At 50.6% G+C, this 70,804-nt stretch overlaps 1 protein-coding gene across 1 annotated transcript; it reads right to left on the bottom strand.

The window, feature by feature from the left end:
- Positions 1-27,836: 27,836 nt before the first annotated feature.
- Positions 27,837-50,066, bottom strand: kcnj5 (potassium inwardly rectifying channel subfamily J member 5). Its single transcript, XM_078199165.1, has 2 exons — positions 49,133-50,066; positions 27,837-28,222 (listed from the first exon to the last, which is right to left on the bottom strand). The coding sequence occupies exons 1-2, from the start codon at positions 50,064-50,066 to the stop codon at positions 27,837-27,839; spliced, it is 1,320 nt and encodes a 439-aa protein (XP_078055291.1).
- Positions 50,067-70,804: the final 20,738 nt, after the last annotated feature.

Genomic DNA, 70,804 nt, shown 5'->3' on the forward strand with positions numbered 1-70,804 from the left:
CAGACTCAATGGGCCGAATGGCCTCTTTCTGTACTGTAGGGTTTCTATGATTTCTATGATCCAAAAATCTAAATCCCTGCCCCCTGCACCAGCTCTCAAGCCAGGCATTCATCTGTCTAATCCTCCTATTCCTACTCTCACTAGCACGTGGCACCGGTAGTAGTCCTGAAATTACTACCTTCGAGGTCCTGCACTTTAGCCTTCTGCCTAACTCTCTATATTCACATTTCAGGACCTTATTCCTTTTCCCACCTATGTCGTTGGTACCAATATATACAACGACCTCTGGCTGCTCATCCTCCCCCTTAAGAATGTCCTGCAATTGCTCAGAGACGTCCTTGACCCTGGCACCAGGGAGGCAACACACCTGGAGTCTCGATTGCGGCCACAGAAACGCCTGTCCATGCCTCTAAATAGCGAGTCCCCTATTCCTACTGCTCGCTTGCTCTTTGCCCGACCCTGTCCCACAGCAGAACCAGCTGTGGTGTCACAGGCCTGGCTACTGCTGGTATCTCCCCCTGACAGGCTATCCCCCTCAACAGCATCCAAAATGATATACCTGTTGGGGAATAGGCACAGGAGACTCCTGCACCACCTGCCTGCCTCTCCTGGCAGTCACCCATCTACCTGTCTGAACCTGTGGTGTAACAACCTCCCTGTAACTAGTGTCTATCACACTCTCTGCCTCCTGTATGCTCCGCAGTGCATCCACCTGCCACTCCAACCGAACAATGCGGTCTGTGAGGAGCTACAACTGGACACACTTCCTGCAGACAAAGTTGTCAGGGAGACTAGATTGCTCCCTAATTGCCCACATCTGGCAAGAGGAGCATGCCACTGCCCTAGCTGCCATTTTGCCCTTATACGGATAGAAAAAATAGTGTTACAGTCATAGCTAGGGTGTAGAGAAAGATCAACTTAATGCAAGGTAAGTCATAGAAACCCTACAGTACAGAAAGAGGCCATTCGGCCCATCGAGTCTGCACCGACCACAATCCCACCCAGACCCTACCCCCATATCCCTACATATTTACCCATTAATCCCTCTAACCTACGCATCTCAGGACACTAAGGGCAATTTTTAGCATGGCCAATCAACCTAACCCGCACATCTTTGGACTGTGGGAGGAAACCGGAGCACCCGGAGGAGACCCACGCAGACACGAGGAGAATGTGCAAACTCCACACAGATAGTGACCCAAGCCGGGAATCGAACCCAGGTCCCTGGAGCTGTGAAGCAGCAGTGCTAACCACTGTGCTACCGTGCCGCCCTGTATGTCCATTCGGAAGTCTAATGGTAGCAGGATAGAAGCTGTTCTTGAGTCGGTTGGAACATGATCTTAGACTTTTGTATCTTTATCCTGATGAAAGAAGGTGGAAGAGAAAATGTCCACTAATTCTGAGATTATGTTCCCAAGCCCACCACTTCAAATCAATCATAGGTATTTCGCAAAAGTGGACACGGCACTGGTCTCTAAGGCACTGCCAATCCTTCCCCAAACTGATAGATAAATATTTATCCAAAGAATTTCTTTCCTGCCCTTCCACCATTCCTATCCAAGACATTCCTTCTTAAGTGATTTTCTTTCAAACAAAAATCTCTTGTGAAACATTTGATTAAAAGCCTTCGATTAAGCAGAAACTCCTGCTTCTGTGTCTAGTTTTAAGCTCTGTGAGGTTTCCATCCACTTTGAGTTTAACACTCTAATCCTTGTTTTCAGTATCATTTACTTCCCCGAGGAAGATTGGTTCCTTTGCTTGTGATTCTTCCACTGCTTTATCGTAGCTCTGTTTTTAAAATGTTCTTCCTCTTTTTACAAGTTATCAGAGCTTATGACTGACAAACAGTTTAGCGGTGGCCTATTTTCCCACAGTTGTGGCACTCTGTCGCACTGCTGGACATCCTTCTCACCCGGACAGTTTGTTTATGCCACACCCAAGACATTTCAAAATGGTGGTCGGTATGCTCTTCAATGTATTGGCAGGTTTGGGCTTTGTCATGCTTCCTCTCTTATGTCCTACAAACTGATGAGTCTCCCTCAATCCTCTCCACAGGACCTCTCCTTCCCCAGGAACAAATGCCCGATTATGTTTCCTGAATTCTGTTCGCCTCGCAGTCTGCACTGTTTTTACTGGTATTATTTCTTACGCTACTTGCAGAATGTATAGAAATTATAATTGGGCTCGGGCTGTGTGCTGACTCTATTCCCCAACGTTTTTGAACATGCATCTCATGTACCATCACTTCTCTTGACTTCCCCTCCTTTCCCATTTCCGCAGCCTCATATTCTCCTCTCTCCCCACTCTGGCTGCTGATCTACAATCCCCAAGTGCCTCCTGTGCGAGGCACAGAGTAACATTTCATGATGTGATGATGTCCAAAGGTGTGCGGGTTAGGTTGATTGGCCATGCTAAAAATTGCCCCTTAGAGTCCTGAAATGCGTAGGTTAGAGGGATTAGCGGGTAAATATGTAGGGATATGGGGGTAGGGCCTGGGTGGGATTGTGGTCGGTGTAGACTCGATGGGCCGAATGGCCTCCTTCTGCACTGTAGGGTTTCTATGACTTCTATGATGATTTGTGTAATGATTATGGACTGGTAATTATTGTCATTAACTAACAGTTATTGTTGTGAACTGATAGCTGGCACTGTGAATAACTATTCTGGTCACGGGCTGGTGGTTGTGTTTAAGCACTGATCATTGCAGTTATGCCCCTTGTTTCCTGAGTTTGCGATTGTTGACAACTGGGAAATCCAAAAACATGCTTTTCAAATGTTTGTCTATCTCTCAGTGAGCTTGTAATAGAGTTTGAAGCAAGTTATCATTCAAAGCTCTGTGTAGAGCTGAACACATTCCTAACAAGCTTTAAACAATGTCACCAGGGACATTGGAGGTCAAACAGGTTTGAACCGAGCTCATTTCAGAGATGGGATTTTAACCACGTTTCTTCAATCTCCTCTTGTTATTCTCAGAGGTTTACAGATACTTCTCCCCGCAATCTGCTCAAAGTTCCTCGACTGCAAAATGATTTCATTACCACGGTAACAGCAAAGGGATGGGTTTAGATGGGTTGGTGACCAGAGACAGTAACGAGTCCAAACGACCTGCGGGAGGGAGCCTCCCCTGACAGACCAGAATAAAAATGATATTTCCATCACAATTTGAATAGCGCCACTGATAGATTCAAGAACTGTTACATCAGAAGTGAATGACACCATCACATCGTATGATCATTCATTTAACTCCCACACCATTAACGTCAAACAAATGAGACACAGCTATGGTCTGCCAGGACCTCAGCCTGGTGACATTGCACATTATACACACACTTATTGAGAGTACCAACTGCGACCATTGATGCACCCCTTACACAAGCCTTAGCTCGACGCTGCATTTTTAACCCCTGCACTGCCACGTTCTGTTTGGGGCTAAGAATCATTAATGCTTATCAATTGTCTCCTGGTGTTGGCTGCTTTGCTGGCATCTGATTCGTCACTCCTGTTGAAATCGGAGACTGGGTGTAGAAAGAGAAAGGACAGGCTGTCTATGACAGTCACTGGCACTGCCATCCAGGGCGATGATTCAAACCGAATCCTGTTTACGGCCCAGTGTCTTCCTCCCTTCACCTTCTCAATGCTTCCCAACTGCTCCTCCCACTCCCCCGCTCCATCACCTAGTCCCTAGCTATCCCCTCCCCCTCCACCTCTCCCTCTCTCTTCCTCTCTCCATCTCCCAAACACTCCTGCACACTGCTCCCACCTTTACCACTCCCCATCCTCTCCCCCTCTACCTCCTTATCAGCCATTGCAGCCATCACCCTTTGAGCCCCTCCCTCTTCCCACCCCTCATCCCCGCCAATGGTTCTAGGAGAGATTACTGTGTTTGGATGGATTCCAGAGTGTGGGACACTGAGTTCAAAAAGGCTTTTTGCAAATGCTGGGGACTTCCTACAGATATTAAACTCATCCGAAGATCAGTATGGTGCACAGATAGATCCAGTCAAGTTCAAAATCAGGAGAGCCTTGAAGAAAGTACAACAGAAAGGAAATAAAGCAACAATTTGCATTTATATTGCACCTTTGCATCCTAAAATGGGCGGCACAGTGGCACAGTGGTTAATACTGCTGCCTCACAGCGCCATGGACCCGGGTTCAATTCCAACCTCGGGTGACTGTCTGAGTGGTTTGCACATTCTCCCCATGTCTCCATGGGTTTCCTCCGGGTGCTCCGGTTTCCTCCCACTCTCCAAAGATGTGCGGGTTAGGTGGATTGGCCATGCTAAATTGCCCCTTAGTGTTAGGGGGATTAACAGGGTAAATACATGGGGCGGCACAGTGGTTAGCACTGCTGCCTCACAGAGACCCGGGTTCAATTCCAGCCTCAGGTGATTGTTTACTCCGGTTTCCTCCCATAATCCAAAAATGTGTGGGTTAGGTTGATTGGCCATGCTAAATTGACCCTAGTGTCAGGGGGATTAGCAGTGTTAATATGTGGGGTTATGGGGAGAGGGCCTGGGTGGGATTGTGGTCGATACAGACTCGATGGGCTGAATGGCCTCCTTCTGCATTGTAGGGATTCTACGACTCTATGATGGGGTTATGGGGATTGGATCTGGATGGAATTGTTGTCAGTGCAGGCTCGATGGACTGAATGGCCTCGTTCTGCACTGTAAGGATTCTGTGATTCTATGTTCAAAATCCCCAAGGTGCTTCACAGAAGCAATGATCAGACAGAATCTGACTCAGAGCTGCATCTTGAGATATCAGGACACAGTGACCTTGGTCATGCAGGTAGCTACACTAACTAAAACGTGCAAATTCACAAGAATGTACTGTGGTGAACCATGGATGGTTACCACTATGGGTACTTGTACATATGTTACTCTTGTTACTGTTGGGGTTAGGGTTGGGGTGTTCCACCTGTTATTATTGTTTATGTGGTACACTCCGTTCGGCTCCGCCTTCTTACAGGAGTATAAAGGCCACTGCTACTTCCTAGTAGCCCTTAGTCTGGGATAATATTGTTAAGTAGTGTGCTCCAATCTTGTTGTGAATAAAAGCCTTTATTCCCGGGTACGTCCTAGCCTCCCGTGTGAATCAATCGCGCATCATGTACCGAGTCTGTTTGAGTTAATATCTGACACCCAGCTGCCCAAACAGGAATGTCTACGACTGCCGAAAGAGCTTTAGAAAGACAAACTTCGTGAATGGAATCAGAATGTCAAACTTCGAGATGTGAAGGCAGCAAGCAGGCGATTGCACAGGCTTGTAACTGAAGCCTGGATTTATACAAGATTCTTTCACAGTCCTTGCGAGAAGGGCTGAAAGAATGAGATTTATTTTCCAGGTGGAATAAACTGGAGGCTCGGAAATTTCAATGTTTTGATACTTTTGCCGCATGTTCCAGAATTTTGTGATCTCCCCAGGAAGGGAATATTCTATTGTTTAAAAATTCTAAAATGGAATGGATGGTTGTTGAATTTTATACCAAATTCTGTGCCATTAAGAATGAACTGATTATATTAATATTTTAAAGGATCTTGCTTCTGTCGGTGTGGTGGCCGGCCTCTTTAATGAGATGAGTTTCTGATAGGGTCACATGACCCAGCAGACTACTCGGGAACCGAGTTGGGGCTTCACTCCAGCGTGTCTGGGCTTGTCCCAGCAGTTAGAGTCATGTCTGAACCTTCATCACCCTGTAAATAGTTGTTGATTAATTGTTCTTAATTGCTGGAGCCAAGTTACTACATTTGGCGATGAGGCAAGTGCGATTACAAGATCATCAGCACAGAACCTGGTCCAGTCAAAGTCAAGTTAGCAAAGTAGAACAGAGCTGCAGAGATGTCTGTATTTGGAGAGTGGATCCCTTCGACTCCTCTGCTGAAGAGTGGGTACAGAATGTTGGGCAATTAGAATATTTCTTTAAAGCAAATGGAATTGGAAGAAGGGAAAGAAGAAGATTATATTATTAAGCACATTTGGAACCAAAAACCATAATGACCAAGAGTCTAAGGTCCCCAAAGCCACCTGCATTTCTGTATGCCGTCTCGCTTACAGAAATCATAGATCTGGTAAAAGGTACTATCACCCAAAGCACTCCATGATTTTGCAATGATTTAAATTCAAATCCAGGGGGAGAGCCCCAGGAGAGACCATTGCACTCTACATAGCAAGGTGGAGGCAAATTGCGGAGCATTGTGACTAAATGACATGCTGAGAGATCGACTGGTCTGTGGAGTAAATGCTGAGGCTATACTGAATAAGTTGCTGGAAGAAACTGAGATTAATTGCAAAAGGTGCTGGTAATAGCGTTAGTGATGGAATGTGCAGAGAAGAGCACCCAGGAACTTCAGAGTGTGCAGAATGGCGCAGTCCACCACTTACGGTGGGAAGCTGCAAGGCAGCAGCGCCGTCAAAACTAAGGGCCAGTTTAAACCAAGAAACAAATATAGAAGCTGGTAGAGTTAGAAGACAGTAAGAAGTTTTAACAACACCAGGTTAAAGTCCAACAGGTTTATTTGGTAGCAAAAGCCACACAAGCTTTCGGATTGGAGCTCCGAAAGCTTGTGTGGCTTTTGCTACCAAATAAACCTGTTGGACTTTAACCTGGTGTTGTTAAAACTTCTTACTGTGTTCACCCTAGTCCAACGCCGGCATCTCCACATCAGAGTTAGAAGATTCAGGAGAATGAATCAACAGCCTAGGATCTGTACAGAGCGTTACAGGAGTGGGGGAAATCAGTCCCCAGTGATTTGCAGATTCAAGGAGGCAGAGTGCTTCGTGTGCCTCAGGAAGGACCATTTTGGGCAGAGATGCAGTAGTAAGCAGAGGCTGCCGAACAGCACTGGAGTGAACAGCTCGACATCAGTACATAATGTGGAGGATTTTCCTGTGGGTGAGCGGAATGTCTGTCATTAAATAAAAGCAGAGAAGGGAGCCCCCACCACGGTGGGGCTATTAGTCAGTGGTAGACCATTGAGAATGGAAGTCAACATGGGAGCCTCTGCTACTGTAGTAGGGGAGCAGACCCACAGAGATCTGCGAGAAGGGGTCCAGCCTCTGAAATTAAACAACACATCAACAAAACTGGCAACCTACTTACCAAGGTTACCAAGGTTATTAAGATTGTGGGTACAACCAAAAACACTGTGAGTTACTGGCAGCAATCTGCCCCAGCTTCCATTGATCATGGAGCTTGGGCAAGGACCAAGTCTAACTAGCCGCGACTGGCTCCAAGAAATTAAATTCAACTGATTGGAAATTTTCAAAATGAAGGAAGGAGGCCCCCGTGAAGTAATCCAGAAAGACCAGGAAGTTTTTCAAGATGAACTTGGGAAGATTAAAGGTGTAATGTCCTAATTAAGCTAGGGGTTGTGGGTTTTAAACAAAAAGAGAAAGATGTGGCTTGCACACATAGATTCAAAGTAACACACAGGAGGTTTATTGAAAGTGATGTTCTCTATTCAGCAACTCTCTGTCCAATGCATCAGGTCCCGCTGGTCATGCCTGCCCGGTGCAGTTCCTGCTGGGGAGGCGGGTGAATGGCAGGACTGTCATTAGGCTCCCACCCACTCGGGAACCTGATCAGTGCCAGTGGGGAGCAGTAGTGGGGGGGAGGAGTGGGGGGTGGTGGTGGGGGTGAGGGGAAGGTGGTGGCAGATGAATCAGAGAAGCCTTGACACCCGGTGGCAATCTATTTTAACCCCTATTCAGCGGGCCATCGAGATTGCCGCTAGTGGGAAACTGGGCCACTGTATCCCCTCAATACATCGATGCACATTCTTTTACATGTTCGGAGGAAACCATTCATTTGCAGCGGTTATACCTAATGCAAACTATCTGCACTGAAATTTAAATCTTATCCTGTATCAGAGGTCACTGATTTAATCACACACAGCGACATGGGGAATCCTCACTCAGTGAGGAGTGAATGCATTGGTGAGGAATTATACAACGTTAATTACACCCTCGGCTGAATTTTGGTGCTACTTTCCCTGGCAATGCAAGGGAAGAAGCCACACAATCGGTCTCCTGTTTTATTTCAATGTTTAACTTACCAAGAAATGAAAGCAATTTCTCAATATTAATGCAAAATATATTAATTCTTTCTGGGACCTGCAGTGAATCATAGAGGAAATAATTAGCCTATCTTTAGCAAGAAAATGAAGAAAAAAATTAAAGAATTTTATGAGCAGAAAATTAACGGGAAGCAACTTATTGCAATAGGATACAGCAGATTTCCCCAGAGACAGGTTTGGGAGCTAACCCCTTGCACCCAACATGTACAGCACAGAAATGGGGGAAGTTTGGGCTCAGGGGGTGTGGAGTGATGGGAAGATGGGGAAAGAGAAGGGTGTTGAGGAAGGAATTAGATGGGAAGTGATGTGTGGCAGAGGGGGAAGGAAATGAGGAAGGGGAGGGGTTTAAGTTTATTTATTAGTGTCACAGGTTGGCTTACATTAACACTGCAATGAAGTTACTGTGAAAATCACCTAGTCGCCACACTCCGGCGCCTGTTCGGGTACACTGAGGGAGAATTTAGCATGGCCAATGCACCTAATCAGCACGTCTTTCGGACTGTGGGAGGAAACCGGAACATCCGGAGGAAACCCACGCAGACATGGGGAGAACGTGCAAACTCCGCACAGACAGTGACCCAAGCTGGAAATCGAACCCGGATCCCTGGCACTGTGAGGCAGCAATGCTAACCACTGTGCCACCCAAGGTTAACCTGGACCTCATTTCACTGAGGCCAACCTAGATCTAATGCTGGTGGCCATAAGGGAGATGAGGGAAGTACAAGGAGAACACTTGCCATGCAACAGGTACCCCTCTCTATTCAGCACCATCTCCCTGTACCTCCTAACTTAGCTCCTGCTCCTGTCCCTCCTTTGATGAGCTGTCTCAATCACTGACTGGCCAGTCACTGGAACCACATCTTCAAGAGTCCGATGGCCTACTCAATGTGATGAGCAACCTGGGCTAGTGAGTGGGCCGTCTGTGTCATCTTCATCTCAGTGGGCTGCATGATTGAAATCAGACTTGTTCACGAACCGTAACCCCATGAATAAAATTAAATACATTCAATACATGCTGAATATTTCATAACAAGTTATGGAAAATGCTTAATAAAAGCAAATTACTGCGGTTGCTGGAATCTGAAACGAAAAGAGAAAATGCTGGAAAATCTCAGCAGGTCTGGCAGCATCTGTAAGGAGAGAAAAGAGCTGACGTTTCGAGTCCAGATGACCCTTTGTCAAAGCTTAAAATGCTTAATCATTTATATATTAATATAACTGTCATCAACTTAAAAATAAAATAAATATTGACTTTGGACACAGATGGAGCGCACAGCTCTCACAGTCAATGTTGTGAGTGATCAGCACGCACCTCACTTCACTTACCCTTGCTTTATGTGCGAATCACTTCAGTCAGACCAGTAGGAAAAAAACTAAACAGACGGAAATCAGCAGAATGCGGCACCCTGCATGTGGGCAATGGTCGACAAAATGTCTTGTGGGCCACACTCAGAACCAAGATGGCGACCAGACCGTATCTTGCCCACCACTGTTCCAGGTCCTCATCATTCTCAAGGTGCGTGACTCTCTGGAGGGCCATGTTATGGAGAGTGCAGCGACTGCAGCGAGTGTACCACAACGACTGCCACCCTGGCCGGAAGGTATTGGGGAGACAACCTGACTGGCCAGTCACTGGAACCACATCTTCAAAAGTCCGATGGCCTACTCAATGGTTTCCCATTGAACAGATGACATTAGTTGTATCACCTCTGTACCTCAGTGTGGGGCTCCTGTAGTGGGGTCAGTAGCCACGTCTTCAAGAGATATCCCTAGTCCCTTCGGAACATGGACTTTAGTGATTGGGGTGAATATTAGCCTGGACTGCTGGAAAATGAAGAGGTCATGACAACTGCAAGGAAAGTAAGCATACACAAGGAGGAAGCTCTCATTGTGGTCGCCAACCAGTTGAACCTTGAAGAAGCCCTTCATATTGATAGATTGCACCGTCTGGTCACTGTCACCTCCATGGCCAAATGGGTACAATCAATGATGCTCTGGACATGGTGAAATCCAGTGATGAAGATGAAATCCACTGCTCTCTGTTGCTGCGAGGCTGTTGTGAAAGGAATCTGTTGTGAAAGGAATCAGGGGCGGCACGGTAGCACAGTGGTTAGCACTGCTGCTTCACAGCTCCAGGGTCCCGGGTTCGATTCCCGGCTCGGGTCACTGTCTGTGTGGAGTTTGCACATTCTCCTCGTGTCTGCGTGGGTTTCCTCCGGGTGCTCCGATTTCCTCCCACAGTCCAAAGATGTGCGGGTTAGGTTGATTGGCCAGGTTAAAAATTGCCCCTTAGAGTCCTGAGATGCGTAGGTCAGTGGGATTAGCGGGTAAATATGTGGGGGTAGGGCCTGGGTGGGATTGTGGTCGGTGCAGACTCGATGGGCCGAATGGCCTCCTTCTGCACTGTAGGGTTTTGATGATTTCTATGATTCTATGATGTCCCGCTCTGGCAGGTAGAGCACATTGAGCTGTGAGATAATGGCGAGCAGCCACTCCTGAGCAGCTACTTAGGTCTGGGGCTAAGATGTTTGAAGTGTAGAAGCTCAAGGTTACAATAACCTTGATTGCTGGCAGGGTTTGGTGAGCAGTGTGGTCTTTGGCTATGTAGTCTCCTGCAGCACTGGGTCTCGGTCATCTCCAGGTAGCTCCATATTCGATGGTCGATCCTATGGTGAGGTTTGGTGTCCATTGACTTGTTGCCCTCTTATCTTTCCCATGCCTTTTGATGCCCAGAGGTCAACCCTTCCTGCTGAGTGTTGTTCCTCAGTACCACAGGGCCCACAATTCTGACAGATATGCTCCCATTGCCAGCTGGAACCTTCTGTCTAGGCATCTAGCGATTCAACTGAGATGGGCAAGTTTTCGGCCTGTTCTTCTGCCTCCTGCCCCCAATATTGGGAGTGTTGACACTGTTCAATGCCTGAGCATTGTGTGCCCACTCTTCAGGCCTCTTTCACAGTGCCAAGGGCATCTACTTATTGAGTACCGTGTTGACCTTTGGTGCCCTGACCCTCATGGAACCAAGGTGATGCCCTGGGGGAGCCATGATTGCCCCCCCCCCTTTGCCCTTCCTGCCTTCAGAACTGCACCAGACAGATCCTGAAGCTCCTGCGCTCCTTCCAGGTGCCACCCTACTCATCCAATAGCTGTTAATGTCTTAATTGGGCTTGAAAGGGAGGAGGATGGGATCCCTGTCTTGCCCTCCCTCTGCCTTGGTGAATATTGGTGGCACCAGAATTGGCATCTCAAAACTGACACACGAGCTGGTGGTGATATTTTTTAAACTCCCCTCATCCCTGTGCCCAACGTGCAGGAGGTGGGGTGGAATTCAGCTCTGGGGTTTAAAAAATCATTTTATAAAATCTACAGAGGTGAAAAGCGATTAAAATAATAAGCGAATTCATTATCAAAGCAATTTCCACAAAAACAATTAAATGATTTGTTTCAACAAACAATCAACAACTCATATCTGTTTGTAATATTAAAGCAGAAAATGCTAGATAAACTCAGCAGGTATGGCAGCATCTGTGGAGATCCACCTTCCGGCCTCAGAGTGCACCCAGAGGTCGATCTTCATGCTCAGGAGGTCCACCTGCTTTCTTCAATCATTGGCCAATGATGTAGGTGCCTTTTCAATATGGCGCCCTTCAGGAGGCAGACTATGCGCCATCCGGGCCTGCATCAGCACCCAATACGGTATAAAACACCCAGGTGCATAATCAATAAAGTGGGGGCCAGATAATTTGGCCTCTTTTCTTGTTGGCTGCCACAGTGGGAAAGACTCCATGCTTCCACTCGGGACTTAGACTCATCGTGGGAGAGTTCCGCCCTGTAACACAGTCCCTATGGGGGGGCGTTTGCTAAATTAACCATGGAAAGGGTGTGGTAAATCTGAAAATGAATCTTTATGGTTTCAAGAAATCTTTGATTATTTATTGTTATTTAGGGCCAGCACAGTGGTTAGCACTGCTGCCTCACAGCGCCAGGGACCTGGGTTCAATTCCAGCCTCGGGTCACTGTCTGTGTGGAGTTTCTCTCTGTGTCTGCGTGGGTTTCCTTCGGGTGCTCCGGTTTCCTCCCACAATCCAAAGATGTGCAGGTTAGGTTCATTGGCCATGCTAAATTGCTCCTTGGTGTTAGGGGGATTAGTGGAGTAAATGCGCAGGGTTCCGGGATAGGGCCTGGATGGGATTGTGGTCAGTGCAGACTCGATGGGCCGAATGGCCTCCTCCTGCACTGTAGGGATTCTGTGATTCTAATAACAATATTTATATGTACAATTGAGGGTCTGAGAGAACTGTACACATATATAGCCTCTCCATTGGATCTGGCCTGATCATGTGACCCTCAGAGGTTGGCTCCCTTTAAAGGGGCCACGTTACCACAGCATGGATGTCTTTCTGGGAAATTATGTGGCTGAGGGTGAGTGTTGCTGACTCCGGGTGTTTGCGGTAAGCTGGCTGAGGCTGCGGAAACTGAAATTTTACAGAGAATGCTGAATGACTCAGAAAAACAATAATTTGTCTTGAAATTGATGTTAAAATTGTTGTTCTGACTAAAGAGTCAGGAACTCTTTTGAATTAAGGAACCAGGAAAGGACCAGATTCCCTTCCCTAAAGAAATTAGTGAATCAGATGGGTTTCTCCAGCAATCAATGATAGTTCCTTGGTCATTATTACTGAGACTAGAGGGTGCTGAGGGCAGGCAGGGATGGGGGGTGGGGGGATTATGGTGGTGGTGGTTGGGGGGGGGGGGGGGGGGTGGAATGTGAGGGGCAGGAATGCCAGGGGGCTGGAAAATCCTGCGCACGTCCCAAAACGGCATTTTCACCTATGGGATTTTGCGGATCAATTGTCTCCTCCCCCACCAATTATGTAATGGCAATCCCGATTTTTGCATTTCCCATGCCCCAATTGGATTGCCCATTCGTGGCGGTGTGAAGGCGCACCCACCTGAATCGCGACAGGCCCCCCCTACGGCGTGCCCTTGGTGAGCAGAGCCTGCCAGAGGCATACAGGTGTGCGTGGCAACCTCACCGGGGTGGGAGTGAAGACCGCCATGTCCGGGCAGTGCCAGGGGCTGTTCCATGGGGGTGGGGAGTGATTGTTGCAAGGGTGGGTGTTCTGTGGGGGGGAAGGGCTCCATGGTGAGGGGGGGGGGAGTTCTATTTTTATTTATTAAATCGGGGTGCCCTTTACAAAAGGTTTCCACCCTGTTTTCCCAATCCCTGCGCCACTCTGCAGAAAAATGAGAAAATTCCACCCTAGCTTTTTATATTCCAGATTTTATTAATTGAATTTAAATCCACCAGCTGCCATGCGTGTCCCATGATCCCTACCTGGGCTGCTGGATTACTGGCTCAGTGACATTTCCACAATGCCACCAATGTCACGTGTTAATAGACCCCATCTCTGCAGTTTGAGATAAAGCTTTCGACCAGTGAGGTCTTGGTGAAATGATGCCAGACTGTGTCTGACCCTCATGTGAAGTTGTACGAACTAAGTAATGGCATGATGGGAAAATTGGTCAACTATTTGGTATAATATAAGAAAAGCTGACCAAGCTATTCCAAAATGCCTGACCCCTGTAAGACCTGATAAGGCTGACTCCGCATAACCTAGGACTGTATGAGTAAGACAAGATAAGGTCAGGGATGAAGGAGTCACCCGACCTTCTTCTGTTCTATCAAAGGACAAGATAAGGGTATGAATGATGAGATAAAGAGTTCTAGGAGGTCAGCAGGTTGTGCCATTATTTATGACATTGCTTATGATTCTATTACTGATCGAATTCCTGAATATGCTCTGGTCACGCAAACTGATAATGATTATGTATAAATACTGAACTGATTCTTTATGTATGCGCGGACTTGAGAAGGAATAAGCAAGTTGTAACAACTGCTCTCTGAACTCAAGTTTCGGCCACTACTGCATGCAGTCTTTCATAAATAAAGACTAGTTATTTAGTCAGAATGAATTTTGTTGAGTCTTTCTATCACAGTCAAGAAGCAGGAAAGTTTCCACTTCAACATTTGGCGCTGTGAGCAGAAACCAATACCCTGAGTCAATTCTGTGGGGGACTGAAGAAGTGATCGAGCCACGATCCGGAGGGGAGAGACGGACGCCGGCACAAGGTAAGATTCACCTTGGTCTCTCTCTCTCTCTCTCAGATCGGTGCTACGACCCCTCGTCCCTGACGGAGGACACTAACAGGTGACGGTATTTGAAACTAAATTGGACTGTGCGTAGAGTATTTAGGGTCAGGAACCTGATTGTGGCTAGCCTAAGGTCAGGGACCCCTTGATCTTGTTTTACATCCGGATCAGGGTTACACAGGCTTAGTTTGAGTCAGGGACCCTGTGATTTGACTTTGGTACCAGGAATTCTTTTTTATTAACATTTTTGCCAGGGGCACAGTATATTGACGTTATGGGACAGAGTTTAGACAAAACAGGGGGCAATTCTCCTTTGCTTTTTATGTGTTCTGAGTCCCCTGCTCAGGAACGTAATTTACGTCGATTATCTGCTGCACTAAATAGTAAATTAGGTAAAGATATTTGGCCACTAGGCGGCACATGGAACTTGGAAAATTGCACTGCAGCAGAAAAAGCTATTTGGACGAAAAATGCAGGTTCCAAGTGGAAAACTTTAATTTCAAAATGGAAAAAAGAGTCGACTAGGCACCACGAACAATCGCTATTAATGAGCTGGAGGGATAATGCCTGTAAAAAAGGGATTGATGAGTGTGTGGATGGGAAATCAAAGGATTGGGAAACTTTAAAATTGGAATGTGAACTTTGGGATAGGAAGTATCATGAGACGAAACGACAGGTTAGGGATAAGAAAGCATCGGGTGATAGGCAGGCTGGGCTAGCCCATCAGATTAAACAACAGGAGGATCCTCCCAGTTGCTCTGGCATGCCGCTGTTTCCCTATTCAGGTGATACGGAGGCCCACTGGGAGTAATCAGGCTCTAAATCTGGTACCTGCATTAGGGACGAAGGGCATGCCAGAGATAACTGAGGTTCAACATTTACAGAGGGACGCTTCTGATTCTGAGCACACACTATGGAAGTCAATGGGGTGTTCGCACACCTTGGCACGGGACCTCTGGCTTACTCCAGTTGATCAAGTTTGTATCCCGGATTCTTTATTGCCGGTACTTATTGACTATTTGCATTCTTGTACCCATCTCGGCAAGGAGGGAATGGTACAGCTACTTCTAAAGACTTGGTGGCACCCAGATTTGAATACAGCAGCAAAAAAGGGGCTGGATCGATGCCTCATTTGCATGAGAAATAATAAGGGTAAAGGCATTAAGTGCCCTCCCGGAACCACTCCCTTGCCAGATGGTCCTTTTGCCTGTATACAGCTTGATTTTATTGAATTACAAAAAGTACATTGCTATAAATATTGTTTAGTAATAATCGATGTGTTTAGTAAGTGGATTGAAGCCTTCCCCACCACGAATTGTACTGCACATACGGTGGTGAAGTTATTGTTGACAGAAGTTATTCCCTGTTTTGGGGTACCCAAAATGGTGAGCTCAGATAATGGACCACATTTTGTGGCTTGGATTAATACTGAATTGTGCGAAGCACTCGTAATTAAACAACAACTGCACTGCGCGTATCACCCGCAGGCAGCAGGAATTGTGGAAAGAGCCAACGGGACTTTAAAAGAAAAATAATCTAAATTGACTGAAGAAACTGGGTTAAATTGGCTAAAGGTATTGCCCTTGGCACTGTTTCACATGCGGGTGACTCCACATTCGCGGACCGGACTGTCAGCTGCAGAGATAGTCTACGGTCGGCCAATGAGGACTCCCTGGGATGCCCATGAAAAACCCCTGGAGGGAGTAGACCTTCATGTGATGGGGGAACAGATGCAGAATTATTTGAAGCAATTAACACTTTCTCTGAAGTTTCTCCACTCACAGGTGAAACAGGCACATCTCCCAGTGACAGCAGGGACAGCCACCCCTCGATATCCAATGATCGAACCCGGAGACTACGTATTGGTGAAGAACTGGGATAGAAAGAAACTAGGACAACGCTGGAGCGGACCTTTTCAAGTACTACTGACCACACCGACTTCCGTCAAGCTTGAAGGATGTTCAAGTTGGATACATCTATCCGATTGCAAGAAGATTGTCTCCAACCCAGATATGAACACAGGATGAAGATCTTCATTATATTTTTTGGACTTTCTGGACTATTTGGCCTTAATGACTATTCGGTAGTGAAAAAGCGAACTACTCGTGGACTGCATGCCAATACCTATTTATATATAAATATAAATAAATAAATAGGATAAATCCCCAGGCCGGGACAGGGTATTCCCACGGACCTTGAGGGAAGCTAGTGTTGAACTTGCAGGGGCCCTGGCAGACATATTTAAAATGTCAGTATTCACGGGGGAGGTGCCGGATGATTGGAGGGTGGCTCATGTTGTTCCGTTGTTTAAAAAAGGTTCCAAAAGAAATCCGGGAAATTATAGGCCAGTAAGTTTGACGTCGGTGGTGGGCAAGTTATTGGAAGGTGTGATAAGGGATAGGATCTACAAATATTTGGATAGACAGGGACTTATTAGGGAGAGTCAACATGGCTTTGTGCGTGGTAGGTCATGTTTGACCAATCTATTAGAGTTTTTCGAGGAGGTTACCAGGAAAGTGGATGAAGGGAAGGCGGTGGATGTTGTCTACCTGGATTTCAGCAAGGCCTTTGACAAGGTCCCTCATGGGAGGTTAGTTAGGAAGGTTCAGTCGTTAGGTATACATGGGGAGGTAGTAAATTGGATTAGACACTGGCTCAATGGAAGAACAGTAAGAAGTCTCACAACACCAGGTTAAAGTCCAACAGGTTTATTTGGTAGCAAATACCATAAGCTTTCGGAGCACAGCTCCTTCGTCAGATGGAGTGGATATCTGTTCTCAAACAGTGCAAACAGACACAGAAATCAAATTACAGAATACTGATTAGAATGCAAATCTCTACAGCCAGCCAGGTCTTAAATGTACAATGTGGGTGGAGGGAGCATTCAACACAGGTTAAAGAGATGTGTATTGTCTCCAGACAGAACAGCTAGTGAAATTCTGCAAGTCCAGGAGGCAAGCTGTGGGGGTTACTGATAATGTGACATAAATCCAACATCCCGGTTTAGGCCGTCCTCATGTGTGCGGAACTTGGCTATCAGTTTCTGCTCAGCGACTCTGCGCTGTCGTGTGTCGTGAAGGCCGCCTTGGAGAATGCTTACCTGAAGATCCAAGGCTGAATGCCCGTGACTGCTGAAGTGCTCCCCCACAGGAAGAGAACAGTCTTGCCTGGTGACTGTCGAGCGGTGTTCATTCATCCGTTGTCGTAGCGTCTGCATGGTTTCCCCAATGTACCATGCCTCGGGACATCCTTTCTTGCAGCGTATCAGGTAGACAACATTGGCCGAGTTGCAAGAGTAGGTACCGTGTACCTGGTAGATGGTGTTCTCACATGAGATGATGGCATCCGTGTCGATGATCCGGCACGTCTTGCAGAGGTTGCTGTGGCAGGGTTGTGTGGTGTCGTGGTCACTGTTCTCCTGAAGGCTGGGTAGTTTGCTGCGGACAATGGTCTGTTTGAGGTTGCGTGGTTGTTTGAAGGCAAGAAGTGGGGGTGTGGGGATGGCCTTGGCGAGATGTTCGTCTTCATCAATGACATGTTGAAGGCTCCGGAGGAGATGCCGTAGCTTCTCCGCTCCGGGGAAGTACTGGACGACGAAGGGTACTCTGTCCACCGTGTCCCGTGTTTGTCTTCTGAGGAGGTCGGTGCGGTTTTTCACTGTGGCGCGTCGGAACTGTTGATCGATGAGTCGAGCGCCATATCCTGTTCTTATGAGGGCATCTTTCAGCGTCTGGAGGTGTCTGTTGCGATCCTCCTCATCCGAGCAGATCCTGTGTATTCGGAGGGCTTGTCCGTAGGGGATGGCTTCTTTTACGTGTTTAGGGTGGAAGCTGGAGAAGTGGAGCATCATGAGGTTATCCGTGGGCTTGCGGTACAGTGAGGTGCTGAGGTGACCGTCCTTAATGGAGATGCGTGTGTCCAAGAATGCAACCGATTCCGGAGAGTAGTCCATGGTGGGTCTGATGGTGGGATGGAACTTGTTGATGTCATCATAGAGTTGTTTCAGTGATTGCTCACCATGACTCCAAAGGAAGAAAATGTCATTGATGTATCTAGTGTATAGCATCGGTTGAAGGTCCTGTGCGGTGAAGAAGTCTTGTTCGAACCTGTGCATGAAGATGTTGGCATATTGAGGTGCGAATTTTGTCCCCATGGCTGTTCCGTGTGTTCTTGCAACTCGGCCAATGTTGTCTACCTGATACGCTGCAAGAAAGGATGTCCCGAGGCATGGTACATTGGGGAAACCATGCAGATGCTACGACAACGGATGAATGAACACCGCTCGACAATCACCAGGCAAGACTGTTCTCTTCCTGTGGGGGAGCACTTCAGCAGTCACGGGCATTCAGCCTTGGATCTTCAGGTAAGCATTCTCCAAGGCGGCCTTCACGACACACGACAGCGCAGAGTCGCTGAGCAGAAACTGATAGCCAAGTTCCGCACACATGAGGACGGCCTAAACCGGGATGTTGGATTTATGTCACATTATCAGTAACCCCCACAGCTTGCCTCCTGGACTTGCAGAATTTCACTAGCTGTTCTGTCTGGAGACAATACACATCTCTTTAACCTGTGTTGAATGCTCCCTCCACCCACATTGTCTGTACATTTAAGACCTGGCTGGCTGTAGAGATTTGCATTCTAATCAGTATTCTGTAATTTGATTTCTGTGTCTGTTTGCACTGTTTGAGAACAGATATCCACTCCATCTGACGAAGGAGCTGTGCTCCGAAAGCTTATGGTATTTGCTACCAAATAAACCTGTTGGACTTTAACCTGGTGTTGTGAGACTTCTTACTGTGCTTACCCCAGTCCAACACCGGCATCTCCACATCAATGGAAGAAGCCAGAGAGTGGTTGTGGAGGATTGCTTCTCTGAGTGGAGGCCTGTGCCTAGTGGTGTGCCGCAGGGATCAGTGTTGGGTCCATTGTTGTTTGTCATCTATATCAATGATCTGGATGACAATGTGGTAAATTGGATCAGCATGTTTGCTGATGATACAAAGATTGGAGGTGTAGTGGACAGTGAGGAAGGTTTTTCAAAGCTTGCAGAGGGATTTGGACCAACTAGGAAAATGGGCTGAAAAATGGCAAATGGAATTCAACGCAGACAAGTGTGAGATATTGCACATTGGAAGGACAAACCAAAGTAGAACGTACAGGGTAAATGGTAGGACTCTGAAGAGTGCTGTTGAACAGAGGGATCTGGGAATACAGGTACAGAATTCCCTAAAAGTGACGTCACAGGTCGATAGGGTCGTAAAGAGTGCCTTTGGTACATTGGCCTTTATAAATCGGAGTATCGAGTATAAAAGTTGGAGTGCTATGGTAAGGTTATATAATGATGTGGAGATGTCGGCGTTGGACTGGGGTGAACACAGTAAGAAGTCTCACAACACCAGATTTCTTTTAAACAACACCCGGATTTCTTTTGGAACCTTTTTTAAACAACGGAACAACATGAGCCACCCTCCAATCATCCGGCACCTCCCCCGTGAATACTGACATTTTAAATATGTCTGCCAGGGCCCCTGCAAGTTCAACACTAGCTTCCCTCAAGGTCCGTGGGAATACCCTGTCTGGTCCTGGGGATTTATCCTATTTATTTAACCTGGTGTTGTGAGACTTCTTACAAGGTTTATAAGGCATTGGTGAGGCCAAATTTGGAGTATTGTGTACAGTTTTGGTCACCTAGTTACAGGAAGGATGTAAATAAGGTTCAAAGAGTGCAGAGAAGGTTCACAAGGATGTTGCCGGGACTTGAGAAGCTGAGTTACAGAGAGAGATTGAATAGGTTGGGATTTTATTCCCTGGAGCGTAGAAGATTGAGGGGAGATTTGATAGAGGTGTATAAGATTTTGATGGGTATAGATAGAGTGAATGCAAGCAGGCTTTTTCCGCTGAGGCTAGGGGAGAAAAAAACCAGAGGGCATGGGTTAAGGGTGAAAGGAGAAAAGTTTAAAGGGAATATTAGGGGGGGCTTCTTCACGCAGAGAGTGGTGGGAGTGTGGAATGAGCTGCCGGATAAAGTGGTAAATGCGGGGTCACTTTTAACATTTAAGAAAAACATGGAACGGTTCATGGATGAGAGGGGTGTGGAGGGATATGGTCCAAGTGCAGGTCAGTGGGACTAGGCAAAAAATGATTTGGCACAGACAAGAAGGGCCAAAAAGCCTGTTTCTGAGCTGTAATTTTCTATGGTTCTATGGTTCTACATGTCATATATTTATGCTGAAAAATTGAATGTAAGCAAGTGTTGGGTTTGTACCCACATCCCCGTCCATTCGAGGGAAGGAATACCTCTCCAATCCCTCCCATTCCATATAGAAGAGATAGTTGAATGGATTCTACGTCAAAACTGAACAGGGAGATATGAGAGAATGAAAATCGCTGGCTATGAAATGACTAGGTTTTCGGCTTGGTACCAGCCTGCTTATAATCATGCCTTGCTTCCACCCTCCCTTACCGTCCCCTCGAATGATGTGCGAGGTTCCCTATGTTTTAGTAAATCAGGGAAATGAAAGTTGATGGGACAAAGTAGATGCAACCTTACAGCTGAGTGGCAAGGACCAGTAGCAAACCTATCCACCAAGGGTATGTTTATTCTTGATTGGTCCAGGGTATGGAATATAACCTCGAATAGCTCATGGGCACATACTTCCCCAACACCCTGGATGACATTGGCTGATGATTTTATGGCCTATATTGGAACATATTTCATATGTGGCACTAAAGCATACTCGTGGCTTCCTACCAATTAGATAGGATCCTGTTATCTGGGATATGTCGTACCCTCCATGAACCACCTACCCTCCCTTCAGCATCACCCCTCGCGAGCCAAAAGGACCATTACCGGAACCAAATGGTTCTTTATGATGGCCTTTCCACTATATGGAAGGGGCAGGGCAGCCAACGAACTGATTCTTATGGCCTCAGCACTGGAACAACAGGCAAACGTAACAGCGGCGGAAGCCAGGGCAACTGGACAGGCACTGGCTGAGGTCTCGGCTGAGCTGGTGGCTGTCCGGACCGTGGCATTACAAAATCGACTGGTTTTGGATTACCTGTTAGCCTCGCAGGGAGGAACGTGCGCCATTGTAGGTCAGGAATGCTGTACTTATATCCCAGATGCCTCTGAAAATATCACCAACCTCGCCGACCATATTAAGAGGCAGGCTGATCAAATTCAAGAGATTGGCCGTGAATTTCATGATTATGACCCACCGGGTTGGTTAGGATGGCTGGGTCACAGATTATTTGATTGGATCTTTAAGGCCTTCACGTTACTACTGCTGCTGCTACTGGGGATAGGATTGCTTGGTTGCCTGTGTAAATGCATTTTTAATTGGGTCATGGACATACCTATTTAATTAGTTGTCATGGTATGACAAAAAGAGTGAATGTGAAGTTGTATGAACTAACTAATGGCATGATGGGAAAATTGGTCAACTATTTGGTACAATATAAGAAAAGCTGACCAAGCTATTCCAAAATGCCTGACCCCTGTAAGACCTGATAAGGCTGGCTCCGCATAACTTAAGACATGAATAAGACCAGAGAAGGTCAGGCTATTCCAAAATGCCTGACCTCTGTAAGGCCTGATAAGATTGACTCCTCATAACCTAGGGCTGTATGAGTAAGACAAGATAAGGCCAGGGATGAAGGAGTCTCCGACCTTTTTCTGTTACATCAAAGGACAAGATAAGGGTATGAATGATGAGACAAAGAGTTCTAGGAGGTCAGCAGGTTGTACCATGATTAATGACATTGCTTATGATCCTATTACTGATCGAATTCCTGAATAAGCTGTAGTCATGCAAACTGATAATGATTATGTATAAATACTGAACTGATTCTTTGTGTAAGGGCGGACTTGAGGAGGAATTAGCAAGTTGTAACAACCGCTCTCTAAACTCAAGTTTCGGCCATTACGGCATGCAGTCTTTTGTAAATAAAGACTAGTTATTTAGTCGGAACAAATTTTGTTGAGTCTTTCTATCACAGTCAAGAAGCAGGAAAGTTTCCACTTCAACACTCAGACAGAACACAAATCATCAGTCAAATGTAATTTGCAAGAATTACTTTATTTTAATAATTAAAATGTGAAATTCTTCCAGAATAAATAATACTTTTGTTCAAAGGTTTAATATACAGAGCAAAATACACTAAAAAGTGCCCCCTGACCTTCTAGAAAATACCAGATTCAACATTCGTGAAACATGCATTATGTGGATATCAGCTTGTCTCTGCAATACCATGCCACATATAATAAGGACAGCCGCTATCCCTCTGCACTCTCAGTGTAACCACTTGTTTTCATGCCATTGGCAATGTATCTAATTTTTCACAGAATTGAAGGGTCTGGATTGTACAATGTGATCCCGGGTGATGCAGTGTTATGGAGCAGAGTTTAATGTCGGGGCAGCATGGTGGCACAGTGGTTAGCACCGCTGCCTCACAGTGGTTAGACCCATGGTTCGATTCCCGGCTTGGGTCGCTGTCTGTGTGGAGTTTGCATGTTCTCCCTGTGTCTGTGTGGGTTTCCTCCGGGTGCTCCGGTTTCCTCCCACACTCCAAAGACGTGCTGGTTAGGTGCATTGGCCATGCTAAATTCTCCCTCAGTGTACCTGATTGTGGCAACTCAGGGATTTTCACAACAGTAACCTCATTGCAGTGAGCCTACTTGTGACACTAATAAAAAAACTTTATTTTAAAATGTCATCAGTCACCATTTGACTCTTTTCCAAAGCGACAGCTCTTAGTCGCTGTCTGGAGAGATGGATTTTCTTCAGTGTTGAGTAGTTGTTTGTTTCTCTCGATTGATCTTGTCTATGAACATACTGGAATAATTGGAAGGACTTGGGAAAGTGCCAAGTAGAATTATTTACACATCTTTCACACTTTAGCACGAGGCAGCTGGGTGGTGGGTTTAGTGATTCAGCAGGTGGGATCCACACTAAACCTTGCACCCTGATTGAGTATTGTACCCGGAGTGAGGGGAGATCCCCCTGGCGTCCACGAGACATCACACTAATGATTGTCTGCAGCCTCCAGGCCAGTCATGGTGAATGGCTAACAATCTCAGAAGTTACTCAAAGCAGTTGGAAAATATACTATTTGAATAAAAAGTTGTCAATTTTTACAAAAATCATCCCAATGTCCTCACAAAGTGACCAATAGAAGACACAATTCACATCGTCAACAGGCTTTTTTCTGATGTTTCGATAATTCAGTGCCATTGTTAGAAGCACTGAGACATTTTGACCTGTGTCAACTCAGTTAAGATTAATCTCTCACCCACCATAATCCCAGGATTGATAGCTCATCTTGGAAAGACAGCAGTCAAGGTGGCGATGGAGGGGTGCTGAGGAGGAACATCCTTGCTTTGACTCTACACTGCTGTTCAAACCTGGGGGGGAGGGGGCAGTTGCAGGATGTCGTTCTGCCACTGACTTTACTTTCAAAGCATTTCTTTGGCCGTAGACCACTTTTGGAATGTCCTGAAGTCATTTTTCTTTTATTCATTCATGGGACATAGATGTCACTGGCTGGCCAGCATTTATTGCCCATCTCTAGTTGCCCGAGTGCAGTTGAGAGTCAACCGCATTGCTGTGACTCTGGAGTCACATGTAGGTCAGACCAGGTAAGGGCGGCAGATTTTTTTCCCTAAAGGACATTCATAAACGAGATGGGTTTTTCTGACAATCGACAATGGTTTCATGGTCATCAGTAGATTCTTAGTTCCAGATTTTATTTTATTGCATTCAAATTCGACCATCTGCTGTGGCGGGATTCGAACCCGGGTCATGAATGGTGTTGAATTGGTGTTCTACAAAATCCAATCAACTCTCCCCCTTCTGAATTGAATGAAAGTAAAGAGAGTTCCAGATCTTCCATATTCCAGTAGAACAGGTGGGAAGTAGGCTTGGTGGTTTCGGTATATCGCCTGGACATTCCTTACCAGCCTCTCCCACAAACACCACTGCTACCCACTCATCTTTTATCCAGGGACTGCCAAGTCCCAAATCATGGGTTCTTACTTCTCATCTATGCTCAGGAATTCTCCAATGTTTCGTACTCTCAAAATAGGACACAGGCCAGTGGATGTGGCTCTGTCTCTCCCTCCCATCCTGAGTGTTCCCAATCCCAGTCAGGCAAGGCACTTCCTCAGAACTGGAAGAAAGACCCATAGATGGTCCAGATACTGCAGATTAGTTGTGTGGACGGAGAAAGAATGACTACAAAAATGAATTTAACAACAATAATGGCAATAGTAGCTTTAAGAGGTGCTCCTGACTGAGAGTTAAGCATGCTGGGCTTTTCAGTCACCTTATAATTAAAAACAGATGCAAGCCGTAAAGTTGCTGTGAGTCATGCCCTGGTCTGGGAATTGTGACTTGAGGTTGTTTACTTTGAGTTAGACTTGATGGCACCGAGTTTTATGAAGGCGATTTTTTTCTACATGCTAAGTAAAGCAAGCATAATGGAGTCATTTACAAGTAATTTCATTGGCTGTTCGAGCAATGGGGTTTTCTGTTACACACTGGCTAGGTGCCAGAGAATCTTCTGGAAAAGTTGAAACAATTTGTCAATAAAAGACATGTGCAGTCTTTTGTCTCGAGTGGTAAATCTAGAGATCAACCACGGCAGAAGTGTGCCCTGAAGAAGATCAGAGAAGATCACAGGATAGATTCTATATCGGGAACGGACCTAACCATTTCGTTCTAAGCTGGGTAATATCTATTTTCTATTAAAGAATTAGAGCTAATGTTCAGTTAAGAGTTAAAATTCAACTAGGAGTTAAAATTCAGTAAAAGAGTTAAAGGATGGAATTTTCCAGTCCCGTCTGCCAGGGAATCATATTGGTTGGACAGGACCATGGAAAGGTCCGCTGACCTCACTCTGGATTTTCTGGTCTTGGTGCAAGCTCGAGTGGAAAATCCCACCCAAAGTGTTGCAATTGTTATAAGTTTGAGTTGGTACATAAAATGAATTAAGAGTCTATTTCTGTCTTTGTCACATTAAACTGGAATGCTTAAAGGGGTTTTAAATTAGGAGCAGAATGACAGTTGGGAGTTCTTTCAACTGATATGTATGACTGGGTGAAAACCTGACAAATGGCGTTTAATGTGGGGAAGTGTGAGGTTGTGCACTTTGGCAGGAAGAATTAAAAGGCAAAATATTATCTAAATGGAGAGAGACTGCAGGTGAATGAAGTACAGAGGGATCTCGATGTTCTAGTGCATGGATCACAAAAAGCTAGCAAGTTGGTCCAACAAGTAGTTAAGAAGTCAAATGGCATTTTGACCTTTATTGCAAAGGGATTGGAGTTTTATCTTGGGAGGTTTTGTTGCAATTGTGCAGGGTGTTAGTGAAGTCTCACCTGGAATACTGCGTGCAGTTTTGGTCCCCTTACCTTAAGAAGGGTATAGTAACATTGGAGGCAGTCCGAAGGAGATTCACCAGGCTAATTTCCAGGATGAGAGGGTTGTCCTATCAAGAGAGACTAAGTACCCTGGGTCTGTATTCCTTGGAGTTCAGAAGAGTGAGGGGTGACCTTATTCAAACATACAAGATCCTGAGGGGGCTTGACAGGGTCAATGGTGAGATGTTTTCACTGGTGGGACAGTCTCGAACAAGGGGACACAGCTACAAGATAAAGGGCCGGTCATTTAAAATTCAGATGTGCAGAAATTTCTTCTTGCAGAGGCTGGTGAATCTCTGGAATTCTCTGCCCCAAAGGGCGCTGGAGGCTGGGTCAATAGAAGTATTTAAAGTGGAGGTGGATAAATATTTGATAGATCGAGGAATAGAGGGCTATGGGGAAATGGCACAGAAAAGGATTTGAGGCCGGAATAGATCAGCCATGGTCATATTGAATGGTGGGGCAGGCCTGGAGACCTGGAGGCCCACTCCTGCTTCTATTTCTTGTGTTCTAATGCGGGAGGAGGAGTGAGGAGACAGACTGGTATGAGAAATAGAAACACTGGTACAAAAAAGAAGAAAGACTTACATTTATATAATGTGTCAAAGCACTTGATATGAATTAGTTTTGAGGTGTAGACAATATTGTGACAGTAATTTTAACACACAGTTAAGCCTCTCAAACATGAGATAAAAACAGTAAGAGTTTTAACAACACCAGGTTAAAGTCCAACAGGTTTATTTGGTAGCAAACGCCGCTCCTTTTGGAGCAGCGCTCCGAAAGCTAATGGCTTACGGACAGAGCGATACGGACAGAGCGATACGGACAGAGCGATACGGACAGAGCGATACGGACAGAGCGATACGGACAGAGCGATACGGACAGAGCGATACGGACAGAGCGATATGGACAGAGCGATATGGACAGAGCGACACGGACAGACAGCATGGGAAAGGGAGGGAGATTTGTTCTACTTGTGGTCTTTAACAGACGAATGACTGATGGAGATGACATCTCTCAGCTACATTCTCGTTCCCTCTGGCTGAAAAAAAGAGCAACACAGTGCAGAAAATATCCCATGACTGAACCTGGAGACAGGCCATATGGTTAAGGCCACAGAGTAGGAGAAGGAAGAGGAAATTAGTCTCCAGGGACACAGGAGGGCCACCTGTTTTTCACCTGGCATTTGACAAGAGAATGCCAGCCTATGACTCGTCACCTTCAGTGTCCGACCATCCAGGGTTGTGGTGTTAATCTGACCGGGTCACTCAGCCCCTGCGGTAAAGGGACAGCTGCAGCCTCTGGCTTCCAAAGTTACCTTGTTGGTGCCATTGTTCTGGATATTCTTAAAACTTCAAACAGGAACCTCACTGTACTGATTCCTTTCCTGCTGGAGTTAGTGTCCCAGTTTCCAAAAGTCAAACCCGGCCATTATTTGCTGTACAGAAAAATTAAACACTAATTTCAGATAGTTGCTCCCAAAACAAATTAACAAGTTGAGCAAGAGGGGAAGAGGACGTGGGATTACTAGCCGAGTGGATAAATCAACTGTCCCCCGAGCTAGCTGTCAACTCCCTCACTTTGATCTGTACTGTTTGTCGTTTACACGAGTTCAGGTCGACACAGGGTTGGCCGGTTGTGCTAAAATGAGTAGAGTTCAGGGATTTGGGTGGGTGGGGGGGGGGGGGGGGGGGGGGGGGGGGCACAGTGGGGGTGGCCCGTATATTTCACAATAGCTCACCCACCTTCCAAGAGAGATTTTCCCCTGCTATATTCCCATTCAACGCAAGCTGGAATTTAAATAGAATCCATTTAAAGAGCAGGTTCTCACATCAATGGCAAGGGTATTATTAATGGCACTGTGTGAGGAGGAACTTGCTAACTCCAGTGCCAGCTTGTTCAGACATCCCAGCACTTTCCTTCTGGAACTAACCCTATGACAACGCCATCCCCAACGGGAAAGTTATACAGAGTGCACAACAGGTGCCCAGTAATAAATCGGCTCAACAGAGTGAATGGTGACATTTATTCTTTATGTACAAGTGATGCTATCCCATTCTCTAATCCTGATTGATCCACACTGTACATGATGGGTTTATATATCTAAATCACTAGCTTGGTCAATCAGTAACACAACAGTGTCTGGGGGAATCCCGCAGCAAACTCCAGCCTGGGGATTCTAGAGTTTCTGTGCTTCTTCCAGTTCCTGTATAAACCTTGCTGAAAACCCGGTGCAATATTCAGAGTCTTCGACTGGGGAGAAAGGTGTCAGGTCCCCCGTTTTGGGCATGGGGCTGTCTCCTTTCCCTGCGTTTTCCTCTCCCTCCGCCTCAATCTCCTCACTGGGAAGGTGTGGACACGACAGCTTGGGCAGGATGCGGCCTCCCTTCATCATCTCTGCCACTTGCTTGGCGCTGCAGTCTGGGGTGTTTGTTTCGTAGGTTTCATGGAAACTGTTATAATCCACTTCATAGAAATCTTTCTCCAGAGTCAGCACTGGGTTGAACCGATGCCCCCAGAGGACCTCCGAGTCAGAGTACGAGCTCCTGGCTTGACAGGTCATTCCTGTTGGGAAAGTATATTGGACAGGGTGAATATAAAATCTTCCAACAACACAAAAGGGCCGCTGGATGCCAGAGTTGGCTACATTAACCCTTTGATGCCCTGTATGGAGATTGTTACCACTGAGACATGTGGTAATCACAGTTTAGGTCAAAAGACCTGAATTCAAATCCCACTCCAGGACTTGAACACAAAATCAAAACCAACCCAGAGGGAGTGCTGTACTGTCTGAAGTGCCATCTTTTGAATGTTAAACTGAGACACCGTCTGCTCTCCCAAGTAGATGTAGGGGTGGCACGGTGGCACAGTGGTCAGCACTCTTGCCTCACAGCACCAGGGACCCGGGTTCGATTCTAGCCTTGGGTGACTGCAGAGTCTGCATGTTCCCCCGTGGTTTCCTCTGGGTGCTCCGGTTTCCTCCCACAGTCTGAAAGATGTGCTGGTTAGTGGATTGGCCATACTAAACTGTCACTTAGTTTCCCAGGATGTGTAGGTTAGATAGATTAGCCATGGTAAGTGTGCAGGATTATGGAGATAGGGTGGGGGAAGGGCCTGTCTGTGTCGGTGCCGACTCGATAGGCTGAATGGCCTCCTTCTGCACGGTAGGGATTCTATGTAAAAGTTTTCACAGGACTATTTGAAGAAGCACTGGGAGCATTCTCAGTATCATGTCCAATATTTATCCCTCAATCAACTAAAATAGATTCTTTTGTCATTATCACATTGCTGTTTGTGGGGGCTGTGCACTCATTCCCATGCTTCCTGCATTCGAGCAGTGAATTTATGAAAGCATTTAACTCGCTGTAAAACCCCTAGCCATCTTGAAGCTGTCCCCCAAATACAATTATTTTACACACTTCTCTCATGGTCACCTTGTTCAGTTGAATGAATTACAACTGCAGACCAATGACAACCTTGGAGCAGCCATTTTGTGTACAGTTGCCCCCTCCATTCTCACAGAATTATATTAACTGGAGTCAGTGTGATGAAAAGCCACAGTCAGCTTGATGTTAGTAATGTGTGTTCCTGGATGACAGGGTTCACCTGCCTCTTGCACACAGAACATTTAATCATAGAATCCTACAGTGAAGAAGGAGGCCATTTCCTCTTTCTCAGACGGCTAAGGAAATTTGGCATGTCAGTTATGACTCTCACCAACTTTTACAGATGCGCCATAGAAAGCATTCTTTCTGGTTGTATCACAACTTGGTATGGCTCCTGCTCTGCCCAAGACCGCAAGAAACTACAAAAGATCGTGAATGTAGCCCAATCCATCACGCAAACCAGCCTCCCATCCATTGACTCTGTCTACACTTCCTGCTGCCTCGATAAAGCAGCCAGCATAATTAAGGACCCCACGCCAAAGATATTCTCTCTTCTACCTTCTTCCTTTGGGAAAAAGATACAAAAGTCTGAGGTCATGTACCAACCGATTCAAGATCTACTTCTTCCCTGCTGCTGTCAGACTTTTGAATGGACTTACCTTGCATTAAGTTGATCTTTCTCTACACCCTAGCTATGACTGTAACATGACATTCTGCACTCTCTTGTTTCCTTCTCTATGAACGGTATGTTTTGTCTGTATAGCGCGCAAGAAACAGTACTTTTCACTTTTCACTTTTCATTAATACATGTGACAATAATAAATCAAATCAAATCAAAAATTTGGCCCATTGAATCTGCACTGACAACAATCCCACCCAGGCCCTATCCCCATAACCCCATGCATTTACCCTAGCTAGTCCCCCTGACACTAAGGGGCAATTTAGCATGGCCAATCCACCTAACCCACACATCTTTGGACTGTGGGAGGAAACCGGAGCATCCGGAGGAAACCCACACAGACACGAGGAGAATGGGCAAGCTCCACACAGATAGTGACCCAAGCCGGGAATCGAACCCAGGTCCCTGGAGTTGTGAGGCAGCAGTGCTAACCACTGTGCTACCGTGCCGCCCTGTAAAATACCAGCCGGGCTCTAATTACCAGCAATGCGGAATCGACACAGCGAATGGGCTTCACGTTATCCCCTTTGCCCCACTCCAAATCTTAAACCATGCAAATTCAGATTGCATAATCGCAATCAAAAAATGAAGCCATGCAATCAGGCCTCGCTCCAGAAATAATCCATTCCTTTTGTTGTGTCCATTTCAAAGTTATATTGAAGAGCGGTATCCGGCTTGGTTTTATTAACACAGCTGATATTTGATTTATCAAATAACACAGATTTTTAATAAGAATGCCCAGTTCTCCATCTGAGAAACCAGATTTAAATTCACTGAAGCTGACTCACTGTAATGAACCACTTCACAGTTTCATTATTGTACACCAATCCATTTCTTATTAAAAATAAGCTGAGTAGTGCCTGTTTGCCCAGGAGTGAGAGCAAGTGAGGAGCCTTCGCAACATCGTGCAATTTCTACCTGCATGTTTCGTGCACAGATCCAGGTCAAAGTTAATCAAATCCTGGGTCAGTGTAAAGTATTATGGAAATGTGAACTCGAGTGGTTTTGGACAGAACTCACCTTTAAAATTTACTGGCTAAATGTACAACTCGCTCCCCCCACCTCCTCCCCACCCTGGCACCAGGGGGTTCTGAGGGCGGTGGGAGGGGGGTGATGGGGGGGGGGGCGGAGGGTTGCAGAGAAGAGGGTAAAATTGCATTGTTCTGACCCAGACGTGATTTTACAGTTGGACGAACAGCGCCTTGGACAGGAAGCCCACCCGTGCCCCAGTGAAAAACCTTGAGGTGGAGGGAAGAAAAGGGTCTCAATTGGAAGACCCCCTTCAGACATGGGATGGGGGGGTGGGGATCCTCCCCTCAGGGACCAGGGAGCTCCAGCTCTCAGCCTACCCCTGACATTGTGATTTATCCCCCGTGCGCCCCTCCCCACCTCCCAGGGTAACCCCAAGCTCTCCCCAACCCGGCACCCCTCGTGCTTCCTGAAGTGCGGTGCCCAGACTGAGGGTGGAATTTTGGGCGCAAGTACCCTGGCGGGGGCCGGAATGTGGACTGCTTTCCTGCCCGAACCTCATTTATTATCCAACAGTTTAGGGGTGGACTGGCACAGCCTGTAAGTCTGCCATCGTATCCGGGTGCCATAGTGAAAAGGCACACCGCATTCCCACTGTCAGCGGCATTTGCCCAGGATGGCATCAGGAAGGTGGGTAAGACTCAAACCCCTAGGTTTAGTGATGCCCAGCGAGTTGTCCTCCTCGACCATGTCGAGGCCAGGAGGGACATCCCATTCCTGGCAGATAGGAGGTGAGGTCCACAGGGAGACAAGCCTGACATGGGTGCTGGTGGCCGATGCCATTAGCATCCAGGAGTCCAGAGAAGGTCAGTAACCCAATCCTGAAAGAGAACAAACCACTTTATCTGCTCCCTCAGGGTATGTCCCATTCAGGGTCACTCAATATACACAGACTCTGCAATGCCAGGGTCTGAGGACCAGTGCCAATTGACTGCCCAGCCTTAGTGCAGGCACGCTGTGTGGAGTGACCCCTGTACCTTCTTCACCCTTCAGTAGACATGAGACACTGCATGGAGTGGGGAGGGAGGGGGGGGGGGGGGATGGGTGTTGGGGGGATCCGGCGTTGATGCTGAGGGAATGGGCAGCCTCCACATCACGTGTGTGCATGAGCCTGCACCTTGCAGTGGATGTGCTTTGTGATCTGGAGTGCTCTGCTCCACAACCTCTGCCCAGTTTGCTCCAGCGATGACAGGCCTGTGGTGAACCATCGTTGGTTCCCACTGTGGGATTGTTCTAATGTTGTTGTTGGGCTAGGGTGTTCCCACTGTGGGATTGTTCTAATGTTGTTGTTGGGCTAGGGTGTTCCCACTGTGGGATTGTTCTAATGTTGTTGTTGGGCTAGGGTGGGTTTGATACACCTGTGGTTGTTACTGTTTTGGCACATCCCAGTCGGGCTCCACCTCCTGGGAGAGGTATAAGACCCCCTGCTCGGGCGGGACCTCTTCAGTCTGGGATAGTGTGTTAACGTTCTATTAAGTTCCATTGTTAGACAATAAAAGCCTTCTGTTACCGAAGCTTCGTGCCTCGTGTTCAATTGACGTGCATCAAGGCCACAGGAGGTGGGCAATCTTACAAAGGGGGAAATGCGGAGGTCCCACTGATGTAATATGAAATCCCTTCTCTGACCAGGAGAAGCTCCGGTACAACCAGAGGGGGGCCCACCACGCCACGTGCCCCTCACTGAGCATGAGGAAAGGGGATCAGAGCTCGTGGCTGTCAAACGGGAAATTGGCAAGGCAGAGGTGGACCTCCACCATTCACTTGGTCAGAATGCTCCCATTGAGTAGGGAGCTGGGGTGGAATGTGCCTCCTTCTCTATCTGGGAGGCAGCTGATGCTGTCACTGGCACGCTCCCACTTGCAGGCACATCCAGGAAGCGACCAAGGCGAGACAAGGAAGAGGAGGAGGACCCCATCTCCACCCCCAGCCTCAGCTCCAGCCTGAGCACAGAAAGGAGCTAAGAGGGAGTGGAAAAGGAGAGCTCCACACTGTGCGAGTGTAACAGCGCTCAGTGGCACCCTGCACCGGCTCAGATACACACACCACAGTGGGCATTAGTGATAGCACAGATCGGGTCACACAAACTGATCACTGCACGGACACATGACCACAGCAGACTGGTTTAACTGGGCTAGCCAGCTATCAGACAGCTGCGGCAGGGGCATTGGTGAGGCCTAGTCTGATGATGAGCCTGTGGAAATGGCCTTCCAGCTAATGGCGCAGGGTCAGCTAGAGGTAGAGTGACATTAAATAGTTCTGTTGGATGCCAGTAACAACATGACATGTGAGTGGGAGGAGTCTGCCCACCAGCTCATGAAGTGGTCCAAATTGTGTACACATTGGGGACTCCATGGGGAGTGTGGTGGACTCCATGGAAACCCTTGTCCAGCAGAACGCAGGTATTCATGCAGACCCGCACTCCATCGCTGTTGCCGCAGGTGAGTTAATGCAGTGGTAACGCCAGAGGCAATGGGGCATCTCAATATCCCTCCAGGTGCCCCTCAAGGTGTGAAACCAATTTCTGGGCCTCCAGCTATATTCTCCCTCCATGCCCCCATCATACACGTTGGCAGGGCCTTGGGAGAATTCTGCCCTTCGTCTGAGGTATGGTGCCTGCATTACCTCTTCCCACCACTGCAACGCTGTGCCTGGATGGTCTGGTCGACCAACCGGATTGGCTGACAGCTCACCAAGTGCAGACAGAAGCCCACCTACTGCCAATCGGAGCTCAGTTGAGTGTTAAATGGCAGCAGGTCTATAATTTTTTTTAGCATTTATTTATTGTCACAAGTAAGGCTTACATTAACACTGCAATGAAGCCATTGTGAAAATCCCCTAGTCGCCACACTCCGGCGCTTGTTCGGGTACACTGAGGGAGAATTTAGCATGGGCAATGCACCTAACCAGCACGTCTTTCGGACTGTGGGAGGAAACCCGAGCACCCAGAGGAAACCCACGCAGACACGGGGAGAACGTGCAAACTCCACACATTCCAAAGGCTGGGAATCGAACCCAAGTCCATGGCGCTGTGAGGCACCAGTGCGCCCACTGTTCCAACCCAGGTGGTTGCAGGGATGTGTTCCCTGTTGATTCTCAGGATGGTGGGCGCTGAATGCCCGCCATCCTGAAAATTCAGACCCTTGTACATTTTCTCACTGCTTCGGTCATTGTGTTAGAATCTGAGCAAAAGGATGGCAGAAACTCGACCTGGAACATTGAAACTGATTAAAAGAATTGATCAGGTCAATGGAGAGAAACTTTGGTGAGGGGTGAAGAGAACCCTGAAGAAGAGTTACAGAACCTTACAGTTAGAGTTAGGCCATTCAGGAGAAAAGGCAAGAAGCATTTGTTCACACAAAGAATAGCAGCAAACTGGAGCTCTCTCCTGCAAAAGGCTGTTCAGGCTGGGGGCACTATTGATAATTAAACAACTGGGATGATTAGATTGAAGGATATGCAGGGAAATGGAACCAGATGGTGTTAAAATCCAGAGCAGCCGTGATCTAATTAAATAGTGGAACATGTTTGATGGGCTGAATGGCCTCCTCCTGTTAACAAATGAGCCAGAGAGGAGATCAAGAGAATTTGTTTTGATGTTACGATCTGGAATTCACTGTTGAATTGTTGCTGGAAGCAGATTGAAAAGGAGATAGAATGGGTGCAATTCTCATTGGGTGTGAACGAGGTTACATTGCTGCAGGGATGGGAGGAGAATCCCACAAAGGGTTCTCCTCAGCATAAATTGCACAATGGCCCCTCCCGTGAGATTCTCCAGCCATAACGCGATTCGTGCCTGGCGTGTGGGGCCAGAGTATTGCCCCTGATACTTAACGAAGAAGCGGGGCTGTGGGGAAAGAGAAGGATCCCGGATCTGTTTGGATTGCTGTTTCGTAGAGCTGACAGAGACAGGATGGGCCGAATGTCAATGCCCGGTGCTTTATGGTTCTATACTATGGGACAGGAATGACCACAGCCCCATCCCATTCTGGGACTCCCTGATCAGAGAGCCAATCACTGCAGCTGTCAAGGTTGGATGTCCTGGGTGACAGTCTTGACCTCTCCAATCGCAGGATCTTTGTTTAACTGGAGTGAGACTGGGGGAGAGAGTCTTAGCAGGAGTGCTGAGAGTAAGCTAAGAAGTGATTTAATTATTCATTTATTCATTTAAGGGTATTCCTAGTATATTTCGCGGGCTTTTTTCAGGGTTTTGAATTGAGGAAGTGAGGTCAGCTGAAGGGGATTCTGGGAGGTTGAGTCTTAGTATAAAAGGCAGTTACCTGGGGGGTTCGCCGGGAGCATAAAAAGCCGTCTGCACTATACAGCGGGCAGCGTCAGGAGCGGGCAGTGGAGTGAGTGGGTAGCAGAGTGTGCACTATAAGGGCTTTGGCTCACAGGGCTTGGGCTGAAAGGGCAAGGCTAGTTATTTTTTACCCAACCCTGTAAAGGATAATGGCAGGTATGAGTGATCGGCCAGTTCAGTGCTTCCGATGTGGGATGTGGGAGTTCCTGCAAACACCTAGCTTCCCAGAGGTTCACATATGTACCAGGTGCGTGGAACTGCAGCTCTTAAGGGACCGTGTTAGGGAACTGGAGCTGCAGATCGCTGACCTTAGCCTAGTCAGGGAAAATGGGAGAAAAATTGACAGCAGTTATAGGCAACTAGTTACACCGGGGCATCGGGAGAATGACACGTGGGTCACAGTTAGGAGGAGTAAAGGGCAGAAGGGTAAAGTACAAGGGAGGACTCCAGAGGTGTCTCAAAATAGGAAGGGCTTGGTGACAGGTGTGAGAGGGGAGGGGAGTGGACAGTTAGAAGAGGGGTCACCTGTGGTTGTCCCACTCCAAAACAGGTACATTGTTTTAGATAGTGTGGAGGAGTGTGCCTCTCCAGGGGTAAGACACAGTGACCAGGTCACTGGCACACAGTCAGGCTCTGTGGCCCGGAAAGGGAAGAGAGGGGTTAGGAGAGCGATAGTGGTGGGGGATGCGTCAGTTAGAGGCACAGACAGGCGATTCTGTGGGGGCGAACGGGACTCCAGGATGGTAGTCTGCCTACCTGGTGCTGGGGTCACGGATGTCTCCGAGCGGATAGGAGGCATATTAAAAGGGGAAGATAAAGAAACGGATGTCATTATACACATTGGTGGAAATGACGTAGATAGGAAGAGTAGGGGGGTCCTAAGAGAGCAATTCAGGGAGTTGGGAAATAGGTTAAAAAGTAGGGTCACTAGGGTGGCCATCTCTGGGCTGCTCCCAATGCCTCGTGCCAGTGAGGCTAAGAATAGGGAGTTGGTTCAAATGAATGCCTGGCTAAAGGACTGGTCCAGGAGGGAGGGCTTTATTTTCATAGACCAATGGGAGGTTTTCAGGAGAGGATGGCACCTGTACAAGAGGGAGGGGTCACAACTAAGTTGGAAGGGCACAAATATCCTGGCTGGGAGCTTTGCTAATGCAGTTCGGGGGGGTTTAAACTAGTATGGCAGGGGGGTGGGGATCAAACTATTGGGTCTATAAGTGTGGTGGCTGGGGACGAGCTTGGGGCTGGGACAAGGCTGGCAAAGAAGAAGAGCACTCTGGGGGAGGACGACCTCACTGAGCCTGGGGGTCTGGAGTGCTTATACTTCAATGCAAGGAGCGTAGCAGGTAAAACAGACGAACTTGGGGCCTTAATGCGCACGAGGAATTTGGATGTGGTTGCGGTGACAGAGACTTGGTTGAAAGAGGGACAGGACTGGCAGCTGAATATTCCAGGGTACAAGTGTTTTAGGCGAGACAGAGGAGGGGCCAAAAGAGGTGGGGGAGTAGCGGTATTGGTTGGAGAGCATATTACAGCGGTGCAGAGGGAGGACAATTCGGAGGAGTCGTGTAGCGAGTCACTCTGGGTGGAGCTTAGAAACAGGAAAGGCGCAGTCACTATGTTGGGGGTGTACTACAGGCCCCCCAACAGCCCAAGGGAAGTGGAAGAATGGATATGTCAGGAGATACTGGATAGGTGCAGGAAAAATAGGGTTGTTGTAGTGGGAGACTTCAATTTCCCTGGTATAGACTGGAAATCGCTGAGGGCAGGGACTCTGGATGGGGAGGAATTTGTAAAATGTGTACAGGAGGGTTTGTTGGAACAATATGTGGACAGCCCAACTAGAGAGGGGGCTATACTGGACCTGGTACTGGGGAATGAGCCCGGTCAGGTCTTCAAAGTTTTGGTTGGGGAACATGTGGCAAATAGTGACCACAATTCTGTTAGCTTTAGGATAGTGATGGAAAAGGATGAGTGGTGTCCCAAGGGTAAGGTATTGGATTGGGGGAAGGCTAACTTTATTGGGATCAGGCAGAAATTGGCAGCTCTTGATTGGGAGAGGCTGTTTGAGGGTAAATCCACATCTGGTATGTGGCAGTCTTTTAAGGAACGGTTGTTAGGGCTACAGGACAAGCATGTGCCTGTAAAAAAGAAGGATAGGAAGGGTAGGATTAGGGAACCGTGGATAACCAGGGAAATTGAGGGACTGGTCAAAAGGAAAAGAGAGGCGTATGTTAGGTCCAATCAGCTAAAAACGGAGGGAGCTCTGGAGGAGTACAATGAAAGTAGGAAAATACTCAAACGGGGAATTAGAAGAGCAAAAAGGGGTCACGAAATGTTCTTGGCAGACAGGATTAAGGAGAATCCCAAGGCATTTTATTCATACGTTAGGAACAAAAGGGTTGTTAGGGAAAAAATCGGACCTCTCAGGGACAAAAGTGGGGACTTATGCTTGGAGCCCAAAGAGGTAGGGGAGATCCTAAATGAATACTTTGCGTCGGTATTCACAAAGGAGAGGGATGTGTTGACTGGGAGTGTCTCGGAGGGGAGTGTTGAACCGTTGGAGAAAATCTCCATTACAAAGGAGGAAGTGTTAGGTTTGTTAGAGAATATAAAGACTGACAAATCCCCAGGGCCTGATGGAATCTATCCAAGGCTGCTCAGGGAGACGAGAGGTGAAATCGTTGGGCCTCTGACGCAAATCTTTGTCTCGTCACTGGACACAGGTGAGGTCCCAGAGGATTGGAGGATAGCCAATGTGGTCCCGTTATTTAAGAAGGGTAGGAAGGATAACCCGGGTAATTATAGGCCGGTGAGCTTGACGTCCGTGGTGGGGAAGTTGTTGGAGAAGATTCTTAAAGATAGGATGTATGCGCATTTAGAAAGGAATAAACTCATTAACGATAGTCAACATGGTTTTGTGAGAGGGAGGTCATGCCTCACTAACCTGGTGGTGTTTTTTGAAGAAGTGACCAAAATGGTTGACGAAGGAAGGGCCGTGGATGTTGTCTATATGGACTTTAGTAAAGCGTTTGACAAAGTCCCTCATGGTAGGCTAGTGAAAAAGGTTGGATCCCATGGGATAAAGGGGGAGGTGGCTAGATGGGTGGAGAACTGGCTTGGTCATAGAAGACAGAGGGTGGTAGTGGAAGGGTCTTTTTCCGGCTGGAGGCCTGTGACTAGTGGTGTACCGCAGGGCTCTGTATTGGGACCTCTGCTGTTTGTGATTTATATAAATGATCTGGAAGAAGGAGTAACTGGGGTGATCAGTAAGTTTGCGGACGACACAAAACTGGCAGGACTTGCAGATAGTGAGGAACATTGTCAGAGGCTACAGAAGGATATAGATAGGCTGGAAATTTGGGCAAGGAAATGGCAGATGGAGTTCAATCCTGATAAATGCGAAGTGATGCATTTTGGTGGGAATAATGTAAGGAGGAGCTACACGATAAATGGAAGAACCATAAAGGGTGTAGAGACGCAGAGGGACCTGGGTGTGCAAGTCCACAGATCTTTGAAGGTGACGTCACAGGTGGAGAAGGTGGTGAAGAAGGCATATGGCATGCTTGCCTTTATAGGACGGGGCATAGAGTATAAAAGTTGGGGTCTGATGTTGCAGATGTATAGAACGTTGGTTCGGCCGCATTTGGAATACTGCGTCCAGTTCTGGTCGCCACACTACCAGAAGGACGTGGAGGCTTTGGAGAGAGTACAGAGGAGGTTTACCAGGATGTTGCCTGGTATGGAGGGGCTTGGTTATGAGGAGAGATTGGGGAAACTGGGGTTGTTCTCCTTGGAAAGACGGAGGATGAGGGGAGACTTAATAGAGGTGTATAAAATTATGAAAGGCATAGATAGGGTGAACGGTGGGAAGCTTTTCCCCGGGTCGGTGGTGGCGTTCACGAGGGGTCATAGGTTCAAGGTGAAGGGGGGGAGGTTTAACACAGATATCAGAAGGACATATTTCACACAGAGGGTCGTGGGGGCCTGGAATGTGTTGCCGGGCAAGGTGGTGGAGGCGGACACACTGGGAATGTTTAAGACTTATCTAGACAGCTATATGAACGGAGTGGGAATGGAGGGATACAAAAGAGTGGTCTAGTTTGGACCAGGCAGCGGCGCGGGCTAATTGTTCCTTGTTTCTCGTGGAAGTGGAAATGACTAGGGTTGGGAAGCATTTTCTGATCAGGGCCATTGTGATCTCCTGGACTCGTTTCGATCGCCTCAGGGGGTCGGAGAGGAATTTCCCAGATTTTTTTTTCCCCATATTGGCCCTGGGGTTTTTCACTCTGGGTTTTCGCCTCTCCCTGGAGATCACATGGTCTGGAATGGGGGGGTGGGGGTGAGTTAATAGGTTGTAATGAACAAAGCATCGTAGCTGTGGGGGACAGCTCGGTGGATAGGATATTGGTATGTAGATAGGCTGGAAAATTGGGCGGGGATCCTGGATTCAGGATTCAATCCTGGACCGGGGAGCGGCGCGGGCTTGGAGGGCCGAAGGGCCTGTTCCTGTGCTGTATTGTTCTTTGTTCTTTGATCTGGGAGGAGGTTGGAGTAAATTCCCTCGGCCCCCAGAAAGGTCACGGGGCTTTCCCAGAAAGGTCATGGGGCTTTCCCAGAAAGGTCACGGGGCTTTCCCAGAAAGGTCACGGAGCTTTTCCAGGAAAATGCAGTTCAGCAGATAATGGAGGGGGACTCCAGCTTGCTGCGTTTCGATGCTGAGCTCGCTCTCTGCAGTGTGGGGACCCATGGAAGGGGAATAGAAGACTAGTTCCCAAACACTTCCATCTGCAGATGGGGTCAAAGACTCTGCAGACCACCTACTGACCCTCCCCACACACTTTCACTAACCACCATCAAAAAACCTCCCAACTAATTGGAACTTAATGAGACTATAAATATTTTGCAGCTTTTTGGCTAAATGCAGTAAATGTAAATGCAATTTTTATGAAATAAGTAAATTATTAATTCGCGCCAGAAACTAAAGTCAGGGCCTTTTCATATTATAAACATTAATACTACAAGAGAACATTTATTTGAAAAATTCTAATGTCTGCAAATAAAATCATTGCAATAATCCTCTTCTGTGAAATTAATCCTTAATTAACATCGATATGAATCAAACAAAATCAGTAGTAATATAAATCACAGAATCAGAGAACGGCACAGAAAGAGGCCACTCGGCCCATCACATCTGTTCCGGGTAAAAAAATGAGCCACCAAGCTGAATTCCACTTTCCAGCATTTGGTCTGTAGGTTATGGGACTTGAGGTGCAAATCCAGACACCTTTTCAATGAGTTGAGGGTTTCTGCCTCTGCTCCCCATTCAGGCAGTGAGTTCCAGACCCCCACAACCCTCTGGGTGAAAACATTTTTCGTCGTCTCCCCTCTAATCTTTCAACCAATCCCTTTAAATCTCCTCGTCTCTGACCCCTCCACTAAGAAGACCCTTCCCATCTACCCTATCCTGACCACTCCATTTTCTGCATCTCAGTTTTATAAATCTTGCTTGTAAAAGCGACATGGTCAGTGCTTGGGCTTCTGGTGGCTGATGCCGTGCTCACATGAGCTTATCCGGTTGTGTGACACCATGTGAGTGTAGCGTGTCCTCTCATGTGGACATGGATGTGGTGTTGCGTGTCAGTGTTTTACATTCTGGGCCAGCCTCAGGAGCACCGAGAAGACCCTCATGGATGACCAGTGTTCTGCAGACCAAGAGAACCACTGGAGCAGATGTTGCTGCCCGTGGTTTTCAGCCGACTTGTTTCTCTACTGCAGTTCCTAATGCAAAATCCTGATCCTGATGAAAATCCCAATGAACATAGTTCAAACAGAATGGTTGGGATTCTCCTCAGGAAATTCTAAGTGCTGAATTTGCGTAAAAATGGGAGTAACTCCCGTGGTTTTTTTTAGCAGGATTTTCAAAGTGAATCTCCCACATTCTGTGCCTCAGGGAGATTCACGCTGAAATTCAGTGGACGGGGCCTATTCCCGCTGGAGAGGCCGGCAGTATAGCACTGAGTGGGCCACTGCGCATCCATCAATCTGTCAGAATTGCCCCTAACATATTGAATAAGTATTTCCACTCACTTGGAAGAGCCTTTAGTCTGAGGTATGCACGTACTAATTTCCAAAAATCATAAACCGTAAACACAGAATGATTCATTTTCTAAAAGAGTCAACTGAAGATAAAACTCCCTTCACCACTGACGCTCAGTAGCAGCAGTGCGTACTATCCACAAGCTGCACTGCAGCAACTTCTCAAACTTCCTTAGACAGTACCTTCCAAACCCACGACAACTTTCTTCTAGAAGGACAAGGGCAGCAGATACATGGAAACACCAGCATCTGCAAGTTCCCCTCCAAGCCACTCACCATCCTGATTTTGAACAATATCGCCGTTCCTTCACTGTCGCTGGGTCACATTTGTGGTGTTGTGGAGATGCCGGCGTTGGACTGGGGTAAACACAGTAAGAAGTTTAACAACACCAGGTTAAAGTCCAACAGGTTTAATAAACCTGTTGGACTTTAACCTGGTGTTGTTAAACTTATCACATTTGTGGAACAGCACTGGGGAACGACCTACACAGTAAGAAGCCTCACAACACCAGGTTAAAGTCCAACAGTTTTATTTGGTAGCACAAGCCACAAGGTTTTGGAGCGCTGCTCCTTCGTCAGGTGAGTGGGAGTTGTGTTCACAAACAGGGCATGTATAGACACAAACTCAATTTACAAGATAATGGTTGGAATGCGAGTCTTTACAGGTAATCAAGTCTTAAAGGTACAGACAATGTGAGTGGAGAGAGGGTTAAGCACAGGTTAAAGAGATGTGTATTGTCTCCAGACAGGACAGTCAGTGAGATTTTGCAAGCCCAGGCAAGTCGTGGGGGTTACAGATAGTGTGACATGAACCCAAGATCTCGGTGAGGCCGTCCTCATGAGTGTGGAATTTGGCTATCAGTTTCTGCTCAGCGATTCTGCGTTGTCGTGTGCCGTGTGTCCACCAGGTACACGGTGCATACTCTTGCAATGTTGTCTACCTGATACGCTGCAGGAAAGGATGTCCCGAGGCATGGTACATTGGGGAGACCATGCAGATGCTACGACAACGGATGAATGAACACCGCTCGACAATCACCAGGCAGGAGTGTTCTCTTCCTGTTGGGGAACACTTCAGCAGTCATGGGCATTCAGCCTCTGATCTTCGGGTAAGCGTTCTCCAAGGCAGCCTTCACGATACACGACAACGCAGAATCGCTGAGTAGAAACTGATAGCCAAGTTCCGCACACATGAGGACAGCCTCAATCAGGATCTTGGGTTCATGTCACACTATCTGTAACCCCCCACGACTTGCCTGGGCTTGCAAAATCTCACTAACTGTCCTGGCTGGAGACAATACACATCTCTTTAACCTGTGCTTAACCCTCTCTCCACTCACATTGTCTGTACCTTTAAGACTTGATTACCTGTAAACACTCGCCTTCCAACCATTATTTTGCAAATTGAGTTTGTGTCTTTATATGCCCTGTTTGTGAACACAACTCCCACTCACCTGATGAAGGGGCAGTGCTCCGAAAGCTTGTGGCTTGTGCTACCAAATAAACCTGTTGGACTTTAACCTGGTGTTGTGAGACTTCTTACTGTGCTTACCCCAGTCCAACGCCGGCATCTCCACATCAGAATTACCTACACCACATGGACTGTAGTGGTTCAAGAAGAAAGCTCACCATCACAAGGACAAATAGGGATGGGCATTAAATGCTGGCCTTGCCAGCAATGCCCATATTTCATGAAAAATTAAATGAGAAAGTTCTGGTGAGCTGTGCAACATCGGTTTTTATTAAGAACTCAGCACAGAATCTCTACAGTGCAGAAAGAGACCATTTGGCCCATTACGTTTGCACCAACTCTCTGACAGAGCATCTTACCCAGGCCCTATCTCTGTAACCCCACATATTTACCCTTCTAATCCCCCTAACCTACAATGGTCTTGGGACACTAAGGGACGATTTAGCTTGGCCAATCCACCTAACCTGAACATCTTTGGAGTGTGGGAGGAAACTGGAGCACCTGGAGGAAACCCACGCAGACACGAGGAGAATGTGCAAACTCCACACAGACAGTGACCCAAGCCGGGAATCGAACCCAGGTCGCTGGAGCTGTGGAGCAGCAGTGCTAACCACTGTGCCACATGTTGAATTTATTCACTTTTCACATGGTTCCCTTACATGTAATAACCCAGATATTTAAATTTGTATAGATTACAGCTGACAGATCATTTTCTTTTTCTGAGGGACATGAGAAGTTTGCTGATGTATCAGTAAGTCTTTGATCCCTGAATCTGCTACTTTATCAGATACACTGACAACCTACATATCTTTTAGTCATTATAGATTGGATATAATCTAGGGATTGAGAATGCGTCTGAGCTATTGTTCCAACAACACTGCACTGCACAGTTTAATAATGAAAGCCCCATAATCACGCATTCCCTCAATATCGATTCAGTTCTCCCCTGCGTGCCCCCATGTTGTCTGATTCACTGGGCTGCCTGTTCCAACATTCATCATTACTCGTGTAAATTAGGTTTTCCACTTGCTCCCAGGAGAAAGACATTTTGCCTAAGGTACAGTCACAGTACTTCAATGGAGGAAGTTCCAGGGTTTTGATCCAGTGACAGTGAAGAAACATAAAGGCATTGTGAAGAATCTGACCGTTCGCACACAGCTGAAAATACCCGACTTCAAAAGGAATATTTCACCTACCATTGGTTCTTTATCCTGACTAATCAAGCAGAGACTGAATTCCATCGACCGAAAGGTTTACGTTTAGATAGCATCTGTCGCAACTTCAGGATGTCCCAAAGAATTTTATGGCCGAGAAAATACTATAGTTACTGTCGTGATGTAGGAAACACAGCAGCCAATTTGTGCACAGCAAGCTCCCACAAACAGCGATGTGACAAAGTACAGATTTTCTTTTTAAATGGGATTGTGGTCGAGGGAAAAATATTGGTCAGGACGAGGGAGAACTCATCAGCTCTTCCTTCAATGCTGCAATGCAACCTTCCACATCGCTGAAAGGACAGGTAGGGATTTGGTTCAATGTTAATGGGAAAGCAAGATGGTGGGTCTGGGAGTTAAATGAAACAAGTGATTTATCTCCTCTCATCACACTGCCTGAGTATTTACCTGTCCTATTGAGCAGGTCAGCAGGATATCCCAGCTGGGATTGCCTTGAATCGGCAGATCAGGGCCAGATCCGAGATTCCCCTTTGAGGTTGGGATGGGGGGGGTGGGGGGAAGGGGGGGTAGGAGAGGCGAGAGGGGGGGAGGGGTGAACAGTGATAACTTCACTCTCAGGTCACATATGTGGAGAGGAGATTCATGGGCTAGGAGCACTCCAGGAGGTTTGCGTTTTTATTTTTGTCGACTTGACTGTTCCTCAGGGCCTCACAAAGAAGCAATGGGCTATCCTCCCACTCGCTCCCATAATCACCTGCACAATGAATGCTGGGCACCAATTGTGGGTGTCTGCACTGCTTGTGCCGAGCAGCTCCTGCCTACGGGCTCAGCAGGTTCAGGAGATGGGGCTAGGGATGGAAGTTCTGCTGATGGGTTCCAGCCATTAACAATTGGCTGGACCTCCAGTTCTTGGTCTCCTCAGATTCACTCCATAGAACCATAGAAAATTACAGCTCAGAAACAGGCCTTTTGGCCCTTCTTGTCTGTGCCGAACCATTTTATGCCTAGTCCCACTGACCTGCACTTGGACCATATCCCTCCACACCCCTCTCATCCATGAACCCGTCCAAGTTTTTCTTAAATGTTAAAAGTTAAAAGCATTTACCACTTTATCCGGCAGCTCATTCCACACTCCCACCACTCTCTGCGTGAAGAAGCCCCCCCTAATATTCCCTTTAAACTTTTCTCCTTTCACCCTTAACCCATGCCCTCTGGTTTTTTTCTCCCCTAGCCTCAGCGGAAAAAGCCTGCTTGCATTCACTCTATCTATACCCATCAAAATCTTATACACCTCTATCAAATCTCCCCTCAATCTTCTACGCTCCAGGGAATAAAATCCCAACCTATTCAATCTCTCTCTGTAACTCAGCCTCTCAAGTCTCAAGGGGAAGGCTGACTATAGCCGGATTAGGCAAGAATTGGTGGATGTTGATTGGGAGAGGATGTTCGAGGGTAAGTCCGCGTCTGGCATGTGGGAGTCTTTTAAGGAACTATTGATAAGGCTGCAGGATAGGCATGTGCCTGTAAAAAGGAAAGATAGGAAAGGTAGGATTCGAGAGCCGTGGATAACCAGGGAAATTGAGGATCTGATTAAAATGAAAAGGGAGGCGTACGTTAAGTCCAGGCAACTGAAAACAGATGGAGCTCTGGAGGAATACAGAGAGAGTAGGAAAGATCTCAAACGGGGAGTTAGAAGGGCAAAAAGAGGTCACGAGATGTTCTTGGCAGGCAGGATTAAGGAGAATCCTAAGGCATTCTTTTCATACGTTAGGAACAAAAGAGTTGTCAGGGAGAAAATCAGACCTCTCAGGGACAAAGGAGGGGAATTATGCTTAGAACCCAAGGGAATAGGGGAGATCCTAAATGAATACTTTGCATCGGTATTCACGAAGGAGAGGGGCGTGTTAACCGGGAGTGTCTCGGAGGGAGGTGTTGACCCGTTAGAGAAAATCTCCATTACAAGAGAGGAAGTGTTAGGTTTTTTAGGGAACATTAAAACTGACAAAGCCCCAGGGCCTGATGGCATCTATCCTCGACTGCTCAGGGAGACGAGAGGTGAAATTGCTGGGCCTCTGACGGAAATCTTTGTCGCTTCTTTGGACACGGGTGAGGTCCCTGAGGATTGGAGGATAGCGAATGTGGTCCCGTTGTTTAAGAAGGGTAGCAGGGATAACCCAGGAAATTATAGGCCGGTGAGCTTGACGTCCGTGGTAGGGAAGTTGTTGGAGAGGATTCTTAGAGACAGGATGTATGTGCATTTAGAACGGAACAATCTCATTAGTGACAGACAGCATGGTTTTGTAAGAGGGAGGTCGTGCCTTACAAATTTGGTGGAGTTTTTTGAGGAAGTGACAAAAACGGTCGATGAAGGAAGGGCCGTGGATGTCGTCTATATGGATTTCAGTAAGGCATTTGACAAAGTCCCACATGGCAGGTTGGTTAAGAAGGTTAAGGCTCATGGGATACAAGGAGAAGTGGCTAGATGGGTGGAGAACTGGCTTGGCCATAGGAGACAGAGGGTAGTGGTCGAAGGGTCTTTTTCCGACTGGAGGTCTGTGACCAGTGGTGTTCCGCAGGGCTCTGTACTAGGACCTCTGCTATTTGTGATATATATAAATGATTTGGAAGAAGGTGTAACTGGTGTAATCAGCAAGTTTGCGGATGACACGAAGATGGCTGGAATTGCGGATAGCGAAGAGCATTGTCGGGCAATACAGCAGGATATAGATAGGCTGGAAAATTGGGCGGAGAGGTGGCAGATGGAATTTAATCCGGATAAATGCGAAGTGATGCATTTTGGAAGAAATAATGTAGGGAGGAGTTATACAATAAATGGCAGAGTCATCAGGAGTATAGAAACACAGAGGGACCTAGGTGCGCAAGTCCACAAATCCTTGAAGGTGGCAACACAGGTGGAGAAGGTGGTGAAGAAGGCATATGGTATAAGAACATAAGAACATAAGAAATAGGAGCAGGAGTAGGCCATCTAGCCCCTCGAGCCTGCCCCGCCATTCAGTAAGATCATGGCTGATCTGACGTGGATCAGTACCACTTACCCGCCTGATCCCCATAACCCTTAATTCCCTCACCGATCAGGAATCCATCCATCCGCGCTTTAAACATATTCAGCGAGGTAGCCTCCACCACCTCAGTGGGCAGAGAATTCCAGAGATTCACCACCCTCTGGGAGAAGAAGTTCCTCCTCAACTCTGTCTTAAACCGACCCCCCTTTATTTTGAGGCTGTGTCCTCTAGTTTTAACTTCCTTACTAAGTGGAAAGAATCTCTCCGCCTCCACCCTATCCAGCCCCCGCATTATCTTATAAGTCTCCATAAGATCCCCCCTCATCCTTCTAAACTCCAACGAGTACAAACCCAATCTCCTCAGCCTCTCCTCATAATCCAAACCCCTCATCTCCGGTATCAACCTGGTGAACCTTCTCTGCACTCCCTCCAATGCCAATATATCCTTCCTCATATAAGGGGACCAATACTGCACACAGTATTCCAGCTGCGGCCTCACCAATGCCCTGTACAGGTGCATCAAGACATCCCTGCTTTTATATTCTATCCCCCTCGCAATATAGGCCAACATCCCATTTGCCTTCTTGATCACCTGTTGTACCTGCAGACTGGGCTTTTGCGTCTCATGCACAAGGACCCCCAGGTCCCTTTGCACGGTAGCATGTTTTAATTTGTTTCCATTGAGATAGTAATCCCATTTGTTATTATTTCCTCCAAAGTGTATAACCTCGCATTTCTCAACGTTATACTCCATTTGCCATATCCTCGCCCACTCACTCAGCCTGTCCAAATCTCTCTGCAGATCTTCTCCGTCCTCCACACGATTCACTTTTCCACTTATCTTTGTGTCGTCTGCAAACTTCGTTACCCTACACTCCGTCCGCTCCTCCAGATCATCTATATAAATGGTAAACAGTTGCGGCCCGAGTACCGATCCCTGCGGCACGCCACTAGTTACCTTCCTCCAACCGGAAAAACACCCATTTATTCCGACTCTTTGCTTCCTGTCGGATAGCCAGTCCCCAATCCACTTTAACACACTACCCCCAACTCCGTGTGCCCTAATCTTCTTCAGCAGCCTTTTATGGGGCACCTTATCAAACGCCTTTTGGAAATCCAAAAACACCGCATCCACCGGTTCTCCTCCATCAACCGCCCTAGTCACATCTTCATAAAAATCCAACATGTTCGTCAAGCACGACTTTCCCCTCATGAATCCATGCTGCGTCTGATTGATCGAACCATTTCTATCCAGATGCCCTGCTATCTCCTCTTTAATAATGGATTCCAGCATTTTCCCTACTACAGTATGCTTGCCTTTATAGGACGGGGTATAGAGTATAAAAGCTGGAGTCTGATGATGCAGCTGTATAGAACGCTGGTTAGGCCACATTTGGAGTACTGCGTCCAGTTCTGGTCGCCGCACTACCAGAAGGACGTGGAGAGAGTGCAGAGAAGGTTTACCAGGATGTTGCCTGGTATGGAGGGTCTTAGCTATGAGGAGAGATTGGGTAGACTGGGGTTGTTCTCCTTGGAGAGACGGAGAATGAGGGGAGATCTAATAGAGGTATACAAGATTATGAAGGGTATAGATAGGGTGAACAGTGGGAAGCTTTTTCCCAGGTCGGAGGTGACGATCACGAGGGGTCACGGGCTCAAGCTGAGAGGGGTGAAGTATAACTCAGACATCAGAGGGACGTTTTTTACACAGAGGGTGGTGGGGGCCTGGAATGCGCTGCCAAGTAGGGTGGTGGAGGCAGGCACGCTGACATCGTTTAAGACTTACCTGGATAGTCACATGAGCAGCCTGGGAATGGAGGGATACAAACGATTGGTCTAGTTGGACCAAGGAGCGGCACAGGCTTGGAGGGCCGAAGGGCCTGTTTCCTGTGCTGTACTGTTCTTTGTTCTTTGTTCTTGTCCCGGCAACATTCTTGTGAACCTTCTCTGCACTCTTTCAATCTTATTTACATCCTTCCTGTAACTAGGTGACCAAAACTGTACACAATACTCCAAATTCGGCCTCACCAATGCCTTATATAACCTTACCATAACACTCCAACTTTTATACTCGATACTCCGATTTATAAAGGCCAATGTACCAAAGGCACTCTTTACGACCCTATCCACCTGTGACGTCACTTTTAGGGAATTCTGTACCTGTATTCCCAGATCCCTCTGTTCAACTGCACTCTTCAGAGTCCTACCATTCACTCCGTGTAACATTGTGCCCAACCCACCCTTCAAAACAGGTCCTTCCTCCTAGTTACTCACTGAGGCGCCCACTACCGATAAACTGTGTTATTCAGACTCTACCTGTTGCTTCCACCATGCCTTCAAGGATTACAACAATCTCAAAATCCTCCTTCTCCAGTTGACTCCGGCTCATTTCCCAAAAGGGACTCTTCTCATTAATTTCGTGTGAGATTATCAGCGGGGACACCAGAAAGAGGCGGTCATCCCCAGTGTCAAAGCCCACATTGATGTCAGTCTGGTTGAGAGGTATGAATTCTCCTTCTTTGGTCTGTCTGGATTTAATGAGTTTGGCTCGGATGGAGGCTTCTACAATGTGTGAATTACGAAGGTCCCCGACCCGGAACATGAGACACATCTTCTCATCCCGGAGAGAGATGACCGCACGGTTCGAAAACATGAGAGTCTCGGCTCGATTCTTCGGCTGGGAAATCTTCACAAACATACAGCCGACCATCAAAGCATTAACAATGGATCCGAGGATAGCCTGGACCAAGAGCAGGATAATTCCCTCTGGGCATTTCTCCGTGATTACTCTGTGGCCATAACCAATAGTTGTTTCAGTTTCAATAGAAAATAGAAAAGCAGACACAAATCCGTTCAAATTGTCCACACACGGGGTCCATGTTGGATCTCCCAAATGGTCCAGATCTCCTCGGATGTAGGCTATCAGCCACCAGATGAATCCAAAGAAGAGCCAGGTAACAGTAAAGACCAATGTGAAGATCAGGAGATTAAATCGCCATTTGAGGTCCACCAAGGTGGTAAACAGGTCACTAAAGTATCTGTAGGTCTCCTGGACATTTCCGTGGTGGACATTACACTTCCCATCCTTGTCCACATACCTCTGCTTGATTTTCTTTGGTTCTGCAAGTAGCCGTGTCCTGTCTGTTGTTAAGATGTTGTCCCGTGCTTGTTTGGGTAACTTCTTTGACTCTCTTGTGGTTGCTCTGATGTCCATGTCAGTGTTCGGAAGGACTCTGGAATCCCCTGCCATTCTGCACTTCCTTCAGGTCAAAAATGAATGTCACTGCAACATTACCACCTGAAATACAGATCATTGAGCTGTAAAAATCATACAGTTTGTTGCATTGAACATGAAATAGCAAAAACTGGCACATAATCTGACAAGATAATCACATCAGAATTAGGGTTATGGGAGAAGGAGTAGTCAGGAGTATTATTGAGTTGGATCACTGTTGCTAAGGTGTCTGCATTGATGTGCTCCCATCTTCTCTATTCCATTTGTCTATCATTCCTTCTGAGGAGTTTGGTTTGGAGTGTATCTGGAGGACCCCAATCCTGTTGCGGTTGCTATGAAATCGCTACATGATTTACCTTGGCTGACAAATGTTCAAATTGGTTAATCCAGGTTGAAAAGGATTGAAGGCTTTTTGACCAGGATCCTTTGGCCAATAACTCTGATACCCCGTATATTTACTCAGAACCCCCTCTCTATCTTTCTCTGGATGATGTTTATTCCTTGTTAAAGTTCCACATCTTGGTCCTGTGATACATAAGAGGTGGAGGAGAGCATTTGCCTTTCCATCCCCACCCAGCTATTGACTGACTTTCTACTTCAACACAACAAAGCTAGAGCTCATGGAATAACGGGGACAGTCACGATATGAAATTGGCCGAGCCACAGGAAATGGAATAGTGGTGAATGGGCGTTTCTCAAATGGAAGACGTTTGTGGTGGAGTTCCCCTGGGTCAGTTTCTCCAAGACAGAGTGCCAGTTTGCCCCGGGGTGGAGTGTCTAGTCAGTGTCCCCGGTGTGGAGTGTCTGGTCAGTGTCCCTGGGGTAGAGTGTCTGGTCAGTGTGTCCCCCCCCGTGGGATGGAGTGTCTGGTCAGTGTCCCCCGGGGTGGAGTGTCTGGTCAATGTCCCCCGGGGTGGAGTGTCTGGTCAATGTCCCCCGGGGTGGAGTGTCTGGTCAGTGTCCCCGGGGTGGAGTGTCTGGTCAGTGTCCCCGGGGTGGAGTGTCTGGTCAGTGTCCCCGGGGTGGAGTGTCTGGTCAGTTTCGCCCGGGGTGGAATGTCTGGTCAGTGTCCCCGGGGTGGAGTGTCTGGTCAGTTTCCCCCGGGGTGGAGTGTCTGGTCAGTTTCGCCCGGGGTGGAGTGTCTGGTCAGTGTCCCCGGGGTGGAGTGTCTGGTCAATGTCCCCCGGGGTGGAATGTCTGGTCAGTGTCCCCGGGGTGGAATGTCTGGTCAGTGTCCCCGGGGTGGAGTGTCTGGTCAGTGTCCCCGGGGTGGAGTGTCTGGTCAGTGTCCCCCGGGGTGGAATGTCTGGTCAGTGTCCCCGGGGTGGAATGTCTGGTCAGTGTCCCCCGGGGTGGAATGTCTGGTCAGTGTCCCCGGGGTGGAGTGTCTGGTCTGTGTCTCCGGGGTGGAGTGTCTGGTCAGTGTCCCCGGGGTGGAATGTCTGGTCAGTGTCCCCCGGGGTGGAATGTCTGGTCAGTGTCCCCAGGGTGGTGTGTCTGGTCTATGTCTCCGGGGTGGAGTGTCTGGTCAGTGTCCCCGGGGTGGAGTGTCTGGTCAGTGTCCCCGGGGTGGAGTGTCTGGTCAGTGTCCCGTGGTGGAATGTCTGGTCAGTGTCCCCGGGGTGGAGTGTCTGGTCAGTGTTCCCGGGGTGGAGTGTCTGGTCAGTGTCCCTGGGGGGTGGAGCGTCTGGTCAGTGTCTCCAGGGTGGGGTGTCTGGTCAGTGTCTCCGGGGTGGAATGTCTGGTCAGTGTTCCCGGGGTGGAGTGTCTGGTCAGTTTCGCCCGGGGTGGAGTGTCTGGTCAGTGTCCCCCCCGGGGTGGAGTGTCTGGTCAGTTTCCCCCGGGGTGGAGTGTCTGGTCAGTGTCCCCGGGGTGGAGTGTCTGGTCAATGTCCCCCGGGGTGGAGTGTCTGGTCAGTGTACCCGGGGTGGAGTGTCTGGTCAATGTCCCCCGGGGTGGAGTGTCTGGTCAATGTCCCCCGGGGTGGAGTGTCTGGTCAGTGTCCCTGGGGTGGAGTGTCTGGTCAGTGTTCCCCAGGGTCGTGTGTCTGGTCAATGTCCCCCAGGATGGAGTGTCTGGTCAGTGACACCAGGGTGGAGTGTCTGGTCAGTGTCCCTGGGGTGGAATGTCTGGTCAGTGTCCCTGGGGTGGAATGTCTGGTCAGTGTCCCCCAGGGTGGAGTGTCTGGTCAGTGTCCCCCAGGGTCGAGTGTCTGGTCAGTTTCCCCCGGGGTCTAGTGTCTGGTCAGTTTCCCCCGGGGTGAAATGTCTGGTCAGTTTCCCCCGGGGTGGGGTGTCTGCTCAGTGTCCCCGGGGTGGAGTGTCTGGTCAGTGTTCCCGGGGTGGAGTGTCTGGTCAGTGACACCAGGGTGGAGTTTCTGGTCAGTGTTCCTGGGGTGGAATGTCTGCTCAGTGTCCCTGGAGGGGAGTGTCTGGTCAGTGTCCCCCAGGGTCGAGTGTCTGGTCAGTGTCCCCGGGGTGGAGTGTCTGGTCAGTTTCCCCCGGGGTGTAGTGTCTGGTCAGTTTTCCCCGGGGTGAAATGTCTGGTCAGTTTCCCCCGGGGTGGGGTGTCTGCTCAGTGTCCCCGGGGTGGAGTGTCTGGTCAGTGTTCCCGGGGTGGAGTGTCTGGTCAGTGACACCAGGGTGGAGTTTCTGGTCAGTGTTCCTGGGGTGGAATGTCTGCTCAGTGTCCCTGGAGGGGAGTGTCTGGTCAGTGTCCCCCAGGGTCGAGTGTCTGGTCAGTGTCCCCGGGGTGGAGTGTCTGGTCAGTTTCCCCCGGGGTGAAATGTCTGGTCAGTTTCCCCCGGGGTGGGGTGTCTGCTCAGTGTCCCCGGGGTGGAGTGTCTGGTCAGTGTTCCCGGGGTGGAGTGTCTGGTCAGTGTCCCTGGGGGGTGGAGCGTCTGGTCAGTGTCTCCAGGGTGGGGTGTCTGGTCAGTGTCTCCGGGGTGGAATGTCTGGTCAGTGTGTTCCCCTCCCGCGGGGTGGAGTGTCTGGTCAGTGTCCCCGGGGTGGAGTGTCTGGTCAGTGTACCCGGGGTGGAGTGTCTGGTCAACGTCCCCCGGGGTGGAGTGTCTGGTCAATGTCCCCCGGGGTGGAGTGTCTGGTCAGTGTCCCTGGGGTGGAGTGTCTGGTCAGTGTTCCCCAGGGTCGTGTGTCTGGTCAATGTCCCCCAGGATGGAGTGTCTGGTCAGTGACACCAGGGTGGAGTGTCTGGTCAGTGTCCCTGGGGTGGAATGTCTGGTCAGTGTCCCTGGGGTGGAATGTCTGGTCAGTGTCCCCCAGGGTGGAGTGTCTGGTCAGTGTCCCCCAGGGTCGAGTGTCTGGTCAGTGTCCCTGGGGTGGAATGTCTGCTCAGTGTCCCTGGGGGGGAGTGTCTGGTCAGTGTCCCCCAGGGTCGAGTGTCTGGTCAGTGTCCCCGGGGTGGAGTGTCTGGTCAGTTTCCCCCGGGGTGTAGTGTCTGGTCAGTTTCCCCCGGGGTGAAATGTCTGGTCAGTTTCCCCCGGGGTGAAATGTCTGGTCAGTGTCCCCCAGGGTGGAGTGTCTGGTCAGTGTCCCCCAGGGTCGAGTGTCTGGTCAGTTTCCCCCGGGGTCTAGTGTCTGGTCAGTTTCCCCCGGGGTGAAATGTCTGGTCAGTTTCCCCCGGGGTGGGGTGTCTGCTCAGTGTCCCCGGGGTGGAGTGTCTGGTCAGTGTTCCCGGGGTGGAGTGTCTGGTCAGTGACACCAGGGTGGAGTTTCTGGTCAGTGTTCCTGGGGTGGAATGTCTGCTCAGTGTCCCTGGAGGGGAGTGTCTGGTCAGTGTCCCCCAGGGTCGAGTGTCTGGTCAGTGTCCCCGGGGTGGAGTGTCTGGTCAGTTTCCCCCGGGGTGTAGTGTCTGGTCAGTTTTCCCCGGGGTGAAATGTCTGGTCAGTTTCCCCCGGGGTGGGGTGTCTGCTCAGTGTCCCCGGGGTGGAGTGTCTGGTCAGTGTTCCCGGGGTGGAGTGTCTGGTCAGTGTCCCTGGGGGGTGGAGCGTCTGGTCAGTGTCTCCAGGGTGGGGTGTCTGGTCAGTGTCTCCGGGGTGGAATGTCTGGTCAGTGTGTTCCCCTCCCGCGGGGTGGAGTGTCTGGTCAGTGTCCCCGGGGTGGAGTGTCTGGTCAGTGTACCCGGGGTGGAGTGTCTGGTCAACGTCCCCCGGGGTGGAGTGTCTGGTCAATGTCCCCCGGGGTGGAGTGTCTGGTCAGTGTCCCTGGGGTGGAGTGTCTGGTCAGTGTTCCCCAGGGTCGTGTGTCTGGTCAATGTCCCCCAGGATGGAGTGTCTGGTCAGTGACACCAGGGTGGAGTGTCTGGTCAGTGTCCCTGGGGTGGAATGTCTGGTCAGTGTCCCTGGGGTGGAATGTCTGGTCAGTGTCCCCCAGGGTGGAGTGTCTGGTCAGTGTCCCCCAGGGTCGAGTGTCTGGTCAGTGTCCCTGGGGTGGAATGTCTGCTCAGTGTCCCTGGGGGGGAGTGTCTGGTCAGTGTCCCCCAGGGTCGAGTGTCTGGTCAGTGTCCCCGGGGTGGAGTGTCTGGTCAGTTTCCCCCGGGGTGTAGTGTCTGGTCAGTTTCCCCCGGGGTGAAATGTCTGGTCAGTTTCCCCCGGGGTGAAATGTCTGGTCAGTTTCCCCCGGGGTGAAATGTCTGGTCAGTGTCCCCGGGGGTGGAGTGTCTGGTCAGTTTCGCCCGGGGTGTAGTGTCTGGTCAGTTTCCCCCGGGGTGAAATGTCTGGTCAGTTTCCCCCGGGGTGGAATGTCTGGTCAGTGTTCCCGGGGTGGAGTGTCTGGTCAGTTTCGCCCGGGGTGGAGTGTCTGGTCAGTGTCCCCCCCGGGGTGGTGTGTCTGGTCAGTTTCCCCCGGGGTGGAGTGTCTGGTCAGTGTCCCCGGGGTGGAGTGTCTGGTCAATGTCCCCCGGGGTGGAGTGTCTGGTCAGTGTACCCGGGGTGGAGTGTCTGGTCAATGTCCCCCGGGGTGGAGTGTCTGGTCAGTGTCCCTGGGGTGGAGTGTCTGGTCAGTGTCCCCCAGGGTCGAGTGTCTGGTCAGTGTCCCCGGGGTGGAGTGTCTGGTCAGTTTCCCCCGGGGTGTAGTGTCTGGTCAGTTTCCCCCGGGGTGAAATGTCTGGTCAGTTTCCCCCGGGGTGAAATGTCTGGTCAGTTTCCCCCGGGGTGAAATGTCTGGTCAGTGTCCCCGGGGGTGGAGTGTCTGGTCAGTTTCGCCCGGGGTGTAGTGTCTGGTCAGTTTCCCCCGGGGTGAAATGTCTGGTCAGTTTCCCCCGGGGTGGAATGTCTGGTCAGTGTTCCCGGGGTGGAGTGTCTGGTCAGTTTCGCCCGGGGTGGAGTGTCTGGTCAGTGTCCCCCCCGGGGTGGTGTGTCTGGTCAGTTTCCCCCGGGGTGGAGTGTCTGGTCAGTGTCCCCGGGGTGGAGTGTCTGGTCAATGTCCCCCGGGGTGGAGTGTCTGGTCAGTGTACCCGGGGTGGAGTGTCTGGTCAATGTCCCCCGGGGTGGAGTGTCTGGTCAATGTCCCCCGGGGTGGAGTGTCTGGTCAGTGTCCCTGGGGTGGAGTGTCTGGTCAGTGTTCCCCAGGGTCGTGTGTCTGGTCAATGTCCCCCAGGATGGAGTGTCTGGTCAGTGACACCAGGGTGGAGTGTCTGGTCAGTGTCCCTGGGGTGGAATGTCTGGTCAGTGTCCTTGGGGTGAAATGTCTGGTCAGTGTCCCCGGGGGTGGAGTGTCTGGTCAGTTTCGCCCGGGGTGGAGTGTCTGGTCAGTGTCCCCCAGCGTATCAGGTAGACAACGTTGGCCGAGTTGCAAGAGTATGTACCGTGTACCTGGTGGATGGTGCAAGAAAGATGCAAGAAAGGATGTCCCGAGGCATGGTACATTGGGGAAACTATGCAGACGCTGCGACAACGGATGAATGAACACCGCTCGACAATCACCAGGCAAGACTGTTCTCTTCCTGTTGGGGAGCACTTCAGCGGTCACGGGCATTCGGCCTCTGATATTCGGGTAAGCGTTCTCCAAGGCGGCCTTCGCGACACACGACAGCGCAGAGTCGCGGAGCAGAAACTGATAGCCAGGTTCCGCACACACAAGGACGGCCTCAACCGGGATATTGGGTTTATGTCACACTATTTCACATAAATATTTCTGCTTTTTTCCTCCTGAGTCTTTATCATGCGATCCTAGAATCAGAATTTATGTCACACTATTTGTAACTCCCACAGTTGCGTGGACCTGCAGAGTTTCACTGGCTGTCTTGTCTGGAGACAATACACATCTTTTTAGCCTGTCTTGATGCTCTCTCCACTCCCATTGTTTTGTTTCTTAAAGACTGGATTAGTTGTAAGTATTCGCATTCCAACCATTATTCATGTAAATTGAGTCTGTGTCTTATAAGTTCTGTTTGTGAACAGAATTCCCACTCACCTGAAGAAGGGGCTCAGAGCCTCGAAAGCTTGTGTGGCTTTTGCTACCAAATAAACCTGTTGGACTTTAACCTGGTGTTGTTAAACTTCTTACTGTGTTTACCCCAGTCCAACGCCGGCATCTCCACATCGTGGAATGTCTGCTCAGTGTCCCTGGAGGGGAGTGTCTGGTCAGTGTCCCCCAGGGTCGAGTGTCTGGTCAGTGTCCCCGGGGTGGAGTGTCTGGTCAGTTTCCCCCGGGGTGTAGTGTCTGGTCAGTTTTCCCCGGGGTGAAATGTCTGGTCAGTTTCCCCCGGGGTGGGGTGTCTGCTCAGTGTCCCCGGGGTGGAGTGTCTGGTCAGTGTTCCCGGGGTGGAGTGTCTGGTCAGTGACACCAGGGTGGAGTTTCTGGTCAGTGTTCCTGGGGTGGAATGTCTGCTCAGTGTCCCTGGAGGGGAGTGTCTGGTCAGTGTCCCCCAGGGTCGAGTGTCTGGTCAGTGTCCCCGGGGTGGAGTGTCTGGTCAGTTTCCCCCGGGGTGTAGTGTCTGGTCAGTTTTCCCCGGGGTGAAATGTCTGGTCAGTTTCCCCCGGGGTGGGGTGTCTGCTCAGTGTCCCCGGGGTGGAGTGTCTGGTCAGTGTTCCCGGGGTGGAGTGTCTGGTCAGTGTCCCTGGGGGGTGGAGCGTCTGGTCAGTGTCTCCAGGGTGGGGTGTCTGGTCAGTGTCTCCGGGGTGGAATGTCTGGTCAGTGTGTTCCCCTCCCGCGGGGTGGAGTGTCTGGTCAGTGTCCCCGGTGTGGAGTGTCTGGTCAGTGTACCCGGGGTGGAGTGTCTGGTCAACGTCCCCCGGGGTGGAGTGTCTGGTCAATGTCCCCCGGGGTGGAGTGTCTGGTCAGTGTCCCTGGGGTGGAGTGTCTGGTCAGTGTTCCCCAGGGTCGTGTGTCTGGTCAATGTCCCCCAGGATGGAGTGTCTGGTCAGTGACACCAGGGTGGAGTGTCTGGTCAGTGTCCCTGGGGTGGAATGTCTGGTCAGTGTCCCTGGGGTGGAATGTCTGGTCAGTGTCCCCCAGGGTGGAGTGTCTGGTCAGTGTCCCCCAGGGTCGAGTGTCTGGTCAGTGTCCCTGGGGTGGAATGTCTGCTCAGTGTCCCTGGGGGGGAGTGTCTGGTCAGTGTCCCCCAGGGTCGAGTGTCTGGTCAGTGTCCCCGGGGTGGAGTGTCTGGTCAGTTTCCCCCGGGGTGTAGTGTCTGGTCAGTTTCCCCCGGGGTGAAATGTCTGGTCAGTTTCCCCCGGGGTGAAATGTCTGGTCAGTTTCCCCCGGGGTGGAATGTCTGGTCAGTGTTCCCGGGGTGGAGTGTCTGGTCAGTTTCGCCCGGGGTGGAGTGTCTGGTCAGTGTCCCCCCCGGGGTGGAGTGTCTGGTCAGTTTCCCCCGGGGTGGAGTGTCTGGTCAGTGTCCCCGGGGTGGAGTGTCTGGTCAATGTCCCCCGGGGTGGAGTGTCTGGTCAGTGTACCCGGGGTGGAGTGTCTGGTCAATGTCCCCCGGGGTGGAGTGTCTGGTCAATGTCCCCCGGGGTGGAGTGTCTGGTCAGTGTCCCTGGGGTGGAGTGTCTGGTCAGTGTTCCCCAGGGTCGTGTGTCTGGTCAATGTCCCCCAGGATGGAGTGTCTGGTCAGTGACACCAGGGTGGAGTGTCTGGTCAGTGTCCCTGGGGTGGAATGTCTGGTCAGTGTCCTTGGGGTGGAATGTCTGGTCAGTGTCCCCCAGGGTGGAGTGTCTGGTCAGTGTCCCCCAGGGTCGAGTGTCTGGTCAGTTTCCCCCGGGGTCTAGTGTCTGGTCAGTTTCCCCCGGGGTGAAATGTCTGGCCAGTTTCCCCCGGGGTGGGGTGTCTGCTCAGTGTCCCCGGGGTGGAGTGTCTGGTCAGTGTTCCCGGGGTGGAGTGTCTGGTCAGTGACACCAGGGTGGAGTTTCTGGTCAGTGTTCCTGGGGTGGAATGTCTGCTCAGTGTCCCTGGAGGGGAGTGTCTGGTCAGTGTCCCCCAGGGTCGAGTGTCTGGTCAGTGTCCCCGGGGTGGAGTGTCTGGTCAGTTTCCCCCGGGGTGTAGTGTCTGGTCAGTTTTCCCCGGGGTGAAATGTCTGGTCAGTTTCCCCCGGGGTGGGGTGTCTGCTCAGTGTCCCCGGGGTGGAGTGTCTGGTCAGTGTTCCCGGGGTGGAGTGTCTGGTCAGTGACACCAGGGTGGAGTTTCTGGTCAGTGTTCCTGGGGTGGAATGTCTGCTCAGTGTCCCTGGAGGGGAGTGTCTGGTCAGTGTCCCCCAGGGTCGAGTGTCTGGTCAGTGTCCCCGGGGTGGAGTGTCTGGTCAGTTTCCCCCGGGGTGTAGTGTCTGGTCAGTTTTCCCCGGGGTGAAATGTCTGGTCAGTTTCCCCCGGGGTGGGGTGTCTGCTCAGTGTCCCCGGGGTGGAGTGTCTGGTCAGTGTTCCCGGGGTGGAGTGTCTGGTCAGTGTCCCTGGGGGGTGGAGCGTCTGGTCAGTGTCTCCAGGGTGGGGTGTCTGGTCAGTGTCTCCGGGGTGGAATATCTGGTCAGTGTGTTCCCCTCCCGCGGGGTGGAGTGTCTGGTCAGTGTCCCCGGGGTGGAGTGTCTGGTCAGTGTACCCGGGGTGGAGTGTCTGGTCAATGTCCCCCGGGGTGGAGTGTCTGGTCAATGTCCCCCGGGGTGGAGTGTCTGGTCAGTGTCCCTGGGGTGGAGTGTCTGGTCAGTGTTCCCCAGGGTCGTGTGTCTGGTCAATGTCCCCCAGGATGGAGTGTCTGGTCAGTGACACCAGGGTGGAGTGTCTGGTCAGTGTCCCTGGGGTGGAATGTCTGGTCAGTGTCCCTGGGGTGGAATGTCTGGTCAGTGTCCCCCAGGGTGGAGTGTCTGGTCAGTGTCCCCCAGGGTCGAGTGTCTGGTCAGTTTCCCCCGGGGTCTAGTGTCTGGTCAGTTTCCCCCGGGGTGAAATGTCTGGTCAGTTTCCCCCGGGGTGGGGTGTCTGCTCAGTGTCCCCGGGGTGGAGTGTCTGGTCAGTGTTCCCGGGGTGGAGTGTCTGGTCAGTGACACCAGGGTGGAGTTTCTGGTCAGTGTTCCTGGGGTGGAATGTCTGCTCAGTGTCCCTGGAGGGGAGTGTCTGGTCAGTGTCCCCCAGGGTCGAGTGTCTGGTCAGTGTCCCCGGGGTGGAGTGTCTGGTCAGTTTCCCCCGGGGTGTAGTGTCTGGTCAGTTTTCCCCGGGGTGAAATGTCTGGTCAGTTTCCCCCGGGGTGGGGTGTCTGCTCAGTGTCCCCGGGGTGGAGTGTCTGGTCAGTGTTCCCGGGGTGGAGTGTCTGGTCAGTGACACCAGGGTGGAGTTTCTGGTCAGTGTTCCTGGGGTGGAATGTCTGCTCAGTGTCCCTGGAGGGGAGTGTCTGGTCAGTGTCCCCCAGGGTCGAGTGTCTGGTCAGTGTCCCCGGGGTGGAGTGTCTGGTCAGTTTCCCCCGGGGTGAAATGTCTGGTCAGTTTCCCCCGGGGTGGGGTGTCTGCTCAGTGTCCCCGGGGTGGAGTGTCTGGTCAGTGTTCCCGGGGTGGAGTGTCTGGTCAGTGTCCCTGGGGGGTGGAGCGTCTGGTCAGTGTCTCCAGGGTGGGGTGTCTGGTCAGTGTCTCCGGGGTGGAATGTCTGGTCAGTGTGTTCCCCTCCCGCGGGGTGGAGTGTCTGGTCAGTGTCCCCGGGGTGGAGTGTCTGGTCAGTGTACCCGGGGTGGAGTGTCTGGTCAACGTCCCCCGGGGTGGAGTGTCTGGTCAATGTCCCCCGGGGTGGAGTGTCTGGTCAGTGTCCCTGGGGTGGAGTGTCTGGTCAGTGTTCCCCAGGGTCGTGTGTCTGGTCAATGTCCCCCAGGATGGAGTGTCTGGTCAGTGACACCAGGGTGGAGTGTCTGGTCAGTGTCCCTGGGGTGGAATGTCTGGTCAGTGTCCCTGGGGTGGAATGTCTGGTCAGTGTCCCCCAGGGTGGAGTGTCTGGTCAGTGTCCCCCAGGGTCGAGTGTCTGGTCAGTGTCCCTGGGGTGGAATGTCTGCTCAGTGTCCCTGGGGGGGAGTGTCTGGTCAGTGTCCCCCAGGGTCGAGTGTCTGGTCAGTGTCCCCGGGGTGGAGTGTCTGGTCAGTTTCCCCCGGGGTGTAGTGTCTGGTCAGTTTCCCCCGGGGTGAAATGTCTGGTCAGTTTCCCCCGGGGTGAAATGTCTGGTCAGTTTCCCCCGGGGTGAAATGTCTGGTCAGTGTCCCCCAGGGTGGAGTGTCTGGTCAGTGTCCCCCAGGGTCGAGTGTCTGGTCAGTTTCCCCCGGGGTCTAGTGTCTGGTCAGTTTCCCCCGGGGTGAAATGTCTGGTCAGTTTCCCCCGGGGTGGGGTGTCTGCTCAGTGTCCCCGGGGTGGAGTGTCTGGTCAGTGTTCCCGGGGTGGAGTGTCTGGTCAGTGACACCAGGGTGGAGTTTCTGGTCAGTGTTCCTGGGGTGGAATGTCTGCTCAGTGTCCCTGGAGGGGAGTGTCTGGTCAGTGTCCCCCAGGGTCGAGTGTCTGGTCAGTGTCCCCGGGGTGGAGTGTCTGGTCAGTTTCCCCCGGGGTGTAGTGTCTGGTCAGTTTTCCCCGGGGTGAAATGTCTGGTCAGTTTCCCCCGGGGTGGGGTGTCTGCTCAGTGTCCCCGGGGTGGAGTGTCTGGTCAGTGTTCCCGGGGTGGAGTGTCTGGTCAGTGTCCCTGGGGGGTGGAGCGTCTGGTCAGTGTCTCCAGGGTGGGGTGTCTGGTCAGTGTCTCCGGGGTGGAATGTCTGGTCAGTGTGTTCCCCTCCCGCGGGGTGGAGTGTCTGGTCAGTGTCCCCGGGGTGGAGTGTCTGGTCAGTGTACCCGGGGTGGAGTGTCTGGTCAACGTCCCCCGGGGTGGAGTGTCTGGTCAATGTCCCCCGGGGTGGAGTGTCTGGTCAGTGTCCCTGGGGTGGAGTGTCTGGTCAGTGTTCCCCAGGGTCGTGTGTCTGGTCAATGTCCCCCAGGATGGAGTGTCTGGTCAGTGACACCAGGGTGGAGTGTCTGGTCAGTGTCCCTGGGGTGGAATGTCTGGTCAGTGTCCCTGGGGTGGAATGTCTGGTCAGTGTCCCCCAGGGTGGAGTGTCTGGTCAGTGTCCCCCAGGGTCGAGTGTCTGGTCAGTGTCCCTGGGGTGGAATGTCTGCTCAGTGTCCCTGGGGGGGAGTGTCTGGTCAGTGTCCCCCAGGGTCGAGTGTCTGGTCAGTGTCCCCGGGGTGGAGTGTCTGGTCAGTTTCCCCCGGGGTGTAGTGTCTGGTCAGTTTCCCCCGGGGTGAAATGTCTGGTCAGTTTCCCACGGGGTGAAATGTCTGGTCAGTTTCCCCCGGGGTGAAATGTCTGGTCAGTGTCCCCGGGGGTGGAGTGTCTGGTCAGTTTCGCCCGGGGTGTAGTGTCTGGTCAGTTTCCCCCGGGGTGAAATGTCTGGTCAGTTTCCCCCGGGGTGAAATGTCTGGTCAGTTTCCCCCGGGGTGGAATGTCTGGTCAGTGTTCCCGGGGTGGAGTGTCTGGTCAGTTTCGCCCGGGGTGGAGTGTCTGGTCAGTGTCCCCCCCGGGGTGGTGTGTCTGGTCAGTTTCCCCCGGGGTGGAGTGTCTGGTCAGTGTCCCCGGGGTGGAGTGTCTGGTCAATGTCCCCCGGGGTGGAGTGTCTGGTCAGTGTACCCGGGGTGGAGTGTCTGGTCAATGTCCCCCGGGGTGGAGTGTCTGGTCAATGTCCCCCGGGGTGGAGTGTCTGGTCAGTGTCCCTGGGGTGGAGTGTCTGGTCAGTGTTCCCCAGGGTCGTGTGTCTGGTCAATGTCCCCCAGGATGGAGTGTCTGGTCAGTGACACCAGGGTGGAGTGTCTGGTCAGTGTCCCTGGGGTGGAATGTCTGGTCAGTGTCCTTGGGGTGGAATGTCTGGTCAGTGTCCCCCAGGGTGGAGTGTCTGGTCAGTGTCCCCCAGGGTCGAGTGTCTGGTCAGTTTCCCCCGGGGTCTAGTGTCTGGTCAGTTTCCCCCGGGGTGAAATGTCTGGTCAGTTTCCCCCGGGGTGGGGTGTCTGCTCAGTGTCCCCGGGGTGGAGTGTCTGGTCAGTGTTCCCGGGGTGGAGTGTCTGGTCAGTGACACCAGGGTGGAGTTTCTGGTCAGTGTTCCTGGGGTGGAATGTCTGTAAGAAGTTTAACAACACCAGGTTAAAGTCCAACAGGTTTATTTGGTAGCAAAAGCCACACAAGCTTTCGAGGCTCTGAGCCCCTTCTTCAGGTGAGTGGGAATTCTGTTCACAAACAGAACTTATAAGACACAGACTCAATTTACATGAATAATGGTTGGAATGCGAATACTTACAACTAATCCAGTCTTTAAGAAACAAAACAATGGGAGTGGAGAGAGCATCAAGACATGTGTATTGTCTCCAGACAAGACAGCCAGTGAAACTCTGCAGGTCCACGCAACTGTGGGAGTTACAAATAGTGTGACATAAATTCTGATTCTAGGATCGCATGATAAAGACTCAGGAGGAAAAAAGCAGAAATATTTATGTGAAATAGTGTGACATAAACCCAATATCCCGGTTGAGGCCGTCCTTGTGTGTGCGGAACCTGGCTATCAGTTTCTGCTCCGCGACTCTGCGCTGTCGTGTGTCGCGAAGGCCGCCTTGGAGAACGCTTACCCGAATATCAGAGGCCGAATGCCCGTGACCGCTGAAGTGCTCCCCAACAGGAAGAGAACAGTCTTGCCTGGTGATTGTCGAGCGGTGTTCATTCATCCGTTGTCGCAGCGTCTGCATAGTTTCCCCAATGTACCATGCCTCGGGACATCCTTTCTTGCAGCGTATCAGGTAGACAACGTTGGCCGAGTTGCAAGAGTATGTACCGTGTACCTGGTGGATGGTGCAAGAAAGATGCAAGAAAGGATGTCCCGAGGCATGGTACATTGGGGAAACTATGCAGACGCTGCGACAACGGATGAATGAACACCGCTCGACAATCACCAGGCAAGACTGTTCTCTTCCTGTTGGGGAGCACTTCAGCGGTCACGGGCATTCGGCCTCTGATATTCGGGTAAGCGTTCTCCAAGGCGGCCTTCGCGACACACGACAGCGCAGAGTCGCGGAGCAGAAACTGATAGCCAGGTTCCGCACACACAAGGACGGCCTCAACCGGGATATTGGGTTTATGTCACACTATTTCACATAAATATTTCTGCTTTTTTCCTCCTGAGTCTTTATCATGCGATCCTAGAATCAGAATTTATGTCACACTATTTGTAACTCCCACAGTTGCGTGGACCTGCAGAGTTTCACTGGCTGTCTTGTCTGGAGACAATACACATCTTTTTAGCCTGTCTTGATGCTCTCTCCACTCCCATTGTTTTGTTTCTTAAAGACTGGATTAGTTGTAAGTATTCGCATTCCAACCATTATTCATGTAAATTGAGTCTGTGTCTTATAAGTTCTGTTTGTGAACAGAATTCCCACTCACCTGAAGAAGGGGCTCAGAGCCTCGAAAGCTTGTGTGGCTTTTGCTACCAAATAAACCTGTTGGACTTTAACCTGGTGTTGTTAAACTTCTTACTGTGTTTACCCCAGTCCAACGCCGGCATCTCCACATCGTGGAATGTCTGCTCAGTGTCCCTGGAGGGGAGTGTCTGGTCAGTGTCCCCCAGGGTCGAGTGTCTGGTCAGTGTCCCCGGGGTGGAGTGTCTGGTCAGTTTCCCCCGGGGTGTAGTGTCTGGTCAGTTTTCCCCGGGGTGAAATGTCTGGTCAGTTTCCCCCGGGGTGGGGTGTCTGCTCAGTGTCCCCGGGGTGGAGTGTCTGGTCAGTGTTCCCGGGGTGGAGTGTCTGGTCAGTGACACCAGGGTGGAGTTTCTGGTCAGTGTTCCTGGGGTGGAATGTCTGCTCAGTGTCCCTGGAGGGGAGTGTCTGGTCAGTTTCCCCCGGGGTGTAGTGTCTGGTCAGTTTTCCCCGGGGTGAAATGTCTGGTCAGTTTCCCCCGGGGTGGGGTGTCTGCTCAGTGTCCCCGGGGTGGAGTGTCTGGTCAGTGTTCCCGGGGTGGAGTGTCTGGTCAGTGACACCAGGGTGGAGTTTCTGGTCAGTGTTCCTGGGGTGGAATGTCTGCTCAGTGTCCCTGGAGGGGAGTGTCTGGTCAGTGTCCCCCAGGGTCGAGTGTCTGGTCAGTGTCCCCGGGGTGGAGTGTCTGGTCAGTTTCCCCCGGGGTGTAGTGTCTGGTCAGTTTTCCCCGGGGTGAAATGTCTGGTCAGTTTCCCCCGGGGTGGGGTGTCTGCTCAGTGTCCCCGGGGTGGAGTGTCTGGTCAGTGTTCCCGGGGTGGAGTGTCTGGTCAGTGTCCCTGGGGGGTGGAGCGTCTGGTCAGTGTCTCCAGGGTGGGGTGTCTGGTCAGTTTCCCCCGGGGTGGAGTGTCTGGTTAGTTTCTCCCGGGGTGGAGTGTCTGGTCAGTGTGTTCCCCTCCCGCGGGGTGGAGTGTCTGGTCAGTGTCCCCGGGGTGGAGTGTCTGGTCAGTGTACCCGGGGTGGAGTGTCTGGTCAACGTCCCCCGGGGTGGAGTGTCTGGTCAATGTCCCCCGGGGTGGAGTGTCTGGTCAGTGTCCCTGGGGTGGAGTGTCTGGTCAGTGTTCCCCAGGGTCGTGTGTCTGGTCAATGTCCCCCAGGATGGAGTGTCTGGTCAGTGACACCAGGGTGGAGTGTCTGGTCAGTGTCCCTGGGGTGGAATGTCTGGTCAGTGTCCCTGGGGTGGAATGTCTGGTCAGTGTCCCCCAGGGTGGAGTGTCTGGTCAGTGTCCCCCAGGGTCGAGTGTCTGGTCAGTGTCCCTGGGGTGGAATGTCTGCTCAGTGTCCCTGGGGGGGAGTGTCTGGTCAGTGTCCCCCAGGGTCGAGTGTCTGGTCAGTGTCCCCGGGGTGGAGTGTCTGGTCAGTTTCCCCCGGGGTGTAGTGTCTGGTCAGTTTCCCCCGGGGTGAAATGTCTGGTCAGTTTCCCCCGGGGTGAAATGTCTGGTCAGTTTCCCCCGGGGTGAAATGTCTGGTCAGTGTCCCCGGGGGTGGAGTGTCTGGTCAGTGTCCCCGGGGGTGGAGTGTCTGGTTAGTTTCTCCCGGGGTGGAGTGTCTGGTCAGTTTCCCCCGGGGTGGAGTGTCTGGTTAGTTTCTCCCGGGGTGGAGTGTCTGGTCAGTTTCCCCCGGGGTGGAGTGTCTGGTCAGTGTCCCTGGGATGGAGCGTCTGGTCAGTGTCCCTGAGGTGGAGTGTCTGGTCAGTATCCACGCGGTGGAGTGTCTGGTCAGTGTCCCCGGGGTGGAGTGTCTGGTCAGTGTCCCCCGGGGTGGAGTGTCTAGTCAGTGTCCCCCCGGGGTGGAGTGTCTGGTCAGTGTCTCCGGGGTGGAGTGTCTGGTCAGTATCCACGCGGTGGAGTGTCTGGTCAGTTTCTCTCGGGGTGGAGTTTCTGGTCAGTGTCTCCGGGGTGGAGCTCTCTGGTCAGTTCCCCGGGGTGGAGTGTCTGGTCGGTTTCCCCCGGGATGGACTGTCTGATCAGTTCCCCCGGGGTGGAGTGTCTGGTCAGTTCCCCGGGGAGGAGTGTCTGGTCAGTTTCCCCCAAGGGTAGAGTGTCTGGTCAGTGTCCCTGGAGTGGAGTGTCTGGTCTGTGTCTCCGGAGTGGAATGTCTGGTCAGTGTCTCCGGGGTGGAGTGTCTGGTCAGTTCCCCCGGGGTGGAGTGTCTGGTCAGTTCCCCCGGGGTGGTTGTCTGGGCATTTTCCCCCGGGATGGACTGTCTGGTCAGTTTCCTTCGGGGTAGAGTGTCTGGTCAGTGTCTCCGGGGTGGAGTGTCTGGTCAGTTTCCCTGGGGTGGAGTGTCTGGTCAGTTTCTCTCGGGGTGGAGTTTCTGGTCAGTTTCCCTGGGGTGGCGTGTCTGGTCAGTTCCCCGGTGTGGAGTGTCTGGTCGGTTTCCCCCAGACAGAGTGTCTGGTCAGTTCCCCCGGGGTGGAGTGTCTGGTCAGTTCCCCCGGGGTGGAGTGTCTGGTCAGTTCCCCGGCGAGGAGTGTCTGGTCAGTTTCCCCCAGGGTAGAGTGTCTGGTCAGTGTCCCTGGGGTGGAGTGTCTGGTCAGTTTAACCCGGGGTGGAGTGTCTGGTCAGTTCCCCTGGGGTGGAGTGTCAGGTCAGTTTCCCCCGGGGTGGAGTGTCTGGTCAGTGTCCCCCGGGTGGAGTGTCTGGTCAGTTTCCCCCGCGGTGGAGTGTCTGGTCAGTGTCCCCGGGGTGGAGTGTCTGGTCAGTTTCCCCCGCGGTGGAGTGTCTGGTCAGTGTCCCCCGCGGTGGAGTGTCTGCTCAATTTCCCCCAGGGTGGAGTGTCTGGTCAGTTTCCCCTGGGGCGTAGTGTCTGGTCAGTTTCCCCCGGGGTGGAGTGTCTGGTCAGTGTCCCCCGAGGTGGAGTGTCTGGTCAGTTTCCCCCCGGGGTGGAGTGTCTGGTCAGTTTCCCCCCGGGGTGGAGTGTCTGGTCAGTTCCCCGGGGAGGCGTGTCTGGTCAGTTTCCCCCAAGGGTAGAGTGTCTGGTCAGTGTCCCTGGGGTGGAGTGTCTGGTCAGTGTCTCCGGAATGGAATGTCTGGTCAGTGTCCCTGGGGTGGAGTGTCTGGTCAGTGTCTCCGGGGTGGAGTGTCTGGTCAGTTTCCCTCAGGGTGGAGTGTCTGGTCTGTGTCTCCGGGGTGGAGTGTCTGGTCAGTTTCCCTCAGGGTGGAGTGTCTGGTCAGTGTCTCTGGAGTGGAGTGTCTGTTCAGTTTCGCCCGGGGTGGAGTGAAGAAGAAATCCTACAGTGCAGAAGGAGGCCATTCGGCCCATCGAGTCTGCATCAACCACAATCCCACCCAGGCCCTACCCCCACATATTTTACCCACTAATCCACGCATCCCAGGACTCTAAGGGGCAATTTTTTTAACCTGGCCAATCAACCTAACCCGCACATCTTTGGACTGTGGGAGGAAACCGGGGCACCCGGAGGAAACCCATGCAGACACGAGGAGAATGTGCAAACTCCACACAGACAGTGACCCAAGCCGGGAATCGAACCCGGGACCCTGGAGCTGTGAAGCAGCAGTGCTAACCACTGTGCTATCGTGTCTGCTATGTGTCTCTGGAGTGGAATGTCTGTTCAGTTTCGCCCGGGGTGGAATGTCTGGTCAGTGTCCCTGGGGTGGAGTTTCTGGTCAGTTTCCCTGGGGTGGAATGTCTGGTCAGTGTCTCCGGGGTGGAGTGTCTGGTCGGTTTCCCCCAGACACAGTGTCAGGTCAGTTTCCCTGGGGTGGTGTCTGGTCGGTTTTCCCCAGGGTAGAGTGTCAGGTCAGTTTCCCTGGGGTGGTGTCAGGTCAGTTTCCCCCGGGGTGGAGTGTCTGGTCAGTGTCCCTCAGGGTGGAGTGTCTGGTCAGTTTCCCTGGGGTGGCGTGTCTGGTCAGTTCCCCGGGGTGGAGTGTCTGGTCGGTTTCCCCCAGACAGAGTGTCTGGTCAGTTCCCCCGGGGTGGAGTGTCTGGGCAGTTTCCCCCGGGATGGACTGTCTGGTCAGTTCCCCCGGGGTGGAGTGTCTGGTCAGTTCCCCGTCGAGGAGTGTCTGGTCAGTTTCCCCCAGGGTAGAGTGTCTGGTCAGTGTCCCTGCGGTGGAGTGTCTGGTCAGTGTCCCCGGGGTGTAGTGTCTGGTCAGTTCCCCTGGGGTGGAGTGTCTGGTCAGTTTAACCCGGGGTGGAGTGTCTGGTCAGTTCCCCTGGGGTGGAGTGTCTGGTCAGTTCCCCCCAGGGTAGAGTGTCAAGGTCAGTTTCCCCCGTGGTGGAGTGTCTGGTCAGTGTCCCCGGGGTGGAGTGTCTGGTCAGTGTCCCCCGGGGTGGAGTGTCTGGTCAGTTTCCCCCAGGGTGGAGTGTCTGGTCAGTTTCCCCTGGGGCATAGTGTCTGGTCAGTTTCCCCCAGGGTGGAGTGTCTGGTCAGTGTCCCCCGGGGTTGAGTTTCTGGTCAGTTTCCCCCCGGGGTGGAGTGTCTGGTCAGCTTCCCCCGGGGTGGAGTGTCTGGTCAGTGTCCCCTGGGGTGGACTGTCTGGTCAGTTTCCCCCCGGGGTGGAGAGTCTGGTCAGTTTCCTCCCGGGGTGGAGTGTCTGGTCAGTGTCTCCGGGATGGAGTGTCTGGTCAGTGTCCCCCCCGGGGTGGAGTATCTGCTCAGTGTCCCCGGGACGGAGTGATCAGTCAGATTGCCCCGGGGTGCAGTTCCTATTTCACGGGATTGATTGTTTTGCATTATAACTGGCTGCTGAAACTTTATTCACAGTGATTGAGACGTGGACAATTATCACAGCAAATGGCCGCTGGAACCAAGCACACATTGCATCTCAGCAATAACAGCATTTGGTCAAAGCAAAATACTGCAAGAAGATACCGTTCCCCAGCATTGCTTTCCTGTGACTACAGGCTGGATAATCAAACAACCAAACTGTTTCAAATGGATTAGAGGGTCCCAAGTCTATCAACGTGGCTCCAACATGAACAGGATACATGGACTGAATTATATTCTGTCCTCTTACAATGAGGCACCCACCAGCAACTGCCTGCATGGAAACGTAATCATTGAAAAGGTGCATTGTAACAAAATATTAGCATTCAAACCATTAAAACCTTCAGTTGAAACATACACCATCATGATGTTGAGGCACTGTCCACACCCTCGGCACTCACACCCTCGGCCTCACACCCTCGGCACTCACACCCTCGGCACTGTCCACACCCTCCGCACTCACACCCTCCGCACTCACACCCTCCGCACTCACACCCTCCGCACTGTCCACACCCTCGGCACTCACACCCTCAGCACTCACACCCTCGGCACTGTCCACACCCTCGGCACTCACACCCTCCGCACTCACACCCTCCGCACTGTCCACACCCTCGGCACTCACACCCTCAGCACTCACACCCTCGGCACTGTCCACACCCTCGGCACTCACACCCTCCGCACTCACACCCTCCGCACTCACACCCTCCGCACTCACACCCTCCGCACTCACACCCTCCGCACTCACACCCTCCGCACTCACACCCTCCGCACTCACACCCTCGATACCCAGCTCAAGAAATGTTAGTTGAGAGGAGGGTCATCAGATGCGAGGAACTGAAGGCCAGCTCACTGGACAAGGGGAATCCTATTCTGCTGCCCTGCTGAGGGAAAGGTGTTTCTCTCGATGAGGCTGTAAAGGTCAAGGGGACAGTGTGTGTGGCAGGCTCCTCACACATTGCTGACAAGGGCCCTTGCAAAGATCGACTCCTCTATGTGCAGGCACGATTTAGAGAGATTACCCTGATCAGCCCTTAAAATATGGTGGTGGGGGGAGCGGGGGGGGGTGCGGATGGGGGGTGGGGAGTCGTGAAGAGAAGCAAGAAAAACCCAGCAGACCTCTGTAAATTGCAATTCAACTTTTTTTACAGAACTGTAGCAACTATTTACAATGTTTGTACACCTGTGCATTTGGAACTTCTCAATCTTCCTTACCCCAGAGCTACGTCTCAGAGTTTGCCTGACATCTGCCCTAGGTCTTGCTGTTTCCTGGGGGGGCTCCTAACCTCTGGGGCAGGTGCACACTCAGTGGTTCCAGAGGCTGGAGCAGATGGAGTCATGGGGAGAGAGGACTTGGAACATCTGGGTACCCTTGGAGAGTGGAAGCCCTGAGGTGTCAGCCTGATGTACCTCCTCCCTTTGGGAGCTTGAGGACCCTTCCCTGACCCTTTGAGAGAAAGGGGCACCTGGGAGGGAGGGCAAGGTGCCGCATGGTCTTCTCACATAGCCACTGCTACAGCGACGGAGTCTGATTAAAAACTGGTTGTTCTGTTGGACCAGGTCCTGAATGAAACCTGTCATCCTCCCCATGGAGACCCCTCACTCGGACATATATCGATGCCACTACATCACAGAGAAGGTGGATGGACTCCTTCACCTTGCATGCCACTCTGTTGAGGGTCTTTGACACCTCTACCTGATGCTCTCCTGTCTTTCACTACATCTCCAGCATCTTGTCTAGGGCCACAGCCAGAGACCCATCATCAGATTCTGACTTAGCAGAGGCCTCCTCTCCAGCAGTCATCTTGGCTGACCCTGCCTCATCCCATGCAGACACGTTGCCATGAGGTGACTGGCAGAGTGTGGAGTCCTGTCTAAGCGAGGTCTATGACCCACCAAAAGTGTGTCACTGGGCTGGTGTGTGGCTGCGATGGTTCTACAGGTGAGCAATTCATCATTGTCACCATCCTTCCTGCTGCCCTGCGGCCTGGGCCTGGGGTTCTGAATTGCAGTA

The sequence above is a fragment of the Mustelus asterias genome, chromosome 27 (genome assembly GCF_964213995.1).
Source record: "Mustelus asterias chromosome 27, sMusAst1.hap1.1, whole genome shotgun sequence".
In the NCBI taxonomy this organism is placed as follows: domain Eukaryota; kingdom Metazoa; phylum Chordata; class Chondrichthyes; order Carcharhiniformes; family Triakidae; genus Mustelus; species Mustelus asterias.

Bases quoted from the DNA above. Each gene is read 5' to 3' on its own strand.
- kcnj5 (XM_078199165.1), bottom strand. From the start codon at position 50,066: ATGGCAGGGGATTCCAGAGTCCTTCCGAACACTGACATGGACATCAGA. The intron at 28,223-49,132 runs GTAGAGTCTGAA...CTTTCCCAACAG, and splicing joins AGGCATGGTGGAAGCAACAG to GAATGACCTGTCAAGCCAGG.